Source organism: Mycena indigotica (genome assembly GCF_014461135.1).
Source record: "Mycena indigotica strain 171206Taipei chromosome Unknown Mind.scaff0002, whole genome shotgun sequence".
Lineage (NCBI taxonomy): Eukaryota > Fungi > Basidiomycota > Agaricomycetes > Agaricales > Mycenaceae > Mycena > Mycena indigotica.
In genome coordinates, this window is record NW_023503001.1 from 495,456 (window position 1) to 566,480 (window position 71,025).

General features: G+C 50.8%; 7 protein-coding genes across 7 annotated transcripts; 5 read left to right on the top strand and 2 right to left on the bottom strand.

The window, feature by feature from the left end:
• Positions 1-620: 620 nt before the first annotated feature.
• On the top strand, positions 621-2,490 carry MIND_00182800 (uncharacterized protein; the record flags this gene model as incomplete). The annotated part of the gene is made up of 4 exons (XM_037358741.1): positions 621-719; positions 774-1,292; positions 1,349-1,409; positions 1,460-2,490. 4 exons carry the CDS (start codon positions 621-623, stop codon positions 2,488-2,490), a joined length of 1,710 nt encoding a protein of 569 aa, XP_037223836.1.
• Positions 2,491-15,478: 12,988 nt separating this feature from the next.
• Positions 15,479-16,758, bottom strand: MIND_00182900 (uncharacterized protein; the record flags this gene model as incomplete). Its single annotated transcript, XM_037358742.1, has 2 exons — positions 15,984-16,758; positions 15,479-15,921 (listed from the first exon to the last, which is right to left on the bottom strand). The coding sequence occupies exons 1-2, from the start codon at positions 16,747-16,749 to the stop codon at positions 15,479-15,481; spliced, it is 1,209 nt and encodes a 402-aa protein (XP_037223837.1). The 5' UTR covers positions 16,750-16,758.
• An 821-nt stretch (positions 16,759-17,579) lies between these two features.
• MIND_00183000 (uncharacterized protein) lies at positions 17,580-19,211 on the top strand (the record flags this gene model as incomplete). Its single annotated transcript, XM_037358743.1, has 2 exons — positions 17,580-17,773; positions 17,813-19,211. The coding sequence occupies 2 exons, from the start codon at positions 17,580-17,582 to the stop codon at positions 19,209-19,211; spliced, it is 1,593 nt and encodes a 530-aa protein (XP_037223838.1).
• A 16,839-nt stretch (positions 19,212-36,050) lies between these two features.
• On the top strand, positions 36,051-36,623 carry MIND_00183100 (Integrase catalytic domain-containing protein; the record flags this gene model as incomplete). Its single annotated transcript, XM_037358744.1, has 2 exons — positions 36,051-36,087; positions 36,130-36,623. 2 exons carry the CDS (start codon positions 36,051-36,053, stop codon positions 36,621-36,623), a joined length of 531 nt encoding a protein of 176 aa, XP_037223839.1.
• A 130-nt stretch (positions 36,624-36,753) lies between these two features.
• Positions 36,754-37,615, top strand: MIND_00183200 (Integrase catalytic domain-containing protein; the record flags this gene model as incomplete). Its single annotated transcript, XM_037358745.1, has 3 exons — positions 36,754-36,827; positions 36,875-37,192; positions 37,240-37,615. 3 exons carry the CDS (start codon positions 36,754-36,756, stop codon positions 37,613-37,615), a joined length of 768 nt encoding a protein of 255 aa, XP_037223840.1.
• Positions 37,616-43,037: 5,422 nt separating this feature from the next.
• On the bottom strand, positions 43,038-43,657 carry MIND_00183300 (uncharacterized protein; the record flags this gene model as incomplete). Its single annotated transcript, XM_037358746.1, has 4 exons — positions 43,541-43,657; positions 43,301-43,491; positions 43,159-43,249; positions 43,038-43,109 (listed from the first exon to the last, which is right to left on the bottom strand). Exons 1-4 carry the CDS (start codon positions 43,559-43,561, stop codon positions 43,038-43,040), a joined length of 375 nt encoding a protein of 124 aa, XP_037223841.1. The 5' UTR covers positions 43,562-43,657.
• Positions 43,658-44,044: 387 nt separating this feature from the next.
• MIND_00183400 (uncharacterized protein) lies at positions 44,045-44,578 on the top strand (the record flags this gene model as incomplete). Its single annotated transcript, XM_037358747.1, has 4 exons — positions 44,045-44,194; positions 44,246-44,311; positions 44,377-44,520; positions 44,570-44,578. Exons 1-4 carry the CDS (start codon positions 44,123-44,125, stop codon positions 44,576-44,578), a joined length of 291 nt encoding a protein of 96 aa, XP_037223842.1. The 5' UTR covers positions 44,045-44,122.
• Positions 44,579-71,025: the final 26,447 nt, after the last annotated feature.

Genomic DNA, 71,025 nt, shown 5'->3' on the forward strand with positions numbered 1-71,025 from the left:
ATGTGATGGGGACGCCAAGCGTGCCGGGCGATCGCTGTGGCGTGATCGCAGGTGATCGTCGCCAGCGCGACGGGCCTTCTGGAACCCGCGGGCGGGGCGGTGCGCGTGGCGACGGCGGACGGGCCGGCGAAGGGAGCACGACGGGCAGATGGCTCGGCGGGCGGTGACACTTGCGCGTGGCGCATGGGTGTAGGCGATGGCGAGGAGAGCGGTGGGGATGGGGAAGATTAGAGCAGTGGGGCAGAGGATGTCGGCGGGGACGATCCAGATGCTGCCCGAATACGCCTGGCGCGCAGGGGTGGCGCAACGTGGCTGCGGCGTGCCGTTGGATGCGCCAAGCCCGACCCTGGCCGGAAATAGCGCACAGCCCTGCCCGGGGGTGCGTTTCGCGATCGTGTCACGCTCACACGCCCCTCGGGAGCGACAGCGCGGGTACTTAACCCCCACCCTTCGCCTGCCCGATTCTTCCTTCCTTCCCCTTCCCTTTTTTCCCCCGGCGGGCTTCCCCTTCCCCTTTTTATTCTCCCCTCCCGCTTTTTTCGTTCCGTTTTTCGTTCCGTTTTTCGTCTGCGCGCGGCCGCACCCTTTCTTTCTCCCCACCCACGAAAACGACTTGAACGATGCGCCTCCCCATCGCCGGCATCGTCGCCGCGCTCTTCGCGGTGCAGACCATCGCGGCGCCGATCATGTACATGCGCGACGCGGCCGCGGGCGACGCGGTGCGCTCCTCCCTTCTCCCCCTTTTTTGCCGGTGCTGATGTGATGCTTGGCAGGACCTCGTGGTGCGCGCCGCGAAGAAGGCCGCGCCGAAGAAGGCCGCCCCGAAGGCTGCGCCGAAGAAGGCCGCCCCGAAGCCGAAGCCGGCCGCGAAGAAGGCGGCGCCGAAGCCCGCTGCGAAGAAGGCCGCGGCGAAGGCGCCTGCCAAGAAGGCCGCTGCACCTGCAAAGAAGGCCGCTGCACCTGCAAAGAAGGCCGCCGCCAAGGCCCCCGCCAAGAAGGCCGCCGCACCCGCCAAGAAGGCCGCCAAAGCGCCCGCCGCGAAGAAGGACGCGAAGGCGCCCGCCAAGAAAGCGGCTGCTAAGGACGCGAAGGCGCCTGCTGCGAAGAAGGACGCCAAGGCCCCGGCCAAGAAGGCCGCCGCGAAGAAGGGCGATGCTAAGAAGGACGCGAAGGCCCCAGCGAAGAAGGCCGCCGCCAAGGCCCCGGCGAAGAAGGGCGACGCGAAGGCCCCCGCGAAGAAGGCCGCTGCCAAGGACGCGAAGAAGGCCGCCAAAGCGCCCGCCGCCAAGAAGGTGCGTGTCCCCGATGTCTTCTTGTCTTTCCGTGTCGCTGACGAAGATTGGCGCAGGCCGCGAAGGGCAAGGCGACCGCCACCAAGGCCGCGAAGGGCGCCAAGGCGAGCAAGGCCGGTGCGTCCCCTGCTCATCCCCCCTCTACCGCACGGTGCTAACGGCCCCAGCCAAGGGCAAGGCGACCGCGTCCAAGGCCGCGAAGGGCGCGAAGGCGAGCAAGGCCGCCAAGGGCAAGGCCGCGAAGAAGGGCAAGGACGCGAAGGGCAAGGCCGCGAAAGCGAGCAAGGCCGCGAAGGGTGCCAAAACCACCGCCCCCGGCGCCCCCGCCCCGACTGCACCACCGGCCCCGCCTGCGGACAACGGCGCCGCGCCCCCGCCACCACCACCGGCCAACACCCCGCCACCGGCTGACAACAACACCAACGCGAACAACAACAACAACAACGCACCCCCGCCCCCACCCGCTAACAACCCACCCGTCGACAACGGCGCCGCTGCTCCCCCACCACCCCCCGTCGCCGCCCCCCCGCCACCACCCGTCGACACCGGCCTCGGCGCAGGCGTCGGCGCGGGCACGGGCGTCATCGGCACCATCGGGCAGGGCATCGCGGACGGCATCGCGGGCGGCGCCGCCGCGGGCATCGCGAACGGCATCGGCGCGATCACGGGCGGCATCCCCGGCGTGGGCGCGCTCCCCGGCACGCCCATCATCGGGAATACGCCCATCGGGGCCGGACTTGGCGTCGGGGGTGCGGCGGTGGACCCCGTGACGGGCCTCCCGATCGACCCTGCGACCGGCCTGCCCGTCGACCCTGCCACTGGCCTCCCGATCGACCCCACTACCGGCCTCCCGGTGGACCCTGCGACCGGCCTCCCAGTTGACCCTGCTACTGGGTTGCCCGTCGACCCCGCCGCTGGGGCCCCGGCGATCGAGGACCCCAACGCCATCAACAACGCCGCCGCTGCGCCCGTCGAGGGCGACGTCGCGGCCGCGGTCGAGCCGGAGGGCAGCGTCGAGCCCGCTGTGGAAGGCGAGGGCGAGGGCGCGGTCGTCGAGGGCGAGGCTGGTGTTGAGGGCGAAGGTGCCGCTGTTGAAGGTGAAGTAGTTGAAGGCGAGGCTGGCGCGGAGGGCGAGGTGATCGTGGACGGCGCGGTGCTCGACCCCGAGGCGGTCGCGGACGCCGTGGCCATCGTGTAGCTGGTAGATAGTGCGTGAAATGAAGCGAGTTGAGGAGACGCGTGACGCGGCGTGGTGAGGAGACTTGGTGTGTGTGCGGTTCGGCCCCGCCCGCGCTGTTTCTGTGAATGGTAGCGTGTCTTTGTGCGGGGTGTTGTCTGCCGTTCGACGCGGACGCTGGGGGTCGTATGAAGCGATATCTGGCGCGGAACCAGCGTGGTCGCGCGTCCGGCGTCCGGCGTCCGGCGTCCGGCGTCCGGCGTCCGGCGTCCGGACTGGCGAAACTTGGGCGTGCACGCGGTTTGTCCCCGCGCGCGGCATGGGTGTGCCGACGGATAGAGTGCCGTCGCTTCGCTCGATCGGCCCGTAAATTTGACATTGTACGGCGCGCATTTTTTTCCATTGTTGGCATCCGATGCAGGTTGCGCGGCGCGCCTTCGATGGGCGATCTTTTCTTGCGCGGTGTTCTCTGCCGCTCGACTGGGACATCTTGCTGATGTAATACAAAGCAACATCTGCGGCGGATTCGTCGGGGCCCGCGTGCGTGGGTGCGCCATGTCGCTCGTCCGGAGTCCGGACAAGCGCAACTCGGGCGTGCGTGCGGTTCGTTCCCGCGCGCGGCATGATCATGATGAGAGATGATTGATGGCTGCAGTTTGACCTTTTACATTTTGAACCCCAGACACCAGCCTATTTCTATTTGATAAGTTCAGCTTGTTGTAAACCCTCGAGGTCACTCTCAATAAACATTGTCTCAATGTTGTCAACAGTGCGCGAACCTTGTGACTCTCAAATGGAGAACAACACGACTGCTGCTGTGCCTCAAAGTAGACCTCCTCTAGTCAATTAACATTCATGAGCACAAATACATGTAGGTCAGAATCCCAACACTTGTAACAAACACAGCACACCTTACTGACCCATTTCGATCAATTCAGCGGGCCTGTGACCCGTGACCGTTTGGCCGAAATGTCCAATTCGGCCGCAGGCCGAATTTCGCGTGACCTATTACCCGATTAGGAAGTTTGGCGCCGAAAATTTGAAGATCTTCCCGATTGGGACAGTTTGGGACCAAAAGATTTGGCTGTGACCCGTGACCCGCCGAAATATTGCGGCCAAAAAATCCGATGTGACCGTGACCCGCCTAATTGAATGAAATAGGTCAGTATTTCCATACTGCCACCAAGGGGCCAGTCCAAAAAAAATCCTAGACATCGGGTCGAAAAAGTGCAATAAGCACCAGCAGACCCTCCCTACCCTATTGACTAAGCATGACTAAGCCACATGACTTCCCAAAAAGGAAATTATTTGTTATCACAAATCACAGATTCAGTCACAATGAGCCAGAAAATCAAAATCAGTACCTATGCACCAGATGCTAAACTAAGACACTGAATCACTACAAGTGTGCTAGTCCTCTGGCAAGCTGCATTGGAGCACTCAAGCTCATTATCCTCCACCAGGTCCCACCATGTCTGCTTCAGAACATGCCATGTTTGCTGCAGACAGATAACAGTGCATTTATGGACCAAAAGATGGTGCTTCTGGACATCTCCGGACCTTCCCCAGACATAGTCTAAAAAGTGAAATTTTTGTCTGGGGACCCCCCCCTACCCTATGTCACAAGCATGACCCAATGTCTCGGCTTGCTGATCTGCGGGCCCCTTGACTGCCACAGTTCCCAAGATTTGCCTACAGGCTATTTGAAACAGTACACCAGATATACAATTTGAGGAGACAAGTTAGCTAGAGTGCTAGGTGCTGGCCTGCTGGCCCGCGCCGGTGTGCGGTTTGGTCCCGCGCTGGGCCCTCATTCAGAGTCATTTCATTATTTTTTACTTTATTTTTATTTTGAATTGCTTGATGGGCTGTTCGTTGACTGTCGTTCTGTGTGCAGGTTTCGTTGCAGGAGTGTCTCCTTGCCTCGCACACAGATGTCCATCCCCTCCTTGCTGCTGCCCAAATAGTTATGACATTTGTCAAAATTTCTGAAAATAACCTTCTGCTGATCTAAGTTACCCAAAATTTTGAAAGATGTCACATTCAAGCAGCCTCTCACCCAGCAGGGGCCCCACCCCATCTCCCACAACACATATGCATAGCCAATACAGTCGGGACCCACCTACATGTAGCGTCAAGGGCAAGAACACGGTTATCGAGGGCAAATGTGAAGAGGGTCCAAGTGCCAAGTTGATATCACAGCCAGGGGAACAGCCCCAGCGCCAACTGCTTAGGTACAGGGCTATCGGCGCACGTAATCAGTCACATGATCAGTCGCAGCTGTCACATCACATGATCCCCTTACAGTGAAGGTGAAGTTGTTGAAGGTGAGGGCTGCTGTTGACAGCAAGACAGGCACCATGGGCAAAACGGTCTGGGACCGTGTGTAGAAGCAAAAATAATGAATGACTATCACAATCCAAAGCTTCTCCGACTCCGACTCCTCATCTCCCTGCTCCCTGTTGCCCACCCACAATGTCCGCTATGAGAACCCAGCAATCACACCAATGCTACCAGGCAGTACAAGCGCCTCGGCGGCACACAGGACCACATGCACCACAGCTGGCTGCAACTGCAGTCCCGGCACCACGTTGGTTGGGGGAAGCAAGAGGACGCCCGGCAGTGCAGAGGTTGGCAAAGAGATAGCCTGTGGTGAGAACTAACAGTGTTTCAGTAAGAGAGTATGAGATTAGTATAAAGTTTCTGGCAAGTCGTCTTCTTCTGAGTACTGACCCATTCCAATCAATCTAGTGGGCCTGTAACTGTTTGGCCGAAATGTTCAATTCGACTGCAGGCTGAATTTCGCGTGACCTATTACCCAATTAGGACATTCGGTGCAGAAAATTTGAAAATATTCCTGATTGGGACACTTTGGGACCAAAAAAATTTAGCTGTGACCTGTGACCTGTGACCCACCAAAATATTTTGACCAAAAAATCTGATGTGACCATGACTGGTCTAAGTGAATGAAATGGGTTAGTACCTTTATACTATTTCGAAAGTAGAATCATATACATGAAAGCAAAAGTGTCCTATAGTGTCGTATAACAACAACTAGGGAGATGAGAACAGTACCTCAGCAATCAGTACACACTTTGTCTGTGTTACATAGAATTCTCTTAATGATAGCTGAGCAATAGAACCCAATTTGTCTCTGGGCAAGCAGCAACCAACTTTGCTGGTGTATGAATTAATTTTCTATCCAAGATGGTATATGTTGCTCAATCTATAGATAATACCATTAGGGGAGTTCATAATAGGTGCACTGGGCAACTGGTTGGGCAAGACTCCAAGCAAGTGAATATTCTATTGCTTGCCCAACATCTTGCTTGGGGTGTTCATAGTAGGGCAGGGCAATGATAAATGAAATCTATTACACTTGTGCCCAGAACCCTGGGTTCATATCATGATTGTTACTATAGGTGTCTGTAGAAACTGGGTGGAGGGAGGAGACAATGCCCAAGGGGATATATTCCAAGAAGAAAAGGTCGTTACAAGGGCTACTCAAATGTGGGTAAACAGACCAAATATATATATAAGATCAATAGGGGCTGGGACTTAATGATGCGCAGGGACCTTATTTCAATCCTGTCTAATATGATTCTTGCCCGATGCTTGGATACACATTGCCCACCAAGTGTTTTGGTGTTCAAAACCTTCAAATGTTTGATACATATTTTCCTTGTAGTTTGCCCAGCCATTTGCCTGGCCTACTGTGTACTCCGATATTGTACTCTTATCCACTTAGACCTTCTAAATTTCTTTAAACTTGCACAAAAATTCTTAATCCCTGTGTGTTCTGTAAAGAACTGGTCCATTCAAAATTGGTATTCTGTTGTATAACAAAATAGATTGCTGATATGTACAATATTTTATAGTGATCATATGATTATTGCCATTTCTTAAGTATCTCAAATGATTTGTTATATGTGGTCCTAATACCCAATAGATATTAGATAATGAGTAGTACCTATTGTAATAATTCCAACCTCCTTTGAATCCACTAGAGGAGCAGTATCATTAATATACCTTGTCAGATGCAGGTTGAACCACCATCTGCCTCCGTTTTATAGTCCACAGTTCAGCTTAAGGCTGGGCCTGGATTTGATGGTTGGGTTTAAAAGTTTGCTTTTTTTCCCCCAGGATGTGAAGAGGATCAACTGATGCAGAGAAAACTTGGGTGATATGCCTATATACCTGCCGTTCCAAGTGAACCCTCGACAGTTGCAAATAGCTGTAGTGCCAGCATACTCTACTAGTGAGCCCTAGTGCTAGTTGAATACTGTAGCATTTTATTCAATTCGGCGGTCACGCGTCACACCGGCCATAAAATGCCGAAATTTTTTCGGCGGTCACACTCGACAGCCTAAACGCTGAATTCCCTCGGCTGATGTACCATTTTTGGCTGGCGCGGCCCTGCGGGCCGCGCCGAAATCTGCCCAAAATTTTCGGCGGTCACACTTGGAGCTGCCGGAGGCCGAAAATTTCATTTCGGCACCGATGTCACACCGATTTCGGGCGCCGAATTGAATAAAATGCTACAGTACAGTCATGTGAGGACATGCTGTATTATTTTAATCAGTTTGTCAGGGGGGTCTGACCCTAATTGCGCGTGACACCCCTGACAAACTGAACATTTGGTCAGCTGCGCAGGCGTGACTGATGAAAAAATGGTATATTCATATATAGTGTTCTGAATAGATGTATTTCTCTTTTCAATGAACTACAAATATAATCGATTAAGCATTCTAGCCACCACCACTAAGCAATTGCTCTCCCACTGTAGCAGGGCTTTCTGGCATGAAGTCATGGATCACTAGTCAGTGCTCCGATGTCCATTTAGGACATGCCCCTGGCACCCAGGCATTAATACATCAACGCGCAGATAGGTACTTACTGTACATATGCTATACTCGAAAACCAATCATGTAGATCTCCGACCCCTCCGAGTCAGCCGGTGCTCAAATGGATTTCAACATAGATGGCTCAGTGCTCACTAAGAGCAGCGCACGCTTAATTACCGTCAACAGCGTTGGGTGGGCGGACCGCATCCCTGCTGCTTGCCACACCTATAAGTAGCACAAAAATAGACTCCTGCGCGGGGCACATCCGCGCAACGCGACATCAGCACATGTCTACCCACGCTCCCATGATATCCGGATCCGGGAGGATGCGCGGCTGATCATTAGGCGCCACAGGTCGCGTCCAGAAGGCGTGGGATGCGGCTACTGTGGGGCGACCAGGGTCCCGGGGCCAGGCCGAGTGAACGCGGCGTGCCGAGTTACTCAGTGTTGGGACACATGGTGTGACTGCGCGGAAGCAAAAGAGGAGTCTAAAACCACACGCCAAGAGCCGACCATGAGGGTCGAACTCACAGCCTGATTCCTAGCCTGCAACATATTCCAAGATCAGAAGAGTATGACACTCAATCCGCTTGAGCTAGGCAAGAGGCTCAGACACCTCTGTGACACACCCACGCCACGCTCCACATAAGGCATATTGAGCACTCAAGAGCACAAAGCACCAATGTCTGTCCACAATAGGGCCCGAACCTGCAAGCAGTTCAGTTTGGCAGTAAGTGTAATAATTGCACGTCCATGATACCACTATAAATGGCCAGCATGTGGAGACAAATGACACGCTGCAGTCAGGAAGCGCCAGTGGTCCACCATCCTGGCTCCATCCCCACCTCCTCACCCCTAAAAATCTTCTATACAACTAACTAACAACCCAGATGGGTTATGAGTAGCTAGTAGATTGAAATCATATATGCACACCACCTATGTTGTACCCAGGCACAGGTGCATCCCAGGGCCACTTTGGACTAGCCAACAAGCTGTGCTGGACATAGTCCTCCTTCATATGTCGTTTCTCCATCGAGCTACACTATATATTACCCATTACCAACATTAGCAGGCCAAAGCTCCCACTCATCTCATTCCAGCAAGACCTGGCTCAACCAAACCCCTGCCCACGCCCTCCATACTAGCAAGAACGATCAATATGTACCCCCTGCATGTTGTGTTCAACCCTGGCATGCAGCATGTTGCCTGCGTGCACAACTTTGTTCTTGTGATAATGTATGATATTTTCTCATGATTCTGCTGTTGATCACCAATATGTATGGCATATCATAGAGAGTAAAACACAAATAAATGTCACATACTAGTATCACAGTGTACAAATTATTTATGATTATCAACTTCAGTGGGAGCAACAGGTGTTCCAAGTCCAAATTTAGTTCACATTTATTCACTTCTGTAGATCATACACTGATATACTCTCCAAGTCCAAAATCGTCTCACTTTATTTACTAGCAGAGGGTCTTGAATCAGTCACACCTCTGGAGTATTAGACACTGGTAGTTGTGTAGTGACTGTTGGGTAAGTTTTGATTTTATCATAAAAAATATGTAATCTTGCTGAAATTCAGGAAATAGGACAGTATACTAAGTGATGTGGACATGGATTTCCATACTGTGTGCTGTTAACATCTTCTACTTGTTCCCATCCAACATTAAGGACATCTCTGCTCCATGTCTCTGGACATCTAGGGCATTGGCCCAGGCACCAGATCAAGGGGGGCGCAAGATGCCTATCACGGCTATGGGGCAGGGGGGGTCCAGAGCCTAGAAAAAAAACTTTTGTGTTTGGTGTAGGGATGCTTCAAGAGGTACTTAGGAGGCCTTAGAAGGCCTTTCATATGTAGATCTTCCATGTTAAATGCCATTTTATACCTTTGAATGCAGTGAAACCCAGTTTTTTTGGTGAAGTGACTAAACTTGTCACAGTCTTTGATAGCATCAACATATCATCATGATGCAAGAAGCAATACAACTTTATATGAAAGTTCATTTAAAGGCATAGGAACATTATAATAGCCTAGTTACAATTTAATTTAATCACATTTTCCATTTTCAAGACCTCTATCGATCATTTTGATGCGATTTTGATCGCATCAGTCACGTTTTCGTGGGAGATCATTACTATATAAGGCAGGAGGGGGGGGGAGGGGGGTCTGAAGGCCCAGAAAAAAAAACATTCGGCCCTATGTACATAATTTGAATGTTGGGCCCCCCTTGCACCAGATTAGCAATAATATGTCCCTGCCGTCGATAATCTGTGGTTCAGCTCACACCTGAACCAGGATAATCAGTTGCTCCATCGGTCTCGGGTTTTTCCATTCCCAGGTTTTTTTAGTCTGGTATTTATTGTAAAGATATTTCTCAGATGGCATTGACTCTTGAGAAATATAGTATGGTTATGTTGATGGTTATATTTGAATTCTGTCCCTGATACTGCAGAGAAGGGTATTATTCACTGGCACATATTATTCATCGGACAGGACACACGACAGAATTATGTACATCACACTTGGAACATGGAGATCTATAATTTGAAGCGATATATAATTATGATATACACTATACTTCAACTTGAATCTTTTGTGTCGTCTCAGTCTGTAGGTCCTTCTCCTCAGGCGCCCGCCCCTCTTCTCCTCCGTCCGTCGATATTCTCGTCCACCACGGGCACGCGGCGATCGCACCGACGCCGCCGAGCAGCACAAGTGCTTCGGCGGTACACATAAGCGCGTGCAGCGCGGCCGGCTTGAGCGCATCGGCCGTCCGGAGCGGGAATAGGCCGGCGGTCCAGAGGTCGGCGAGGACGTACCCCGCCGCGAGCGCGAGTAGAGCAAGGAAGCCGACCAGTTCGAGGGCCGGGTGGGGGCCGGCGTCCGTATCGGCGTAGGCGTCGGCGTCGGCGCCCGGAGCAACCGGTGGGGCCGCGCTCGGCGTCGGACAGCTGCAGCCGCCCGGGACGGCGGGATTGCACTCGAAGGAGGGGCGGTGGTGGCGCAGACCACGCCCCAGAAGAGTGCAAGGGCTGTCAGGAGCGCGAAGCCGGCTGCGACGCGCGCGAGGTGTAGTGGGACGGGGGGTGGGAGTGTCGTGAACAGACAGAAGGATGTACACGACGAAGAGCGTTGTGAGAAGTAGGGGCAGCGCACGCGCGAGTCGTGGGCGTGAGTGTCGAAGGTTGGGTGTACCCATATTCGCGCTCGGCGTCATCGCGCTCGGTGTCGTCGTTCGCTCGCGTGGCGAATGGCAAGGAGAAAGCTGCAAACAGGCGTCAGCACCCTTCTAATAGCACCGCCCATCCGCACCCTGTTCATATGCGACTAGCAGAGGGCCGGGGAGCGTTTCATGACAGCTTTCGTGGAGCGGCGGCGCTAAAAATAGTGCAAAAATAGACTGCGCACCGACTGCGGCTGCCCGTCCCGGTGCCGCGAACATCTCCGCAACGCGCCATGCACTGATCGCGCAGCGCGATGCTTCCGCGACGCATGTAGGCCGTGGGTCTGGAAGGCGTCGGAGATCTCGGGCGGCGGCAAGAGGTGGGGCGACACGGACGGGGAGGTTTCTCTGCGCGGAAAAACGGTAAAAAGCGAGTGCACAACGATCATAGCCCACCGCGAGGGTCGAACTCGCAGCCTTCAGATTCCCATTTGATACACAACACCAATAAGAGTCTGACGCTCTATCCGATTGAGCTAGGCGGGAGTTCTATTAGATTACTAGTTGCAGCCAGGCCGCCCGGTGTTCACGATGAACAGGGTTCTGCAGGGCCTGTAGAAATATCAAGCCTGAGCCCTGAGCCCGGCAGAACCCACAGCTCGGGTCTGAGACCCGGCTTGTGACAGGGGACCATCATATTGCAAATTATTTCCTGTTAAGAACGACTGGATTAATATATTTACCATAGTGTAGAAGGACCCATCACAGCATTATTGTATAGGCAAGCCCAGGCTTGACACTAACCCTAAGATAAGTGATGCCTGCCAGCCAGTCATGAGGTCATCTTGCAGGTTCAACTCTGGCCTGGTACTCCTGATGGTTCTGACCAAGTTCTTAGGGCAGTTTTTTTATGTGTACTTTGAAGCGTGGACTGTTGAAAGTTTGCGTGAGATTTGAGGCTTCAACTCAATACAATACAATACTCAATCTATTCTTATATGGCAAATTAATTATGTAATTCACCTACACATCTAACTACTTAACACAGTCTCCTGTCTCCTGGGAATCAAGCTAATCTGTGCCCTGATGTGATTGATAGCTGAATAGTTGCCATATATTCTGCTGTCGGAAGAGCTGTGCCAGATTTAATGGTTTTTAACATTGTATCCCTGTACACCAGACAATATTGTCTGGTGTTGATTTCCATTTCAAGAAATCTCGATGTTCCAAAAACCAGTCCCCAGTATTTTCTTGCCGGCTCTCAGAGATAGCCTGATACTGAAGAAAGAAGTTGATGGGTGAGCCGTGAGATCCACTCTATTAATGCCATCTGCTCTTTAACTGAAATATATCATCCTTGATCTATAGGTATTGCCACAGACACACTCTGAAGTTGCTGTGGCAGAAATTCTTTAAATTAGATATGAGAATCAATTGTAGTGAAATGCTATGGTAACATACTGGGTTTACCAGCAACCATATCAATCTGTGCACCTTAGCTGATTGGAAGATGAACAACTTCCGCTTGTCTTATTTCTAGAGAAGCCAAGTTGTTCTGTGCACTGGCTTTGATTAGTGAACAGTGTCCTTTTGTCCGTTTAGTACAGCAGCATGGAGAGCTGTCCTATATCTACCAGCAACCACATCAATCTGTGCACCTGAGCTAATCAGAAGCTGCACAACTTCTCTATGTCCATTCCATGCAGCAGCTCTTGATTTACTGTTACATTATTCTGTAATAAGAATTTAACAATATCTTTGTGATTGTGAAGTGCAGCTGCATGCTGCATGCTGTCATGCCTGAAAATTGTTAGGCAAGAATACATAAACACACATAAGATTCACTTTCCAAGGAAAGTTCACACCAGCTGAGAATATGCACCAAGGACATGAAGATGTGCCTGATTTTAGTTGCACAGCTTAGTCATCACACTTGGAATACAGCAATATGACACTCTGTCAGCTGTCTGCCAAACCTGACATATGACCTGGCATATGAAACATGCACAGCTCTCCTGACTTGCATACTCTCATTATGCACTGCCTTACAAGTCCAAACGGAAAAATTAGGTTGAAACCCTGTGCTGCCTCTACACTGCAATTTTGACATGATTGACACTAGGCTACAGCTTTTAGCTATAATAGCCTGAAACACTACTTACTATTTTAGACCCAAGAAGCATTCTAATCTGTGCCATGTACATACACAGGATTGCACAGCCACATCTGAATGTGTATATAAAGTAGCCAGTAGCACCCCCATTCTGTATCTACAAACTTGTTATCTGACTTTACCTCCAAAGCCTCCACCCCCCCCCCCTGGCTAGTGATGGCCAAGTCCGGTTCAGTCCGGTTCTTGGCCCTTTTCGGCCGAACACCGTACCGCCGGTTCGGTTCAAAACGGGATTTTGCCGAACGTGAATGCCGAACGTCGGTTCGAACCGGCCCCAAACTGGCATTTTTGGACCGAAAACGGCTGAACATGGCCGAACCGAGGGCCAGGTTCGGTTCAGAAACGGCCTTGGCCGAACCTGAATGCCGAATGCGCATTCAGTCTGGTCCGGTTCAGGTTCAAACCGAAATCCCGAACCGGACCTGGCCATCACTACCCCTGGCGTAATTGAGTGTTCTCACTTAGTTGCAATCTCTAGGTTCAATTGGCTTGAACCCTAATACTGCTATGTTAACAGTCTACAGTTGGAAAATGTTCATTGTTTAGACACCCCTTTACAATTGAAGTGTTTATTGTCTACTGTAATGACAGTAGACTCTGAACACATTCTTCCCCCCCCCCCACAACATGTTCCCAAGTTACACACCGCCACCGTGCACGTAAGGTTGCTCAAGCCCCTTCCCCCCACACCCCCTTCCTACTTCCTTTTCAGGAGAAAGCTTGTCACCAGGATCCCAAGAACATACATGGATATTTCTGAATGAAGTTGCTTCCAGATATTGTTCCATTTGACAATTCAAAACTGTTTTATAGTAAGTGTTAACATATATTATGATGTCCTGTTCATTCCCAATGAAATGGGCTTTGAATATCTGGGTATGACCAAATAAGGCAGCAAAAATAACTCCTTTATTCTTAACCCTTGCATCACTTATAATGTGCTCTGATAACTCTAGCAGGTCTCCTGACAAAGTAACTGAAAGCACTCTCAACTCAGGGTCTGCATACTGCAAGTCCTGCCATCAACCCTGCCAAGGGTATTCCCACCATATCCACATATTTTGATACATGTCATGAGAGATTATATGCTCTATACACATAAGCAACACAGACCTAAGTATTATTTCTGGAGGGCCTTTTGCATGGAAGAAGATATTTTGACCATACTAATCAAATAAGGGATAATTAGACCTCTCATTCTGCTTATCTGGCACCAATGATAGATGGATGCAGAGCATGTGTGTAATTTTGACCTGCATTTGTTTGAATTCAATATCTCAGATTTTTTCAAGAACATCCTGCATGGTATAGTGTACCAGATGAATGACCCCTGATTTGTACTGTCTTATCAGACCGCAGCAAATTTTTAGAATGTATTTTACTTTCATTGATTTCTTTGCATTAGGCAACTGGGTGGTTGTTGTAGTCATAGCCAGGGCTGTCTGCAGCTCACTTGCTTTCAGTGGACATTTGGCATGTGAAACACATCCCAGGGCAAGCATTGCAAGCTCTGACTTCAGGTCGGGCCGTGCAAGGACCTCTCCTAAGAACACGCGCCCGGAACAGAACAGATGGATAGTCGGGCCCGCAAGGACGGCGAGCGGGGTAGATCGAAACCGTAAGGGCCCGTGAACTCGGTCCCTTGTCGCTGTCGGTGGTCGAAGGTTCGAATCGGGTCGTGTCGGGCCCGATGAGTAGATAACGCCTCCTTGCATGGAGTAAGGTAGTTCTTCAGACGATCTAAGCGATAGAGTACAGGGTACACTATCGCGCCTTATATACGCGGGCCCGCAAAGGGGGTGATTGGACACCCTGGCCTCTCCTCCTCCTCCTCGCTCCCGTTCCTGGCCACAGAGGGGACGATCATATGTCCCTTGCGGGCCAGGCGCTACTCCTAACCTCCTAGCACTCCTCCCCAGTCCCCTTGTGTCGAGTTGGGCTCGGCGACGGCTCGACGCGTCGTTCTCGGTCACGTGCTTCCCACGTGTGCGTTCCTCCTACTAGGGCACATGTTCCCCGTCATCACGTGCTGCGTGCTACGGGCCCGCGATGGCCCGACACCAGCACTGGAGCAGACGGGCCGGGTCTTATCCGTGACAGTGGCTGCTGATTAATATGGTTTATAGTCCTGCTATATCCAATATTGAGGTCCTTGGGTAAATTGTCCAGAGCCTGCTCCAGTGCATCTACTGTCATTCCGACTCATAGCTGTACTCAAGAGTTACATTTGCAGGGGTACCATAAGAAACCTGATTATTAGTTAGCTATATTATTGAAAGTATATAATCTGCATGGTGCCAATTATTCTACTAATCACCTGCTCCTTGAGATTCAAATCATCTGATATAAGATCTTGCAGAATTTGATGGCAGTCAATTTGGTCTATAATATATGTTTTTATATCTTCCTCATGAGCCTCCATCTCTACAACAGTGACAGAGAGCTTGGAGGGCACCAAATGTGGCCTGGACATTATCATCAAGTTTATATTTCTGAGTCTATACCAGATTAGGCCTGCACGCCTAATTAGGAAATACGGCACATACCGCTGAAATCCGGCACTTGAAGGAGCCTATTGTATTTACTATTCACCATCTTGATACTCATCCAATGCATCTAGTACTATAAACCACTGTATTACTAGTATGTAAAGGTAGCAATCATAGATGAGCAAGCTCAGGTTGCTGTATCTCTGGCAAACTGGGATATGTGTGCTTTCCCCTGTAGTCAAAAAACCACATTCCATTCAATTCCAAGTCCTACTACGCATAGCTGTACCTACCCTTCCAATCCGCTTCCCTCATGTGTAAGTCAATCGTACATTATTCAAACATCTTCAAAAAGTCATCGCTCAGGCGCACGATCTCCTTCCGACATGCCTGTGGGAGATAAGCATGCAATGCGTTGATCAAAAACTGCACCGGCGGGCTGAGGTGGGGCCCGGGCCGGACGCGCTTCATGTCCCACCGGCGGAACAGGAGCCGCCACTCCACCGCGCGGAGGCTCGGGTGGGCCACGACCGCGTCGTCGAGCGCCGCAAACGTCTCGGGGTCAAACGAGTACCGCGCATCCTCAGGGTCGACCAGGGGCGGCTCGGTGAAGCGAAACAGCAGCACGGCCAGCGCGGGGGCACCGTTGCTGGACAGCAGCTCGATGACGCATGGCGGCGGGGTGCACGGGTTGATCCGGAGGACCAGCTGGACCAAGGCCGGCATGCTGGACGGGAGCCGGAGGGCGTGTACCATTGCAATGTGACATATCCAATCTGCGAAGGCAACGGCAAAGTCAGTGGGTAATGCTTGAGATGTCACTCAAATATTCACGCACCGCTAGCCAGGCGGAGCTCTAGGTATTCCAACGTTGCGGCAGAGAGAAAGCAGGGCCGGAGTTCTTCCGGCTCGATGAAACGGCGATGCGTCCAGCTGCGCAGGCCTGCCACACATTGCTCGTACTCTGGGCGGAGCAGCAGATCATACAGCTTTATGCTCGAGTCATTCTCCAAATGCTCAATAGACTTCTGGGGGACGGGAGTAGGCGTGCCGGGGAACATCTCAAACTCGGGTTCATCAATGAGGCCTGCACCGTGAAGGTTGAGGGATGGCACAACCGAGATGACGCGATGGAATAGTGATTTTGTGAGGGAGACATGCCAGAGCATGATGTGCTGCAGAGTCCCATGCGCTTCAAGGACGCCCAGCATCCATCCTAGGGCCCGTATTCTCAAGCCGACAAGCGGGGATTCGGGTTGGACTGGCATCCCGCCGTCTATATCCAGTTGCGCGATATTCCTCAGCGGCCGAAAAACCGACTCAGCGATGGGTTTCTCCTCGCGCCACCGGTCCTCGTCGTCGGGAAGCTCGAGCCGCATGCTGGTGACGTATGCGGCCAGGTGGGGCCGGGCCGCGAAGAGTTCTGCGATCCTAGAGTAGGGACGCGCGGCCTCGCCAAGACGAACGTGGGCGAATAGGCGCCGTTCAGATGCATCGCAGTATGCCCGGGAGACGAGCAAGCAGCTGCGGATGGTGGCGATATCGTCGGCGGGGATGTGATTGACGACAGACTCGCATAGTTCGGGTGGAAGCTCGACATGCATTGGCAACTGGTGGTGTGAGGAAGGAAGGAGGGTGTGACTCATCTGTCAGTACAGCGCTAGCCGACGTCGTTGACTCATCGGCCCACACAGTGGCCACACAAATGACGTGTTTTGCTGTCCCGTTCTTGTTGTCCTGGAGTAGCCACGCAACTCGGACAACGACGGTATTGTGTAGCCCTTGTTGCAATTGTCAGAGGGCCATAAGTAAACTTAGTAAAGTAACAACTTGAACCAAACTTGAACACTGCCGGGTTCAAGTTCTTCAAGTTTTTAAGTCGCCCTCTCTGAGTCTTGTTCTGATAAACTTCAAGTAGAGTTTCTAAACTCGCCAACGGTTTTATGCTGTCCGCCATAGCCCATGTTGCCTTCGGTTGCCCTCCATCTTACCGTAATCAGCGCGGTCGACGCGGATCACGATCAAATCAAATTTTTATGTGACGCGCTGGAAGATGACTCACCACTTGGTTTTTCTTCTCCAAAGCCATGTGCACATGAGTCCAAGCTGGACTATGAACGGGGGCCATCGCCCAACGCCTCTCAGACTCTTACACGCCTCTTCGTCCTGGTGCGTCTGTTGCTTGCCCCCCAGTTTTGCGAAGATTCGACTGATGACGTGTCCTGTGTAGCGACGCACAAACCCCACGATGAGCCCGCGAGGCTAATAGGCGCCATCGCATCGCCTCGCTAGCTGGTAATGCACGCTGGTTCATTAATGTGCTCGTCAGCAGTCGCCAGCCAAGAGCGTGACGACGAGCAGCGAAGTGAAGGTTTAAGATACCGGCGTTCGAGGAACAGGCACGAAGACGGGGGGCTGGAGCGCGACACGAGGCATGGGTCGCCGAAGCCACGAAGCAGGATGCGAGGGGTTCCTACCGTCTAGTCCGCGGGTGCGAGTTAGCGTTTCGCTGCTCTCTTTTGCACTACTCACACCCCCTTCGCTTCTGCTTCAGGGCACCCCACCTTTGCGACTACCAGCGATACTTCTCTCAGCACCTTCCGCACCCCCTAGCCAATGTGCGCTCGCGTGCCTTGCAGCTTTTTCGTTGCGCTAACTACGCTACAGGCCGACCGACAAGCGCTCTTTCCTTGACTCCCCCATACCGAGCGAGCTGCCCTCACTTTCCCACCTCTCTACCGAACAGGACCGGGACGAGGCAATCCTTGACGTCTCCGCCTTCAGTGTAGAGGGCTTCCCCGACTTCAAACTCGACCTCGAGTGCCTTTCCCCTCCACCGTCGCCGCCTAGTCCGCTTCTGGCGCTGACAGGCGGACAGGGCTACGGATACCTCCCCTCCATTCCACCCTCATCGCGCGGCTCGGGCTCCTTCTCTGCTGAGCGCTACCCGGCCGACTCAGCCCCGCCGCGGCTCAGTTTCGGCGGTGAAGGGTTTGGAACCATGCCGGGCGGATCGTGGACCGTGTCGCGCTACGTTGGACGGGGAACCCCGATCGACCGCAGTCGGCGCTCGCAATGGGCGGATGGAGAGCAAGATGAAAGTGATGTGGATGAGCAGGGGGTGTTGTTTCAAGCTCGCGCGACCTCGATGGACTCCACATTCCCCCCCTCGAATTCGAATGGTGGCTCGCAGCGCTCCGTATCGCCGCTTGGGTACTCGGACTACGTCTCATCCCCCGCTGACACGAACACGACAAAGAAAGGGAAGGCCCACACATTTTCCCCCGCGCGATCAAAGCGCTATGGCTTCATCAATAGCACTGCGAATGGCGGACGGGCGAGGTCGGCGAGCGCTAGAGCACAACCTTATTCTGAGCAGGGTTATGCGCAAGCTCGCGCTGATTTGACTGCGCCGCTTCCTGAGAGCAAGAAAATCAAGGTTCCAGGCCTCCATTCCGAGCCATCGGCGGAGTGGGCGGAGGCGATGCGTGCTGCGATTGGAGTTTCAACTGTGCAAGGCACACATCGTTCTGCCCATGCGTCTTCGCCGAACCACGAGAACTACAGCGCTGCCCGTTTGGAAGACGAGTTGGAGGATGTCCCGCTCGGTTCACTCACGCGCCGCGAGACTCAACCCACCGGTAACGGCCATCAGCAGCTTCACGGCCTATCGTTCCCGTGGCTCGACACGAGCATCCAGCCGCTTCCGAGCCTGCGCGGCGCGAGCACCGATACTGGCGATGTGCGGCCTCTTTCGGAAGGCCGGGCCGGCGCGGAACCGGGGGCGGCGAAGGAGGGCACGGAGGCGAGCGCGAGCGTTTACTCATGCGAGTCGTCGCCCAGGGAAGACACCGGCCCGGCGCCGGTGGTGGGCACCCCCGCTGATGGAGTTCTGCCCCAGCGCAGCGTGCGGACGAGGCGCACTGGCAGGGGGCGGGCAAGGGAGTGGTGGCGCCGCGTGTGGAGCCGGTGGCGCGGGGCTGTGCGGCGGGTTAGGAAGAGGAGGGCCGAGGATGGGAAGGGGAAGTTGAGTAACGGCGAAGAGGTGGCGTTGGTGCGGGGGTGATGGTGGGGATGTTTGATGGCCATGCTGCGGTATAGTATCCCAGAGGAGCTTGGAATTGGTTGTAATCCCCGCATTCTTTCTTCTTGTGCCTGGGGTGGCAGTAGTATTCGGCGCTGTGTTGCTGTGAACAATAGCTAGAAGCGTCGCTTCCACGATCACCCCTGGTCGTCAAGGTAACAAAATCGTACTACTACGGCTCCCACGATAATCAGAGGAGGCACTCAAGTCCCGCAGGCGTAGTCGGAGCAACAAGTCGATCCACAGGAGAGGTCGGAGAAGAGGTGCACCAACTCACTCCATGCCCTTCCAGATCACACAATGCCTAGGAGTCGGACCAGTGACGGCCCTAGGGGCCCTATTTGGGTACCTCGGACCCTGCAGGGCCCTTACTATAAAATAATAGAATACTATAGTATTAACCTACTTCCAGGGACACTAGCAGCAGTGATTATGCGTCTGCAATAACAATCTGGCTCAAGTATGACTTCTTTCACACATCAGCCAAGTAAAAAAGTTTATAACCCTTATGTTACTTTTTATTTCATTTGGGAGCCATACATAAGACTGGGATTCCCTTAGTTGACTAGCAATTTTGATAAGATAGATGGGATTATTACCATAACTGGCCAGTCTGCAGTGCCCTTCAAAATTTATGGTTATTTCTATCAATTGGGAAGGCCGCAAACTCACGTGCATTCTTAATGTCCCATACAATCTATAAGTCAACAAAGTTCCTTTGAACTCACACACTGGCGGAGTATGAGACCCTCGTTGACTCTCCATAATAGTCCATATTAGCTTCACATGGTTAGTCTACAAGAAAAAATCTGCACCAGAAGAACAGAATTCCCCTAGAACCATCAGGAGTCCCAGGCCAGAATTGAACCTAAAGACTGATCTCATGACTGGCTAGCATATTCCGGCTAAATGCCGCAGAGGTATCCAGGACCATATCCTCATACATAGGAACTTGTTACAGGTTGCATCTTAGGATATTAAATTTTGAGCATTGTTGTGTTACATTAGAAACCAATACTGTTTGGCAGTGTGTTCACCTCAAATACCAATAGCTATTATAGGTCTGAACAATACTGTAGCATTTTATTTAATTTGGTGCCGAACTAAAATTTCCCGCAGGGCAGCGCCACCCAAAAATGGTAAATCAGCCGAGGGAATTTGGCGTCCGGGCTGTTGAGTCTGACCGCTGGAAAAATTTCGGCATTTTAAGGCCGGTGTGACGCGTAACTACCGAACTGAATAAAATGCTATTGTGAACATTTCAATACATCTTTCTCTAGAGAAAAAAATATTATACTGTTGCATGTGAACCATTTTGTTGAGGCCCGAGGGCTGTGACCTGTGTGACAAACTTCGCAATTCATCAGATGTTCCCCATTAGTGAATTCCGGTGCCGGATCTGGTCGAAAATTGCCCCTTTTAAGACATGTTTTCTGTCAGGCACAGAAGGCTTGGGCGGCGTCAATTGGGACCGGAACCGGACACATCTCTAAGCCGAAAGGGGTCCCCTGACAGGCACTCTATGAGCAAGGGGAGATGTTTGGCCCATCTGGCCCAGCACCCTTGTTGATTCTCTGTGATAAACATGCCTAAAAAGATAAGCTATTCATATAGACGGATGGCAGAGCTCTGGGTTGAACAGAGTGTGTAGTCTGTGTTCTACACCCCCATATGAGTCAGCATACTGGACCTGGGTCTGGCATATGAGCCTTCACTCTCTACAATGAGGAGAAGTCAATGAACACTGCACCCCTCCCTGGAGGCTCCAACAAGAGTCCTACACCACCAACCCATCGGTATGCTGAGCCGATGTCACCCCACGATGTCAACAGGAGAGAAATGCCGGTCTCAGCCTGAGGTCTGCCTAAGATCATTTAGCTCTCAGCCGCTGAATGTTGGATTGATATCATGCCAGCATGCATGCGATGTTGAGAGACATATCATACTGATGTCTTCTTCTAATATCCAGGAGATGACTGCCTCACCCTGTGTCATGAGTGACCAGACTGACTTCTAGTTTTAACTATTAAATACTGGAAAAGCTGCATACAGCATGCCCCATACCAAGGGGCAGCTTCAAGCTGTGAAGAAAATTTGCTAAGTCTAGCCGAGAGGTATGACACAATCATGCTGACCAGCAGTTAGAAGTGTTCCGCAAGGTCCGTAACATCACGGACGGACAACTTCTCCGCGGTGACAGCACCGGTCACATCATATTTTTTTCTCTTCGTTCCCCCATGGTCCACCCAAGTCCAGCGCGTCTGCGAGCTCTGTGCCGCGAAGCGTGTGGCCGGTTACGCTATATTCTAACAGCCCCATGCGCAGTGCGTTGAGCCCCATAGGTGCCTGCAGGGCCCAGACGTCGAACGGCACCACCTCCAGCAGCGCCTCGGTGAGGTCTGCCCACTCGTAGTCATTTTGCGCAACAGGCTGGCCTTATCCTGTTTGTGCTCTTCGGTGTCCTTGATGGTAATAAACTCACTGTATCTCCCAGGAAGCACCTGTGATGCCCGGGCCCAGCTGGATCGAACAACTCTCTTGTTCTGATGTGCGTGGTCCATTTTATTCATCTCTTATCGACCCACTCCAATACCAGCTTCTCACGCAATGTTGTCCCACCATATGCCGCCAACAATGTCCCGCACTCCTTATCAGCTCCGCCGTTACTTGTCCGTCTTTCCCCTCTCCTGCGCTGACTGATACTAACCCCGCCCCGCAGGCCCAAGCCGCTTCCGCCGTGCCAAACAACGCACGCCACGTGCTTACTGTGCTGCACGACACCAAGCACCAGCAAAGCAAGATCAACAATAAGGAGGATGGTGGGTCAGGTAGTGGTGATTTGGACACGGGGGGTTGAGGACAGCATGCAGGAGGACCAGCAGCAAGATGATGGGCATCGAGTGAGGTGTAGAATACACGGAACTTGTTGTTTGTGCTGCATAATGCAAAAACCAGTGATTTCTCTTAAACTATAAGAAGCAGGGAAAAGTCAGAATGAAATATTCAATTTGCATGGGCACTATCAGCTACGAATCACAGTCTTGACACCGGTCGCAATGTCAATGGCGGCCAGCTGATGACAGTCTGATTGACGGCCTTTCCGACTGTCCTCTCAACATCTGCTGTCGGCACGACATCACACAGATCCAACATTTGGATTCCGTTCTGATATCATGCCGACTCATGTCTGACATCATGGTATGATGTTGTGTGACATTTGGCCTTGACATCCGCCGAATATGGTGGTGTAGCAGGGGAGGATCCAAAGAGAAGAAATTCTAAGGGTCCCTCTGCTAGGGCACCAACTATATAACTGGTCGTCCGTTGATGAGTGCGGCCTGGGAGGGTGCAGGAATGAGCTCTCTAAACCCACAATGTCCAGTCCCTCAGCGTGGACCATGACTTGGCCCACACACAAGCTCGATGGGGCACATGAGGACCCAGCTGCAAGCAAGAGCAATGGAGTTTATGATGCATAGGCTGGGGAGCGGGAAGGCATTGTGGGGCTCATTTGTGAGCGTGCTGGCATCTGGGAGGTGGTAGCAGACCACTGGTATTTGTTTGAGGGAGTGCAGGTGTTCCTTTTGCTGTTACAGGCTGGGATGCTGGTGTGAGGAAAATTGTGCAGTCATTGACAGGATAGCATGCACATTTGACCCAATAGTAGTGTGTAGCTTCTGGAGCCCTCCCCCCCATCCCAATGCCCTTTCAACGTGGAAACTTATAGCTGCTTTGATTCACACAAGAGCAATTGTCTTATACGATTCCGGTCTCCAGATGATCCTCAAGTATACAAGACTGGCTGTATTGAAAGAATCCTGGAAATTCCTCTCTATGGGTTTCTCCGAAAGTTCATCTTTATTAAACAGCACCGTACTTTGGATAGTAGTCATGACGAGCCTCCGAGACTCATCAGTGTTGCTTAGTCAGCATTGATCCGTCGGTCCCGCCTTTCCGGACTGTTCCTTGTTCCTGTTCCTTGTATTCATTTCTCTCCTATATGCTTTTGGTATAAAAAGGCTTGTAGTAGAGTAGCTTTGATTATCATATTCTCTTCCTTCTCTTTCTCTTGAGCTGTTAGCTCTAGTTGCTGTTGGAGCCCTTTGAAGGACTCTGGCATTTTCTTGTCTTTTCTCACTGTTGTGAGAAAGCATGTCAGTCAAACACCCTTCCAAGAGTTTCCCAAGCTTATGGCAACTCTAGTAGCAGTTGATCCCCACAAAACTCTGACTGTTATTGAGCCCCAGCATGTCATCACCTATTTATCAGCTTGGGTTAGGCCAGGCAGGGAATCAATGGAAAGTCAATGGTAGTCTGCTGGGCATTGAACCGTGGCCGTAAATAGGGAAATATAGATGTTATGTTTATACTTTTGTTTAGAGAATCATTAAATTTGTACTAAATCATAGTGACAAGGAAGATATCAATATGACTTCAATTCTATATAGGTATGGCACATGTCAATTCAATCTGGATTTTCTATCCAATTTCTCCATAGATTCTTTTAAACCTCTAGCAGGCATTATAACTGAGAGGGAGTCTAGTTGAGTTAACAGTTTTAATATGAGTTAACAAATTTAAATCCACTTGAAAAAATATCCTAAGCTTGAGTTGGTGTATTTGACATATGTGATGAGTAATATGTGGCTCTTACATCCACTAACATAGCTGATTTTTTTCATACCCTTTGCCTTTACATTAATGCTGAGGCAGCTATGCTCACAACTTCACTGTCAGGGGAACCCCCGCTTCGGCCTCCTTCGGACCCTCCGAACGCATCCGACCGGCGCCCCCTCGGACGCTCCGACCCACCCCGACCATCGTCCACGGCCTCCTTCGCCCGCACAATCACCGATCCGTCAAGACCCTCCCAACGATCACCTTGGGACAGAGCCTGCGACGCCGCTCAGGCCTTCTGCGCTCTACGTCGGCAGTTACGGACGACCAGTATATAGTTGGCGCCCTAGCAGGCGGACCCTTAGAGTTTCTTCTCTTTGGATCCTCCCCTGCTAGGTCGGTCCCTCCGTGTATTTCCTGTAGTCTTATTCACGCTTTGGATCCTCCCCTGCTAGGCTTTCGTCGGAGTCTCCAGGGTTGCCCTTACATTCACTGGGTAGCTTAGGGTGCTGTGAGTTGAACGTGTTTCGAAACGGTTTTGAAACCGGTTTCAAAACACGTGTGAGTTTTGAAATTGGCCAGGGGTCGACCCGGTTTCGAAACTGACACGTGACTCCGGGGACTGGCCTATGGCTTCCCGGATACCTGCACCACCCTATCGGCAACGGATGCCATGGCCTCGCCGGCCAACTGAGGCCGTCGCCGAGCCGTCGCTGACTTCTGCGGAGTTCCTGTCGCCAAGCTCAGTTGGTCTAGATTCGGACCGACTGGAACCATCGCCGGCCACGAGCGCCGGGTGCTCCGGCCCCGGTAAGCGGCCGGTTTTGAAACTGTTTCGAAACGGGGGGTGTTTCGAAACAGTTTCGAAACAGCTGTGAGTGATTCCTGAGGAATTACTCACAGCACCCTAGGGTAGCTTTTAAGAGGTTTTTCTAAAGTGGAGCAATACCAAAGTTTAGTTAACAAATTTGAGATAGTATAGAGATATAGATAGACAGGCTACCTTGCTCACCAGTACTGCAAAAGTTTTGCTAGGATGATCACATGACCAAATGATTGCAAATAGCACAGCCACTATTTGCAATCACCTCACCTAAAACTTCCTGATTTCCAGTTTTTCTGGATCTAAAACTCTTGCACAATACCCCTGTACCTAACTTTCTGGATAAAAAGTATCAAGAAGTCCCTAGCTACTAGTGGCAGCTGGCTGTGAAGTACCCCAACCTTGCGTTGGCCGGGCAGCTGAGCAGTTGTTAAGTTAGTTAAAAGTATTGATAACATCACAACAAATGTAGCTACTGCAATTCTACAGACAGTGCGAGGCATTATGGAACATTCTACAACTTTTGTATATTTGAGGCGGGAGGCATTGGGCATCATGTTGGGGACGGCGGCACCGCATCGGGCATGGGCCGGGATTGGCACATTTGACAATTGATGTTGCTAATGATCAGTTCCCATCAAGAATCAACAAATTTTATTTTTTCTGACATAGCCCTGGTCCTCAACACCTATGTAGGCGTAATTCCGTAAACTCTCAGCCGGCCGAGCTGAGCCGCGAGCGCCTGAGCTGCGAGCGCCTGTGTGTGCGCCGTCCTTGGTGGCAGGGGCAACGGGATCGGAGAAGGCCTAGCCGCGGTACTGGGGAGCGTGAGCTGGTCTGTGGCGATCGCGACGCGAGATTGTCAATGGCATCAGACTCAGCATCAGGATGAGAATGGCAGGCGGCGGGGGGGAGGCGCAGGCATAGGGGGCTGTCTCCGCGTGGAACCCCCACCACAATAATTCTGCCTGCTCCGCCAGCCCAGGCGCGCCCATCCCCAGCCATGCTCACTTCTCTGCTCCACATGCGGTTCTTCCAGATCTACCGCCCATCAGCGCGCACCCATATAGCAAATAAAATGCGCTCACCACCCCGCCCGCGCTGACTCACAGTACACAGAATTGCGACCATCTTGAGCTCGCAACCCACCAGCCCGCAGCCCTTCTCCACGTGTGCGTAGTCCGTCAGCCAGATGCTGAATGCAAAGCGGTCCCACCCCGGCCCGGGCGCGCGCTTGGCGGAGGTTGTCAACTCAACATACCTGGCGGTTGGCCCATCATCTGATCCGGCTTTGTTTGTGACATACCTACACACATACACATTTGTATATATATATATAAGTTTTTGCAAAAAAAAAATGTTTCACAAATTGTCAGGGGAACCCCCGCTTCGGCCTCCTTCAGACCCTCCGAACGCATCCGAGGCGCATCCGACCGGTGCCCCCTCGGACGCTCCGACCCACTCCGACCACCGTCCACAGCCTCCTTCGCCCGCACAATCACCGATCCGTCAAGACCCTCCCAACGATCACCTTGGGACAGAGCCTGCGACGCTGCTCAGGCCTTCTGCGCTCTACGTCGGCAGTTACGGACGACCAGTATATAGTTGGCGCCCTAGCAGGCGGACCCTTAGAGTTTCTTCTCTTTGGATCCTCCCCTGCTAGGTCGGTCCCTCCGTGTATTTCCCGTAGCTTTTATTCACGCTTTGGATCCTCCCCTGCTAGGCTTTCGTTGGAGTTTCTAGGGTTGCCCTTACACAAATGTTAAATTTCTTGTGCCACTTTTGATCATATCAGAGGTCACATGCCCCAAATCCTGGGAGCATGTTGCCCTATATGGCAGGAGGGAGGAGGGGGGGGTCCCCGGAGGGTCGGAACCTATATCCATAATTCGAAAATTGAACCTCCTTGCTCGAGAACATCCAGTGCGTGCTGGCGGTGGCACGCTCAGCGGGAATGGGCATGGGGGAGGAGGAGCGCTGGAACATGGCCGGCAGTGGAGGCGGGGGGCAGCCTGCGGATTGTGCACGTGCGCAACGTGGGCAACGCCGGGGACCTGGACGAGCTCGGCATGCCGGGCTGGGAGCTAGTTCTGCACAACAGCAACTCCAATGAGCTTATGGTGGACCAGCAGAAGAACAATGTATTCGCGGGGACAGAGCTCACGCGCATTGTGGCGCCTGAGGCGAAGATTGTGGTTGTGGATGTCACAGTCATGTCTGAGTACTTAGTCAAGTCCAGTGCGTGGCTATGTGCGCTTTTTCTTCTTCGTCGACTGACACATAAGATAGCTGTCAAGGTGGTGCTCACGTGGGGGCAACACCTTCATCCTGATGAAAGGCATGCACGGGACGTACGACCACGTTGCCCTTGACAACCACGGGTTTTTGCACCAAAACAAGGACCAAAAAATATTCACTTATATGACACATATCAGGGCCCAAAAAAATGGGCCCTGATATCTGGAGTATCGGGGCATTGTTTAGTTGTCGGTCGCAGAGCAGCCGACGCGCGTCTCAACAGTCTCGTTTAGCATTGTAGTAAAAAAAAAGTACATTATAGAGTCCGACTGATGATATCTATGTTGGAGGAGGCAAGGCATGCTGACACAAATATTTGACCGCAAGGCGACATTGATTCTTGAAGACCTGAGCAGCTGACAACGTGAAACGGATGTCTCGTTTCCATATGTTGTTGTTTCGCAGCAGCGCTGAACTGGCCTTGGCACTGAACACTTGCAATACCAGTCTTCACAATTGACAGTCCAACGACCAACATTCAGGCCAGATTGCGACCAAGCGGGAGCCTGAGGCCACCATGAGACCTGTTTCTGCTGAACTCCGCTGCTATTCGTCTTGTCCTTACATTCTATTGTATATTAGTCAATGTCTTGGTATATATATATTGAAAACTGACCCATGGGAAACACCAATTCTCCACCATTCCGCCCCATCCTCTGAACAGCGTCCGGGACTCTTATCAGCACCCATCTAGCCATGATCTGTCCTGCCTGCCACAATGCAGCTGGTACTGTTATCTGATGGTCACGTGGTTGGTTGGTCCCCTGGCCAAGGCTTAAAAACAAAAACTGGCATGTGCTCAGCCATTCACATCATGATGCCCCCTTGGATCATTCCTCTATCTGTTTTGAGGCGCCGCCGCAGGTGGCTGGGGTAGTAATAAGTATTGCAATAATTAGGAATAAAGTGTAGTAATTTACCTGAAATTACCACTAGATACCATCTTACCTTAATTACCTTTGCTTACCATCTCCCCCTTTCAACTTTTTGAATCTGCAGAAGATGATCTACTACTTTAGATCTGAACTAATAATCAGTACAAGTGAGTATGAAAATCACCCATTTACGCTAGCACTGTTTTGCCCATGCCAGCTGGTTTCAGAAATGAGCTGCTTATCAATAATTATATATTCAGCTTACATATTCCTGTGCAGCAAAGTATGCTTCCTGGAGTTGACTTCCATTTCAAGAACTCTGGACACTCCAAGAGCCAGTTTCCAGTACATTCTTTCCTAGTCTCCAAGATAGCCTGATGCCAAAGGAAGAAGTTGATTGGTGAGATCCAGTCAGTCATCACCCTATTCTCTTCAACTGTGATAAATTAACATTGACGTACAGAGCTTACTACACTTACACTCTGTGCTTGCTGCACCATAGATCCTTGGCATGTAAGTTATTGTAGTGAATGTGGGATATCATCAACCTACCGCGTGTAATCTCCAGTGACCTTGATCTGAGTGCCGTGACCATCGCCTCCACGGCCCCGACCAGCACCTCCATCTCCACCTCTACTACCTGAGACAGTGAGTGCTTGCATGATGCCCTGGCCCTAACCCTACCTGTAAGATCTTAGATTCATGACAGACATTGTAGGCTGAGGGGATGGTTGTGGTCAAGAGCAAGATGTAATGGCTGTGGGAGTGACTCCCACAATATGTGTGCTTCCATTTAATGGAAGCTGATAGATCACACCTGCTGTTGCTTTGGAGATTTGACAACTATAAGTGAGTTTTGTCATCCAGTGCCCACTCCATTTCAGGGCAGAGAGACTCAGTCCGGCTGGAGGTCTTCCCTGATGAAGGCACCTGAACCCTTCTCCCCTGACAATGCCACCCTCTTAGGACATATTATGTAAGAAAGTAGGATCAGAGGCAGATAGATGTCTTTCCTTTTTCAGCAACTGAAGGATTTGCAATGAGGAATAAGTAAATATATCTTTCTGGATTCTTTGATTTCCAGCATTACTGTATTTTACAATTATGATGTCACGGTGGAGAATACATGCATGTCGATGATGATCAGCACAGGGATGTAAGGGTCGTGTGACTGCTTACAGCATGATGACAGAGTAAAATCACATACACTATATTTTGAGTGTCTTTACACCCACTGGCATATAAGGCCCAAATCTTTCATATACAAAAAGTTAAAGTTTTGTTTACCCCCCCTGGGACCCCCCTGGGACCCGCTCCCTCCCCCTACCCCATGTGCCTGATAAGAATCTTGAACCCCCTCGATTTGACTGCATGAATCTCACTGATGGGACATGAAATCAGTGGGACTGGGCGGCATCAGTAGGATTGGGCCAGTGCCGCCAGTCCCAGTCCCACTGATTTTGTATACACTCGAGCGAGGCCCTCCGCCCTCGTGCCATGGGTGTTCGGGACAAGACGCGGTTGATGGGACACGTCAAAAGATCCGATGATCGGCTGACATCAATCTTGCACATTTTGCCAGAGCCCACCATGACCAGCGTCGGCTTTGCTCATTATGATGATTCTCGTTGGTGCGGGTGTACCTGTTTGCTGATCAACGGCCAGGCTGACGCCCACGACCTCCCAGGGCAGTCGGCGCCAGCGAACCGCGGCTTGAGCAAACGCGGCAAGGAGGAGAGCGCGGCGCGCACGGTGCAGAATTGCATCTCTGGAAGTAAGGTGGTGGTGGGCTGGACGGTTGGGAAGCTGGTGAGCTCGTCTGCAAATAACTTGAAGCCGGTATTTATCCCAAGAATCCGAATTTTACCAGGTGGTCCTGCCAGGGCCCATGAAGCACGCCGTCTTCGACGAGTCCGGGGAGGGATATACCGTCCAACGACCCCCACACAATCCTTAACTTATCATCTATGCGTGTTCACGATCATCTTCGGCCCGGGCGTCTGGGCTAGTGCTGGCCAAATATAATTATATTATTTTATGGGCATAATATATTATAATCATATCATATTCAGAGCTCCAACACAATAATATATTTGTATCATAGTATAATTATATTCAGCTGCAAAATATGAATATGTTATGAATATATTTCAACTATAATCAAATATGCATATCTCTTGATAGATTTGATATATTTGCTGCCAGAAAGTGAAACAGATTAAAAATATAAAATACATGCTGGATTGTTAGGGCAACTTCCTTTTGGGCCTCTCTGATTCCAGCCTTGAATACGTAGGACTTTTAAAATACAATCAGGGGTATTGCCTGGGCTACTAGTATTAGGTTGGCCAGTAGACCCTTCATCAGGGGGGTTCTACACTATATTTAATCGGGTCAACCTAAATTGATCAGGATTCATATATAAATCACTATATCCAATACATAATATGTGATTTCAGTATTGCCTGGGCTACTAGTATTAGGTTGGCCAGTAGACCCTTAATCAGGGGGGTTCTACACTATATTTAATCGGGTCAACCTAAATTGATCAGGATTCATATATAAATCACTATATCCAATACATAATATGTGATTTCAGCACAAGTAGGACTCACTCAGACTTCGATTAGTACTATGACTGAGGACATGGACTGAGAAAATAACTGTGATGATGCACCTTACCATAGTTGAATATTCTGTGACTATAATATAGTATAGTTATAATATAATATAATATATTCAAACATAATCATATTCAAGTGATCCACCAAGGGCATAATATATTCATAATATTCTGAATATATTCAATATTTAATCAACCATAATATAATTTTGGCCAGCACTAGTTTTATCTCTTTATGCTTTTGTTGGGTCCTTGTAGGAGCTCCTTGTGCATCCTTGTACAAGGATGTGTCACAAGGTCTGTCTACAAGATCTGACAAGGGTATTACAAGTCCTACAAGTACTGACAAGTCCTCACAAGTCTGAGGGGTCCTTGTACAAGGCACCCACAAGATTTTGTTATTTTCCTGATGATGCTGGAATATGATGGTGAATGATGCACGTGCCTAATCGCTGGTCCGTGCCCCACCAACGGCGCTTCCCGGTGGCTCGGTAGGGAAGGCGCGAAGGACTATGCCCCACCTTGCTTCCGCTCGCCATGGACCAGCTGCCCACCGCGGCCCTTGACGGTCTGGCGAGCTATTTGCCCCTCGCTAGCTTGTACTCGCTCTCTCTCGGATGCAAGCGCTTGCTTGCCGTCGCCCAGGCGCCGCTCTACCGCTCCATCGACATCGACACCACGAATGCGGCTCGGACGCTACGCTTGCTCAAGACGCTCGGAAACAGTCCCCACTATGGTGCATTGGTGAAGCAGCTGCACGTGTGCGTGACTGTGGCTTTCAAGCATCGCGAATTAACACGCCGCTCAGCGTCCAATTCAATATCACCTCCCCTGAGTTTGCACCCGTTGTTGCGGAGGGCGACCTGGTAACCCGCGCTATCAAGAACCTCGTGAACATGCAGAGGCTTCGTTGTGAAGAATCGGTGCATTTCATGCTTCTGGTCGTGTTGAGTGGCGCACACTTCCACGCACTGCAGGCTTGCGCGCTTCCGTACTTTGGGCCCGAGGTGGGCGACTTTGTCGAGAAGCACGCGCTGTCTCTGCGCTGCCTCCGCGTCCACAGCAGCGACAAGCTTCTGGCTAGACGGCGCGCCGGCGAAGAGTCGCTGAAAACACTTTCCCTTCCCCGCCTAGAGGCGTTCACTGGGCCGCCGCTGCTCGCAGTGCTGTGGCTGCGCGATTCTCCGCTGGTGCACGTTGTATTCCTGAGCTACGATAGGAGCAAGGACGTGTCCCTGACGAAAGCCGCGCTACAAAGCCTGGACTCGACTAAGTTGGTGTCGTGCAGCATCCATTATGAGGTCAGCGCCGGCCGTGACACGGCCTTCTTACCCGCTCTCGCCGCCCACACGCCAACCGTCCGCTGTGTGGCCCTCGATCAAGGTGGCTTGTCGGACGACGAATACACGGCGGGTCTCCGGCTCTGCCTGCCGACTCACATTTTTTAACCCATTCTACAGACTCTTCTCGCGTCCGTTGCGCCGTCGCTCCCGTTGTTGAACTGTCTCGCCTCCCTGGACCTGCTCGGCATGTTCCCCGCCGAGCCGCTCCCCAACAAAGATGTCCCGCTCGCGACACTGCGGCCCGCGCTGCTCGCGGAACTCGCGACCGTGCAGCACTGGGGGCGACTGTGTGTGACGCTGGATCATGTGCGGCTGCGCAACGGCTGGGATTGGGTGCGCGCCGACCCCGAGATGTGGTTCCTCCCCAACGGGCTCGGCGCCGGCCATCAGTGCGGCGGCCCGAGCTATATCGCCGTCACGGAGATGCTCCTTGACGACGAATGCAACGATGCGGGGATCACAGTGCTCGGGGAAGCAGGTGAGGACATCATGATGGCGGCGAGGGTAAAGATGCGCGAGCGGATGCAAGCCGTGGAGGAGATGCGCGAGGAGGCGCTGGACGGCTTGCTGGATAGAGAGAAACCCTGGTTTATGCCTGTGTGGGTCTTCTTGGTGGATTATTTGCTTGTGCCCCTCTTCTGGAGCCTGGTTCTAGATTTGTTGGGGAAATACATGTAGCAGTAGAAATACGAGTTTTCTGGTTATCTTGGCACTGGTAGGCCGCCCGCTGTGAATCGTCTTCAGCCTATCAGCTGATGAGCTTGGTGGCAGTGAGATCCCATTCCGCACCGTGGTACATCCGTCTTCCCGCATCCGTGGGAAGCCCTATTTCAATCGGCGGTGTGCTGTTCAGATGTATTTGTTGTGATACAGCACTCTATAGATAATAACTCGGCCGCATAGGACTGGCGCACAGCTGCAGGCTGTTATGCCCCCACTCACACGCCCACCCTCTTTCCCTAGTGTCCACAGCGTGCAGAGCTGGTGGTCAGACACGAACGAATCAGAATCCGAACGATGTTGGCGCAACATTCGACCTGCATGCAGCCGCAAAGCCCCTGCTGGCGACGTATCTGCACAGACGGCCCTTCGCTCTATGGAACCACCTATATCAGGTTGAGATCCTACCTATATCAGGTTGGCATACCACCTATATAGGTTGTTTTCTAGGCTGGTAAATCAACCTATGGGGGTAGTGGAAAACCCACCTAAATAGGCCACTTTCTACCTAAGCTTTACACCTGGAGGAATAGGTGGATCCTTAGGTTGTTTTCAAGTAAAGTATCAGTACTGAAAGGAAAGTATACTAGTAATTACTAGTGTTTTTTACTAAGTGTTGTAAGGCTACTGATATAGTATTGTTGTTATTGTTATAGAACTATGTATAGTTTAGATTGGACTTGTTTATGGTACTTGATGTAAAGTCTTGATTTTACAGCTTTGTGTCCCAATTAGACTTTACAGCTTTTCTTACCAAATTAGGAGTGGTCCCAAAAGTGGAAATGTGGAGTAAATAAATTGCTAAAGCTGATGCCAAACATGTGCATACATTCACACAACATCTGCTTAACATGAGAGTAATGGTCAAGTAAGACTTACAATTACAAGTATATAAGCTACTACTGATACTGTCACCTGTTAATCCCACCTACACACTTCTAATTAGAATGGATGACCTCAAAAGACCTATGCTGCAGTAAATTACAAATAAAACTGCTATAATGCTATATTTCTGGGACTTGGGACCCAATATTGACTAGGGAGTGTGCGCTGCAATATAGGCTTTATGCTGCTATATTTTCTGAATATTAACCACATAAACTCAGTACTAAGTATCATCTACTTATAGACATGGAGTTTCTGAGGTTTACTATATAAATCTAATTGTTACTATATAAGGAAGGTATGTTGCCACAAAAGGAAAATCTAGTAATGCTTCGTCAACTCTACGCATCACCATCATCATCAATACCCACTGCCCCTAGCTGATAAACCAAGTTCGAAATATATGCATCATAGGCCTCATCACCTTCATCTTCCTCCCCCGAGTCTGACTCATCCTCCTGCGCCGCGTACTGCATCTGGACATCCTGGCTGACAATCTCATCATTGATGCCCATATCCAACCATAGGTTGGCTTGCCACTGACCCAGACCCATGGCCATGAGACTTGATTCAAGATACGATAGGTACAAGAAATTTACGGCTCATGCAGGTTGTCCGATTCCTCGTCATCTACCCCCGCACTCGACATTCTGCGCGGCGAGGAAGTATCTGTTGCTTACCCAGAATGAGTCGGCCTGAGGAGTGAGGTTGTGGACAAGGCGTCGCACTTGAAGCAGTGCAGCTGAAGTCGCAACGCTGATGGGAACCTGAGAATTTTAGCAGGCTGCAGGTGCATATGGAGAATCAGTCGTGCTCACTTCGGCATGAATTGACGACGATGAGTGAGGGGTTTGCTAGACAGCGTGCATGAGAGGACAACCAATAGTTGTGGAAAAAAGAAATACCATAGCCTCCGGCATGTCAATATCGTCATCAGAGTCATCTTCGTAGTCTGCAGCCTTGGTCGAAGAAAACGGCATCGAGAGGATCAAGTCCGCCGACCAGCTCGAGAGTGCGAAATAGACCATATTGCGAAACTCCCGAGCTTGGCGGTGTTGAGTGTCAGAGGCCCTGCGCACCAGGTAAGAATAGACACGAATATTTAATGACACGCACCATTTCCAGTCGGTGAATGCAGTTTCAGCAACAGACTTGATAGGACGCCAGCGCCCGTGGGCTCCGCGCCCTTGAGAGACTTTTGCGAGGAGAACAGCACCGTACAAGCTAGCCTGGCCCGTGATGATCGATGGAAGAGCATTGAAAGCTGCTTGAAAGATGGCGTTCAAATCCCCAGAGGCCGCATCAACGGGAACCGTGAGCGGCTTGACATGGCCAGAGGCGAAAAGCGAACGAATCCTGAGGGACATAAGATGGAAGACGAGGGTAGCACAGAGGACGTCATACATAGCTTCACCTGGATGAGCGAAACCTTCGGAACTGTGAACCTCCGCCGTTGCGTGGATCAAAACGCCCGTGAACACGGTCGCCTTTGTGCTGGAGCTCTTTGCAGCCGTGTTTGCATCGGTTTTGCCAACGAAAATGCGCTTGCGTTTGTCGAGCGTCGTCTTGTTGAGGAATGCCTGTTGGGTCTTTGCTGTGGGCTCAAAAAAGTACCCTGCTGCCTCAGCCTGACGAGCCTCGCGGCGCTTCAAGTTGGCACTATCGATGAATGACGTCTACCAATGATCAGAGTGGCAGGACAAGAGACAGTCCTTCGTCACCTTCGTTGCATCGGATGGAGCCGGGGCCGTGTTTCTGGCTGTGTTTTCAGACATATTTGCTGTCGTCGGAGGAACGCCTGGCTGGGAGATGCGTGAGTAACAGGGTTTTTGGGTGGAAATGGGAAGTACTTACTGCAGGAGTCGCTTGAGCTGCTGAAGTGACCTAGAATAATGTTGGCTTGTGGGATTATAGCGCACTGGGACCATACCTCGGGTTTTTTCAGCCAAATGTGCTGGTTACCAAGATGGCCACAAACACAGAGTTGTCCGAGTGCCTGGCGGATATCGTTGTTGTCACTGTTGGCGAGGAAAAAGTAGCCGCAGTCGCTGCATTTGCGGCACTCGCCAAAATCATCCCAAGTGGGGGGCATGGTAGAGAGGAAGAAGAAAACAAGTGGCGGGTGCCCTCGAGCGATTAAGTTAATAAGATGCCTGACCGTCGCGACGCTGTTGCTTGGAAGCGCCTCCATTATGGCACAAGAGGGGGAAATTGGAGTATAAAGGACGTATATTGAGGGCCTAGGTGTCTCGTAGCAATGGAAACAATATACTTCCGTCCAACATGACACTGGCAATGCCTCATATATCAAAACCTGCATGCAGGTCAGTGAGGTCCGCCTCAGAGGACAATGACGCACCTAAATTCCGCGGTCAGGAAGGTCCGTTTGTCCCGCCGTCTGCTTCTGCATGTATCAATCCCGTAAGCTTCACTCTCAATTCGGTCGTCATTTTGCGTATGGACACCGTGGACGACTCCGAAGTGCCTACTTGAGTACGCAAATTTGCCCCAGTTAGGCCGATGCCTCTGCCACGTCAGCATATTTTTCACGACTCTGGTTTCGCCGTACTCACTGGCTCCATCCACCTTTTATGTCCAGAGCAAATTGAGCATGGAGTTCTGGTTGACATACGGCGCATGTGGCGGAGGAAGGCTAACTTCGTGGTGGAGTATGGTGAGGATATCGATGTGACTTCCGTGACTAACTGATTGACAGGTCGCCGACGGCCACGACTTGCTTCCAACGCTCATCTGGTGCTTCCAGTGGTCATTATGACGGACACTGATCCTCATGCTGGCCAGAACTTTGGCAACTTTCTTATCCATGCTGACCAAATGGTTCGAGAAGCTCGCTTTGTACTCGAATCCCTTCCCAATGTGGAGAGCTTTGCCGTCGAGCGTTCTCTGCGTCAATTAACAGCTGCTCGTCGAGTTCTGCAGCAGTCGAATGACCCGTGGCTTGATAGAACCGAAGTTGAAGACCTCTTGTCTCTGGTGGACAATCTTATCCGACCATTATCCGAGTTTCTAGTCACTCCACCTCCTCCGCAGAATCTTGGCACACAGACTGAGCCCTCCGGAGGCGGTCGTCCCCGGTATGTACTCGACCTTGAGGACGCTCTTCGACTCCATGACCTTGGAAACTCATGGGAGGACGTCTCGCATGCCTTTGGTGTCTCCAGAGTCACCATGTACCGACACCTTCAGTAAGCTGGCCTATCGCCAAGTCGACCAATGCATTCCACACTAACTGATACCGAACTTGATGAGCTGGTTGCCGAGTTCTCCTTCCAGCATCCATTCTCTGGAGCGAAGATCGCACTGGGTCATCTAGAGGCAAATGGGTTTCATCTTGGACTTGCCCGGGTTAAAGAAAGTCTTCGACCGTGTTGATCCCATCGGGACGTTCATGCGGTGAGAGTCATTTTTTATCTTCTATCTCATGCTGAGAGCTACCGTAGCTGGTATGGGGTCATCAAGCGCCGCGTCTATCGTGTTCGTGGCGCTAATGCTCTTTGGCACCACGACGGAAATGAGAAACTCAAGCCATGGGGTTTCTATATCCATGGGTGTATCGACGGTTTCTCGAGGCTGTTCATATATCTTGTTTGCTGCGACAACAAGAAATCGGCGACTGTTGAGCAGATTTTCCGACGTGCAGTTGCTATTTATGGATGGCCAAGTCGAGCTCGGGGGGATTTTGGGAAGGAGAACAATGGGGTGGAACGAATGATGATCGGGCATTGGGGAGAGGCCCATATGGCATACTTGAGAGGACTGTACGCTTCCTGCCTCAACATCCTATCTTTTCCTAACTATTCTACAGATCCCTCCAGAATATTCGAATCGAGCGGTCTTGGCGCGACATTCGAAAGGATGCTCTTCAGTACTTCCGTGAGATATTTCAGCATCTTGAAGAGTCTCAACTCCTTCATATGGACAACGCAATCGAACGAGTATGCCTCTTTCTGGTGTATCAGCCTCGCATTCAAGCTGCGCTTGACCGTGCCCGTGACTCATGGAATCATCACAAACTCCGCACCGAAAGGGAAAAGACCCCTACTGCCATTTTCGAGCTTAGCCGTCAGAACGCCATCCGCCTTGGATATTGGACTGGTGATCCCGGCGATGATATTGCAGATGTTTCACCTGATTATGGGGTTGATGGTGAGGGCCTTACTACCCCAACTGGCAACTGCTGATGATTTTGTGGGAGAACCATTGGCAACAGACTACTCCGAGTATCCAACTGCCAATGCAGAAAGCGACGCTGGTGTATTTGTGAACAATGCAGCTGAGATTGCTGAAATGTGTGAAGTGTTAGGAGATTTCAAATTTGAACAGGAGGATGGAAATCATGGAATAGATACCTATTGCCAAGCAGTTGTTTTAGCTACATCATATTACAAAAATTTCGATTAGATCACTGTTCTATGGGATAAAAACAAGAAATAATGTCTCACTGACATGTTTGAGCAACACTTGGGCCCAAAATGAAAAATTCTTTGGCATACACAGGACTCAAGGTGTCCTGGTGTGTGATCTTGGAGCTTAACTATATATGGTTCAGGAGGAAAAAAAAACAATAACGTTTATTATTCTTTCCAGTGAAGTTGGTAAATAGGAATAGGAATGAAGTAACAAGATGTGGTCAATATGGAGCATGAATTGTTGTGGGCTTAAGACTTCAAAACTCTGGTGATCTTTGATGATGAAATCAAATTTGATGAGAAAATGAAATATAATGGTATATCAACCCAACAACTCTCTTCAGAAATTTCCAATCTCTGCTGAGATCAGAATTAAGTAAAAAAAGTTGATCATGAGAAGTTGCAAGTTGCAAGTTGCCCAAAGAATGTTGCAAGTTGCAGATGTTGAGTTGAAAGTTGTGCATGCTGAGCTGAAAGTTGCACATGCATGTTTGAAGTTGTAAGTTGCATGTCAAAAGTTGCAACAGGGGACTTCAAAGTTGCAACTTGTTCCAGTCAGGTTGCTGAAGAGACCAATAGTTGCCAGTCATCAAGTTGTGCACTAAAAGTTGCAAGTTGTGCGTGGAAAAACAAGTTGTATCAATAAAATCTGGGTGAAACAAAAGTTGTACCTAAAATTTGACCGATTTTGGCTAAAGTTGTAACAAAACTTATGATACAATATACTGCCCATAGCTGACAACTATTACTCTCTGCAGCAACTTGACAGGAACAACTTGCAACTTTCAACTCCTGATTGCAACTTTGGACATGCAACTTACAACTTTAGAGATGCATGTGCAACATGCAATCTCTTATCCTGCAACTTCCAACAAGCCTGGTGCAACTTTGTTTAAACTTGAGTCTGATGTAAATAGAAGCTAGGAATTTCTGGTAGGAAGTTTTTTTTATGTATTTATATAATATAAGAGTTCAATCAGATCATCAAATTTATTTCAATCATGAGCTGGAATCTGCTGGGAGTCAATAAAAGATCAGCCTATTTAGAAGCAAGTACAAGGCCTATACAAGGTCAATTTTCTCTGGTTGTATGTATGTTTCAGTTAGCTAGTAATCTGGTATAGTCAGAAAATATAACAAATTTCTGCCAGCCCTTTCTGAAAGTGTCAGATAAACCTCCTGTTCCAATCACTGCTACTGCCAGGCAGTTATCTAGACAATCCCACTGGACTGGCATGCCAAATGATGCAGGCATACTCCTCAGAGTAACAATCACTCTTTGTGTAGGAATATAGTATATAGTCAACTATCCAGTAGGTACACCCTTATACCTCTTTAATCTGTCTTAGTCTGTAGGAATTAATTCTTGATGGTATAACAACTAAAGTACCCTGGCTTTTAATTGTTGTAATAAGACATATGGAGGATAAATGACTTTCTTCACTAATATAAGATTTGGCTTAAGTGCAATATACGATATGAAAGTTGTAGTTATAGCAGAAGATTTTGCAGCCAATCACTTTGAAGTTGTTCTGCAGATTGAAAACCTGCAACCAACAAATTCAAAGTTGTAGTTGCTCTGGAAGGAAGTTGCTATATGAAAAGTTAAGATTGTAGTTAAGAAAATGAAAGATGTTGTCATAAATCACGTATTAATCCCTCTAAGAGTTGTTTTGGCCAAAAACACATTGCTTGAAGTTGTGCATAAAAAGTCTGAAAAAAAGAGTTGAAAGTTGTAAAAAACTTTTGATACAGTATACCGCCCATAAAATACAACTAAAACTATGGTACAAATTTATATTGACTACAACTACATATTTGTCAGATACAACTTTACTGATAACATGTACAACTTGCCTGAGTACAACTTTCCAATATGAGACAACTTGTTTGAGAGCATATATAACTTTCGGGGGATACAACTTCCTTAGAACCATGTACAACTGCCAGAATGACAACTTTCTTAGGAACAAGTTTTCATTTGGCCAAAGACAACTACAACTTCTAATAAGACATCTTTGGCTCTAATTCAGGTGCAACTTTTTCATGGGTAAGGCAACTTGAGTCTAGCTGTGACAAGTCCAACTTGGGCAAAGACAACCTGTCATTGCATACAACTTTTCAAAATGCAACTTTTCCTGAGTACAACTTTTTGGGCATACAACTAGCCAGTTGGACAACTTTTCCTAGGAGAACTTTATTTCTGTATGCAGTTCATTTGAATGCAACCTGGACTTTTTTGGCCAGCCATCACTGATATCATCAGCGGATCAGATAAACACATTAAATATGCTTTGCTCTACCACTGCCTTTATGATCACCTTTGATGGCCGCTGATGGCAAGTGATGGAGTAACTGAAGTTGTACCTTATCTGAAAAAGTTGCATGTAGGCCCAGAAAAGTTGTGCCAGAGGCTTTGGCAATATGTATCTTGCAAAGTTGTGATTTACAAAGTTGTTCCAGTCTAGGTTGAAGTGGCACTTAAAAAAAGTTGTACCTCAGAAAGAAAGTCGCACTCGAAAAAGTTGTACTCAAAATGAAAAACCAAGTTTTATTCAAGACAGTTACAGATGTTGCTGGAAAAGTTGTCTGCTTATTATGAGTTGTCAACAGTCAGAAAGGTTGCACTTGCAGAAGTTGAACATGTCTCCCGAAAAGTTGTTATCAAGTATAAACTTGTCACCAACCAGAGTAAAATATGTCCCCAGAAAAGCTGTATTTGAGGTACATTGATTTCATTGTACTGTAAACCTACAGTTTCAGGCAGTGGAGAAATGCAAATAGAAACAAAGAGAATCTATGTGCATTTCTCCACTGCTGATTTCCTTTGTATCATCCGTGCTGAAACTGTCAGTGAAATCCTTTATTTCACTGATAGTTTCGCCACATTTGATGCGCGTGATATCATGACCAAATATATGCGCGCAGATATGAACCATTTCAGGCATAATTTCAGTGCCATAGATAGTTTTCACTTCAGACTTGCTAAAACTAGTATATATTTGACCAAAATCAATCTCAGTTTCCAAAAAGTATATTCTGGGCAAATCTACACAGGTTGATTTGGTTCTAGATTCTACCAGAATCTAGAACAGTTTCTACTTCAAGGGATATTTTACCAAATCCGGTGTGATAGTTGCAGCGATTTACTCGGGCAAGAAAGAAATCTCCAGCTTTTCGCCTTCCTCTGAGTGACATGACGTGGTGATGACAGTGGCGGTGCATGCCGCATCGCCATTTTGCTGGGAAATATACTCAATGAGGATTTATCACACGAGGGGAAGTGAATGCAGATTTAAACGAAACAGAATAATGCTAGTAATACATGCCGTATCCAGGGTATACCGAGCCGCTCTCCGCTCTCCGCGCTCACGCCGCGTACGCGTACGCGTGCGGGCCGTCGCCACGGTCGTCGCCGAGGAACTCGCGCATATACTCGTCCACGTCGAACGCGGCGTCGCTGTGTACCCCGGCCCCGCGCCCGGGGAGCGCACCGGCGGCGAGGGACGCCTCCGCGGACGCGGGCGCCGAGAGTGAATAGTACTCGTCGAGCTCTAGAGCCGTAGTAATAGTTAGTGGACGAATGGGTGTATGGCTGAGGAAAGGCGCACCGACGACCGGCGCGGGGTACGCCGTCTCGCTCGCGCTGGGCGCCCACGCGGCCCGGGGCCGGGCGGACCACACGGGCGGGTCGGAGCTGCGCCGCGGGCGGGGGCGGTCGGGCGCGGGCCAGTGGAGGGCGGCGGGAAGGGGGGAGCGATACGCGTGTGCCGCGTCGCTGGCCCGGGGCGCGTCGGCCGCCGGTGGCGGTGGCGCGTGGCCACGCGACCCGACCGACTGACTCGGACTGCCTCCCGGGCCACTTTCACAATTCGAACCGGACGACGGCCCTGCGTCCGACTCCCGCGTGATATCCCCCTGCCCCTCCCCCGGCTCCAGCTCCGTCTCCGGCGGCGCGGAGGTGTACACGCAGCGCAGCTTGCGCCTGGCGCAGTACGCACATGCGGACTTAGGCGGCTGCTCGAAGGTTATGCACTGTGTGTAATGTGGGCTTTTGTAAGCAAGGAGGGGACGGGAGGGAGGGAAGAAGGCGCACCCGGGTCTTGCGCTGGCGGCACTTGAGGCACGCCATCATCGTCTTGCGGCGCGGCGGCGGGCGCTCAGACTCAAAGTCGCGGTCGGGAGCAGCGGTGGCGAAGCGTCCCGCCATAGCTGAAGGGGATAGAGAAGAATGCGTCCCAACGGGGCCGGGCTGTCTGCCATATATAATATCACGCCCGCGGAGCCAGCACATATAAGTAACGAGTTACTAACGACCCAATGGCCGTGATTGACTTCTGCATTCGCGCCCTTCTGCATTGAGTTTTGCATTCGCGCCTTCCAAGTTCCCAGGGCATACATTAACACGGATCGGCCGAGCGTGGGTGTGAGCTCGCGTGGCGAAATGCATACGCATCACGATCCCCCCGACGCTGGAGGGTGGTAACGGTGCGTTGCAGCGCATCGGCGGCCGCCGGTCGGGCGTGTTGAATTCAAGGACGCCGAGATGTGAAACGGATTGCGATCCCCACGCCCAAGCTGGAGAAACACGGGGGGTGGTTGCGTTAGTCGCATCATCGATGTCGATGGAGGCGTGGAATTCAAGGTCGCCGAGATGCCCAATGCCCCTCTTAGAGGTGCACTCGTTTACACCCCTGATCGGGTGACTGTATTTGTGGGGTCGCAGAATCAGTAACGCTCTATGTCGAACATGGATACCCCGCGCGCATCCTCTTTGCATCGTCACAAACGGCGGAGCACCGCCTCCCGTGGTCAGCAGCCGGCGGAGGAAACGGGCACTCTGATCGCTCAGTCCGTCATGGCGACGCGATGCAAGCCCCATGATGCACAGAGATGGACAATGAAAAGGACCACACCGGCGCCCAAACGCCGCTGATGTCTGTTGATCGACAGGCGACAATATTGAAGAGCGGGGATGAGGAAGTGGCGTGCGCAGTCGACATTTTGTCCCAGAATACCCGCAGACTGACACAAGAGCCCGAGGACCGGCCTAAAGGCTACAACACTGCGGGTAAAAGGCGAATCGACCAGGAGCGGGGATGGCAGTGGCCTGCGCAGTCGAGAACAGACGGCATCGCGGAGATCGGACACGGGGTATGCAGACGGGGGACAAAAATACATTCAGGCGGGTCGTCTACAAGCCCTCCATCTGGCGCTCCAGGTCGGCGAGCTCGGCCTTGACGTCGCGGAACTTCTTCTCCGACTCCTGCGGTACCGTCAGCCCGCCATCTCACGCGGCAGCAGCAGCGACGCACCTCGTATTTCGCCTCCCACTTGTCCCTTTCCGCCTCTGCCGCGAGGACGGCGCGCTCCGCCTGTTCTGTCCGGACATCCAGGTTCCTTACTCTATTCCACCGGTTAATTACAGCGCAAAGATCCAAACACACAGGAACGCACTTGTCCGTCTTCTCCTTGAGGTCCGCCTCGTTCGCCTCGAGCCTGGCCTCTGCGTCCTCCAGTCTGACAGTGAGCGACTTGATCTCGTTCTCGCGCTCGAGCAGCTCCTGCGTGAGCGCCTTGTTCTTCGCCTCCGCGTCCTCCGCGCGCGCGATGGCGTTATCCACCTCGTTGCGCAGCTGTGTAAGTTTCTGATCGCGCCCGTCAGCGCTGGCGGGGAAGCGTAAGTGGGAAATGCACCTCGCGCACACGGTCGGTCATGCTGGCGTGGGTTCGGGGTTCGTCGGACGGCGGGGCGGGGCGGGGCGCGGGGTAAGTGGGTGGGTGGAGACGGCGAGATGGGAAGGGAAGGCGGTGTGTGTGACGTGGCTGTGGGAGTGATGTGATGCGATGATGTAATGATCCTGGGCGAATCGCGCAAATCGGTCCGATTTTCGGCTCGTTTTGGCGTTAATTATGGAGCGTGCGCGACCGATATACATCTTGTCCTGAACGCACATGTCGGTGTCGATGTCGCCGCTGCGAGCGTCAACGCGGGCTCGGATCTGCCGGCGGGCCCGCAGGGCAGCAATCCTCCATGTCCCCGGCCGCTCACCATGAAGAATTACTCGAGTTTGTGCGGAATCCCGGCACAAGCAAGAATCTTTAGGCAACCTGGCGCAATCTACCCGCATCCCTCACGCTGAAACTACCGCCTTTGACTTGCCACCCCACCTAGTCCTCCCGCCCTCCCAATTCTGCTACCCGCCCAAGATCCTTGCTCTTCTGAAAGAGAATAAAAGGCGGGCCGTCAGCGTCTCATCGCCAGCGAACTTCAGCACCATGAAGCTCTTCCTCCTCTCCGCCAGCGCCCTCCTGCTCTCCGCCGTCTGCGCCTCGCCGATCCCCGACGAGGTGCACCCAATCCGCCCACCCGCCTTTCCTCATGCTGATGTCCTTAATTAGGCTGGCAAGCACCACCATCCCCACACGACCATCCCCATCTGCGTCAACCCCGGCGGCCCCATCATCGTGCGTCCCACGGTCCACCTTCCTTCCTCGACCACACGCGCGTGGCGCGGGCTCATGACATACAGAACAAATCCACGGTGACCGTGCCTGGCGGCGTGTCGAGCGGCACCGTGCAGGTGACGCAGTCCGTCCCCGGCGCGCGGCGCCAGTACGCACCCGCGCCGTCGCCGAGCATCAGCCTGTGCATCAACCCCGGCGGGCCGATCAAGGTGCGTGGCCCCGCGCCAGCCAGCGGTGCGCGCTTATCGGGAATTGTAGACGGCGTAAGCGCCTCCGCCTACTGATATCCTCATGCTCCTAGTACCAGCACGCGCGTGTGTGTATATTCAAGGGGGGTTCAAGATCCTTATCAGGCACATGGAGTAGGGGGGAGGGGGGGGGTCCCCGGGGGGTAAAAGAAACTTTTTATATATAAAAGATTTGGGCCTTATATGGGTGTAAAGACACTGAAAATATAGTGTATACACTCTCATTTTCATAGTTCACAACCCCCATACTTATATCTATATACTTTCAGGCCCATGAGCCTAAATAGTACACCCTATCACAGGCCCATCATCAGGTAATGGATGAGAGGTGAACATATTGAACAGTGATCACCCGTAGGTGTAACGTTTTGCCAAATGGCCTGGTTGTAACCAGGCACTCGGATTGCTCCTGGCATGTGTATTTAAGGGTTCCAGGTATATAGATACCTACACACATACATATACAAATATATAAATTTTTTTGAAAACAAAAAGTTTCATAAAGATTAAATTTTTTATGCCAATTTTTGATTGCATCAGTGGTCACATGATGCTAATCGTGGGAACATATTACCCTATATGGTAGGAGGCGGGGAGGGGGGGGTCCCCGGAGGGTCGGAAAAAAACTTTCCGACCCTATATCCGTGATTCGGATCTTGAACCCCCCTTGTGTATATTAAGTGAGCATATAAGAATTTTCTCCTGAATCATGATCCCACATCAACGGACCACGTTTTGTTTTGTTTTTTCTCTGTAAAAACAGGCGAGTTGGGCCTGATCTCGTGATTCGTTTTTATGGGACACCAGTGGCAGGATGGAGTCGACCCAAGTGAGACCGGATTGCTAAGATGAGTGAGGAAATGTCAAACAGGTCCAAGAGTTAAACCATCACACAGTAAATTCAAACCTTTCTTTTCCCATAGAAACATGAACACAAATATCATCTTTTAATATATATTTCCTTCTAAAAGAAATAAGATATAAAAACAGGAGCCAAAATGATTTCTTTTCATCCATCCTTAAGTACCAGAGAAACACACTCTTTTCATCACAATGAAAGAGCAATTGAAAGACTGCCATTCTGTCCAACTTTCTGTCTATAACAAATTGAATTTGTGATCTTTGTGCTGTTGCAAAAAGGCCAATTGAAATGAGGGCTTTTAATGTGCCTTTCTGTGTTGCACAAAGAACAACTTTCAATGACACACAAAGACATTCACAAAGATTGTCTTTCTGTGCCTCTTTTGGACTATCACAAAGAACATCTTTGTGATTGCCCACGAGTCCAACCGATACTGTCTGGAGCTAATAGCTATTTCAGAATGCAGTTGGACCAAAAGGGGAAAGGACATCTATATACCTTTGAGTTTGACTAAAAGATTAGCTTTCTGTCAGGCTTAATAGGCATGAAGAAATATGATATTTCTGTGCTAATTCAAAGGTGTCTTTTATGAATTAAAATTATCTATTTAAATTCATATTTTCTAGTAAAAGAAATACATAATATATTTTGTTTCAAGATAGAAGAACAGGTGTATAGGGGGTTTTTTTTAAAAAAAGATCCCTTGGAATTAGCATATTAACATTTTTTTTTTAAAAAAAAACATCAGTGATTTACAAGTTCTCCCCTCATTTTAATAAAATCCACACCGTCAAACTCCGTATCTTTCTTGGCCTTATAACTACCACACTGCCTACCCTGACATGCCTTTCAACTTTTTTAAACCTTTTTTTAATCTCTCATTTCCCTATATAAAACCTGCCTTTTGGCAGGGGCAATGAATTAGAGGTATTTTTTAAAAAATATTTATAATATTAACCATGGTAATGAGAAGGCTTTTTCAAAAAAAAAAAAAACCCCCTCGTGTACAGGTGAGAAAAAGAAACCAAAACCATTACTTTTTGTGCCTCATTCAGCCTCAACAGAGTTACTTATTTTTCCCTACTTATGAAAGATGATCTACTGACACTCCCAGCATTTAGGCTAGAACAGACTTCTTCTCTCCTTGCTCCACACCAGTGCACCACTCTGCCTCTGCCTCCCAGCTTTGCATCACGGTCACGGTCACAAGAACAGTTGCTCAGAGGTAGCCTGGACTTCCCCTAGGGTACTGTGAGTCCTTGGAGAGGTTGCTCAAAAGATTGGATTCTTATATTTCCTAAGAGGCTAGGGTAATAATGGAAATGAAAAAATCCAGAAAAATATATCTACTTGTTCCTTATTGCACATTCTCCAGTTGCCTAAAAAGGAAAGACATCTATCTGCCGCTGATCCTACTTTCTCACATAATATGTCCTCAGAGGGTGGCATTCCCATGTAAATCAGCCCTATAGGATACAATCAATAAGCACCGTGTTATAGGATGTGCACCCAGTTTTACTAGTAAAATCGTGACTACTGGTGGAGGGCCTTTCTGAAATGTGATATTCAATGAATTGTAAATATCTCAATGTGTTTGACAGCTATGACTAAGCTATTACCAGATATGGAAAGGCAAATCAATCTAGTGCAAAGGTATACATCCTAATTAGGCTAAAATTGATGTATCCTGACATAGCCATCAATGGTACTAATGTAAACCAAAATCATTCCACATTGATCAATATATCTTGATATCATCAATCCTATCATCAATACCATGAGCTAACACCTAAATATGAATAAAATGGTTTTCTTTTTTTAAAAGTGTGAAATTTGTGATCCCTGGGCCCTCCCTCAGGATTTATGAGGAAGGCCCTTCACTAGTAGCCATGTTTTTACTAGTGATCCTGAGTGAATGAGCTGCTTGTTAAGTACATGCACAGACCAAAGGAAAGCTGTGCATGAAATTTTGCAGATATGTTCAGCAAGTCTGATAGCAGTAAGGACAATGGCAGGAAGGACTTAGAATATAGGAGGAGTCAGATGAGCCTAAAGTACATCTTCGAGCTCACGAACCCAGTCATAAAGGTACTTTTCAAGGTGTGTGATCAACAAATTTTGTCTATCTGATACTCTTAATGCTCTGTAGAATAAGACCAAGACCGGGATGCTCCATGCCATACTCGATGAATAGACTGCACCAAACATGCAATCATTTGTCGGGCTTGTCATTCAGTATGTGACCAACCACGCTATGCAGGTCTGGGTCCAAGGAGAGTCACCTGTGCTCATCCCTAAGTGCAAGAAAAAATCTCACTGAACGCACGTTCAGTGAACCGAAATCCCGAACCAACCCTGGCCGGCCATTGCTAATTATTATTCATATCTAGGTAGAGTATAAAAGTCTGTGTGTGCACCCAAGCTAATCAATAGCTGGGCAGTTTCTATTGCATCTACCCGTACAGCAGCCTGAAGAGCTGTCCCATATTTACCAGAAACCAAGTTAATCTGTGCCCCTGAGCTGATGAGCAGCTGAACAATTTCGGTCTCTCCCTTTACTGCAGCAGCCTGGAGAGCTGTCCCATATTTCCCAGAAACTAAGTCAATCTGTGCGCCTAAGCTAATCAGCAAATGAGCAGTTTCTAGTTCTCCCATATGTGAAGAGCTGTTCCATATGTGCCAGAGACCAGATTTATCTGTGCACCCGAGCTGATTAAAAGCTGAACAATTTCTGTGGATCCCACCCAGGCAGCAGCCTGAAGAGCTGTTTCAAAATTGCCAGCAATTTTTATTCACTGGCACACTCCTCCTAATAAGAATTGAACAATATCCATCTGACTGCACAGCACAGCTACATGCAAAACTGTTCCATAATAATTGTGAATACACATATTGCTATGTTTGTTGTTTTTACTCCAGAGGACTGTCAGTATCTTGGTATGGCCAAATAAAACAGCAAAAATCATATCTATCTCTTGTGTACTTGCATTACTGTATCAATTTATTCAATTCGGCGGTCACGCGTCACACCGGACCTCCGGTGCCGAAATATTTCGGCGTGTCACAACTTATTATTCAGATGCCGAATGTCAGACGGCCATCAGAGCATCAAAATTTCTCCGGCGGCCCTCCGGGCCGCTGAATATGCCAATTTTTTTTCGGCGGTCACACAGATTACCAGGCAGCGCCGAAATTTTCATTTTGGCGCCCGATGTCACACAGTTTTTCGCCGCCGAATTGAATAAATTATTACAGTATTTGCAATGTTCTCAGATAGCACTAGCAGATCTCCAGACAAAGCAACTGAAAGTCCTGTCAACTGGGGATTTTCAAACCGTAAAGTCCACCACTGCCCCTGCCAAGGGTGTGCCCAGGAGTTCCACACATCTTGATACATATCATGAGAGATGATATGCTGTATACACATAAGCAGCTCAGTCTTAAGGATTGTTTCTGCAGGGCCTTGGGCATGAAAGAAAATATATTGGCCATAATCAAACAGGGAATAGTCATCTGCCTCATGGTCCTTATCTGATACCAATCTGTAGAAGATGATCTACAACTTTGGATCTAAAGTAACAAACATTATATATAGATAGATGCAGATTATACTTTACACTAGCACTGTTTTACCCATGCCAGCTAGTTTTAAATGTCAACAGTCTGTTCATATATATATTGTTAACTCACGTATCCCTGTGCACCAAAGTATGCTTCCTGAGGTTGACTTCCATTTCAAGAACTCTGGATGCTCCAACAGCCAGTCCAGTATTTTTCTTCCGGGTCTCAGAAATTGCCTGATGCTCAAGAAAGAAGTTGATTGGGGAGATCCACTCAGTCACCACCATATTCTCTTCAACTATAATAGATTAGCACTGAGGCCTGAGGTCCAGAGCTCAGTACACTTACACTCTGTGCTTGTTGCGCCATAGATCCTTGGCATGTGAGTTATTGTAGTGAATGTGGGATATCATCAACCTACCGTGTGTAATCTCCAGTGACCTGGATCTGAGTGCCATGACCATCGCCTCCACGGCCCCACCAGCACCTCCATCTCCACCTGTACCACCTGAAACAGTGAGTGCTTGCATGAATCATGATGCCCTGGCCTTAGATATGGTCTACCTGTGAGATTCATGACAGACATTGTGAGCTGAGGATGGTTGTGGTCAAGAAGCAAGATGCAGTGGCCGTAGGAGTGACTCCCACGACGACCAGCTTCCATTTGATGGAAGCCGATAGAGATCAGAGCTGCTGTTGCTTCGGTGGTCCACCTCGCCTTCCGCCCGCTGCGGGTGATGCGCCGCAAGCGCGAGTTTCCACAGGCCCGAACCCGGCCCTGCTTCGTCTGACCGCGTCCTCGCTGGCACCGTGGTCTTGGCGCCGCGGATCGACTGGGCAAGGCAGTACCGCTGGGACGATAATGGTGCACTTTGTTGACGCTTGGTTGGGTTGTGAGTGGGATGATACCTGTTTTCCTGGACCCTGGTCACGGTGCGTGGCACGTCGAGTGGCACGCGTATAAAAGCCCATTTTCTCCTTTCTAGGACCTTCCATCCAGCGCAACAAGCAAAGCTCCCCCATTGACACACAGAAGAACAAGAAAACGCGCCATCCATGCCGCCCCGACGCTCCCAGCTGACGGACCCCACTGGCACCGAACGTGTCCTTCCGTACGCGTCTCTGGGCCAGCGTGTTGGTCCGCTCCGCCTCGAGTGCAGGGCTCCCGGTTGGCCCGCCGCCTACTATCCCGAAGTCCGCCACGCTGCTGTCCAACGCGGCGCACTATAAAATAGTCTGTCAGGGCCCCACCGTCTCGTTTCCAACGTGCGCAGCCTTCTTACCACCCTTCTATCCCTCACAATCCTCATTCGCAGCCCCCCCCCCGCCGTCGTCCGAACGGCTTCCTCCCCCCTGCGCTACGTCCCCGCGGCGCTGCCCGAAGTCGACGGTTCTGTTGGCCTTCCGGTGCGGAGCGCGCCGGTGTCCATCCTGTTCAAGCCGGTGTGCGGGCCGGGCACGCTCGGCGTCGCGATGGCCGAGATCCTCGCGGCCCCAGGGACTGCGGATCTGTTCTCGACTGCGCAGCCCACTGCCATTCCCGCTCTTCAAAGTCGTCGCCTGTGGGGTCGCCTTTTACCCGCAAGTATGTATCGTAATTTGGACGCCGGTCCTCGGGCTCTTGTCACAAGAGCCCGTTGCGTCAGTCTGCGGGTATTCCGGGACGAAATTTCGACTGCGCACGCTCCCGCTCTTCAATATCGTCGCCTGTCGACGATTCGCCTTTTACCCGCAGTGTCGTAGCTTTTGGGCCGGTCCCAGGGCTCTTGCGTCAGTCTGCGGGTATTTTGGGACAAAATCTCGACTGCGCAGTGGACCACTGGTAGGCCACTGCCTCATCTCAATATCGTCGCCTGTCGGTCGGCAGGCGGCGGTTCCCCATTCACCCGCAGTGTCGTAGATTTGACGCGGGTCCGGTATTTTGGTATTTTGGGAGAAGTATCCGAGTCTCAGCGGCGTTTGGGCGCCGGTGTGGACTGTGCACGGCCTGTTAGATGTCCGTTTATAGCCATCATCGCGTCGCCATGACGGGCCGCCAGAGACACATTCCTCCGCCGGCGGCTGACGCTGACCGCGGGAGGCGGTGCCCGCCGGTCTTCGCGATGCGCGCGGTATCCATGGCCCGCGACGAGCGTTGCTAATTGTGCGACCCGTCTCCCGATCGAGGACGGCGCTTGGGTATGCGGGCATTGGGCATCTCGGCGACCTTGAATTCCATCAGGAAAACTCTTTTTCTCTGGCAGACCTGGTGCCAGGTCCTCCAGGTCTGCCAGGTCTGCCAGAGAGCCTCTGGTCCCAGGGGACATGCCCAATTCCAGAGGCCCCCAGACGATTGGCTGGTGCCAGAGTCATCTCTGGACACCTGTACACGGGTTTTTTTTTAAAAAAAGCCAAGTTCTCATTACCAGTGTTAATGTTTTTAAAAAATGCCTCTAATTTATGCCCCTGCCAAAAGGCGGGTTTTACATAGGGAAATGAGAGATCAAAAAAAGGTTTAAAAGGTTGAAAAGCCTTGTCAGGGTGGGCAGTGTGGTAGCTATAAGGCCCCAGACCTGACGGTGTGGAAAATTCCTTAAGTATGGGGAAAATACTGAGTAGGGGAAAGGCTAAAAAGAGGAGAAAAATTGTTGATGCCAAGGTGCCAAGAAAGATACAGAGTTTGACAGCGTGGATTTTATTAAAATGAGGGGAAGACTTGTAAATCACTGATGTTTTTTAAAAATGTTGATATTCTAATTACAAGAGATGTTTTTAAAAAAAACCCCGTATACGCCTGCTCTAGAGAGATACCAGACATTTATCCAGAGGGTAGTTGGGTCGGGTAAACTTCATTATTGGCAGTATGATAGCGTAATAACAAGTAAACTAAGCCTCTACCCATCGTCCTCGTCCTCTGAAATGTCCAATCGCTCCCGTGGGTCAAAGCTCCCTGGCCCGTCATCCATGTTATCCATGTCAGGGTCGCTGGAGGGGATATCGGCAAGGCTGGCAGTGGAGTTCGCGCTGGGACGAACGCGATCAGCCAGTACCACACTCCGTGTTTCCCCAGCTTCGCCGCTGGCGGGCGTGGAGAGCGTATGCATCTCGCCACGCGAGCTCAAACCCACGCGGCGCAGACCCACGGTCGGCCGATCTGTGTTTATGTATTTATGTATGCCCAGTCCCCGCGCCTGCGAAGCCACGAATTCAGAGGTCAATCACGGATCGAGGGCCGGTATATGCGCGCGCGCCTCGGGGGTATATATGCCTGATACGCCGGGCGCGTTGCGTACATTCCTTTCCTCCCTTCTTGCAGCTATGGCGGGACGCTTGGCCCCCGCGCTAGCCGCTGACGCGGACCGCCAGCGCCAGCGCCAGCCGCGCCGCAAGACGATGATGGCGTGCCTCAAGTGCCTAGTGCTGTCCAATTATGATTATGAATACAAAATTTTTATAATTTATTCATATTCATAATATATTCTACCTGCCAGAGCATATTATAATTATATTCATACTTGAAGTGCCGCCAGCGCAAGACCCGGGTGCGCCTTCTTTCTCCTCCCTACCTCCGCGCCGCCGGAGGAAGAGCCGGAGCCGGGGGAGGGGGAGGGGGATATCACGCGGGACCCGCCGGGCGGACGCAGGGCCGTCGCGATCGTCTGCCAGTGTTTCGAATTGGTCACGTGTCCACGCGCCACCGCTGGGGGCCCGAGACGGCGCACCTCCCCGCGCCGGTCGTCGGTGCGCCCGGCGGCCGCTTTACCCTGACCAATTCGTCAACTGATCACAGCTGCAGAGCTCGACGAGTACTACTCGCTCTCGGCGCCGGCCCCCGCGGAGGCGTCCCCGCCGGGCGGGCGCTCCCACTGGGCGGCGGGCACGGGCACGACGCGGCGTTCGACGTGGATGAGTACATCCGCGAGTTCCTCGGCGGACGACGACGACGCCGGCGTGAGCGCGGAGCACGGACGGCTCAGTATACCCTGGATACGGCATGTATTACTATGATGTTGTTCGCGGCTGATTTGTAGCATTGTATTAATATTTGGACTGTGCACGGCCTGTTAGATGTCCGTTTATAGCCATCATCGCGTCGCCATGACGGGCCGCCAGAGACACATTCCTCCGCCGGCGGCTGACGCTGACCGCGGGAGGCGGTGCCCGCCGGTCTTCGCGATGCGCGCGGTATCCATGGCCCGCGACGAGCGTTGCTAATTGTGCGACCCGTCTCCCGATCGAGGACGGCGCTTGGGTATGCGGGCATTGGGCATCTCGGCGACCTTGAATTCCATCAGGAAAACTCTTTTTCTCTGGCAGACCTGGTGCCAGGTCCTCCAGGTCTGCCAGGTCTGCCAGAGAGCCTCTGGTCCCAGGGGACATGCCCAATTCCAGAGGCCCCCAGACGATTGGCTGGTGCCAGAGTCATCTCTGGACACCTGTACACGGGGTTTTTTTTAAAAAAAGCCAAGTTCTCATTACCAGTGTTAATGTTTTTAAAAAATGCCTCTAATTTATGCCCCTGCCAAAAGGCGGGTTTTACATAGGGAAATGAGAGATCAAAAAAAGGTTTAAAAGGTTGAAAAGCCTTGTCAGGGTGGGCAGTGTGGTAGCTATAAGGCCCCAGACCTGACGTGTGGAAAATTCCTTAAGTATGGGGAAAATACTGAGTAGGGGAAAGGCTAAAAAAGAGGAGAAAAATTGTTGATGCCAAGGTGCCAAGAAAGATACAGAGTTTGACAGCGTGGATTTTATTAAAATGAGGGGAAGACTTGTAAATCACTGATGTTTTTTAAAAATGTTGATATTCTAATTACAAGAGATGTTTTTAAAAAAAACCCCGTATACGCCTGCTCTAGAGAGATACCAGACATTTATCCAGAGGGTAGTTGGGTCGGGTAAACTTCATTATTGGCAGTATGATAGCGTAATAACAAGTAAACTAAGCCTCTACCCATCGTCCTCGTCCTCTGAAATGTCCAATCGCTCCCGTGGGTCAAAGCTCCCTGGCCCGTCATCCATGTTATCCATGTCAGGGTCGCTGGAGGGGATATCGGCAAGGCTGGCAGTGGAGTTCGCGCTGGGACGAACGCGATCAGCCAGTACCACACTCCGTGTTTCCCCAGCTTCGCCGCTGGCGGGCGTGGAGAGCGTATGCATCTCGCCACGCGAGCTCAAACCCACGCGAGCGCAGACCCACGGTCGGCCGATCTGTGTTTATGTATTTATGTATGCCCAGTCCCCGCGCCTGCGAAGCCACGAATTCAGAGGTCAATCACGGATCGAGGGCCGGTATATGCGCGCGCGCCTCGGGGGTATATATGCCTGATACGCCGGGCGCGTTGCGTACATTCCTTTCCTCCCTTCTTGCAGCTATGGCGGGACGCTTGGCCCCCGCGCTAGCCGCTGACGCGGACCGCCAGCGCCAGCGCCAGCCGCGCCGCAAGACGATGATGGCGTGCCTCAAGTGCCTAGTGCTGTCCAATTATGATTATGAATACAAAATTTTTATAATTTATTCATATTCATAATATATTCTACCTGCCAGAGCATATTATAATTATATTCATACTTGAAGTGCCGCCAGCGCAAGACCCGGGTGCGCCTTCTTTCTCCTCCCTACCTCCGCGCCGCCGGAGGAAGAGCCGGAGCCGGGGGGGGGGAGGGGGATATCACGCGGGACCCGCCGGGCGGACGCAGGGCCGTCGCGATCGTCTGCCAGTGTTTCGAATTGGTCACGTGTCCACGCGCCACCGCTGGGGGCCCGAGACGGCGCACCTCCCCGCGCCGGTCGTCGGTGCGCCGGCGGCCGCTTTACCCTGACCAATTCGTCAACTGATCACAGCTGCAGAGCTCGACGAGTACTACTCGCTCTCGGCGCCGGCCCCCGCGGAGGCGTCCCCCGCCGGCGGGGCGCTCCCACTGGGCGGCGGGCACGGGCACGACGCGGCGTTCGACGTGGATGAGTACATCCGCGAGTTCCTCGGCGACGACGACGACGCGGCGTGAGCGCGGAGCACGGACGGCTCAGTATACCCTGGATACGGCATGTATTACTATGATGTTGTTCGCGGCTGATTTGTAGCATTGTATTAATATTTTGCTTCGTTTAAATTCTGTGTGGTGTTAATGAATTAGAAATACAAACATGAGCAGAAATAAATCTCTATGAGTGCTGCTTCACATGGGACAAAATTTTTACGCCATGTGAAGCAGCACTTTTGTCACAACATTGCATTTTTCTCAAGTTTTCAACATATTTCAGCAATTTTTATGCACTTATATGCGTGAAATATGGTGATCTGCCACTGGCAGTGAGCTGTAACAGCCTCTTTCACTGTTATATCAAAGGCGAACTTCTCTTTGAGCTGACCAAATTTTATACAGTAGTAATCTGTACCGGCAGAAGTATAAGTAATACTGAGAAGCACAATAAATATCACAAAAAACCTGCACTCTAAAAACACTTAAGCCGTCCGCAAGGGACCAACACTAGTGAGTTCTGTTACGTAAGGGCAGCCCCAGAGGCCTGAGATCAAGGTCCTAGCAGGGGAGGATCCAAAGAGAAGAAACACTAAGGGTCTAGGTGCTTGAACTATATACTATGTGCTTGATGCGCCAAGTGTGATCATTACTCTGAGCAGTATGCCTACACCGTGCAGGTCCCAGGGGGATCTCTGTCGCGCGGCGGTGATGTACCTGATGGAGGCAGTGATGCGATCACCAGGATCACAATTGGAATTGGTGGGGAGGTTCCCCTGACAGATAATGTGCAAGGCTTCCTCTAAGAACGTGCACCTGGAACAGAACAGAACAGACAGATCAGCAAGACACAGCAAGCAGGGTAGAGTTGAACCGAAGGGACCCGTTAACGCGGTTGCGTATTGTTGTCGGTGGTCAAAGGTTTGAATCGGGGTGTTTCGGGCCTGATGGGTCAGCAATACCTCCTTGCACGGGAAGAAGCGGTACTTTAGACCATCTAAGCAATAAAGTACATGGCACACTATTATATATGCAGGCCCATAAAGGGGTGATCGGACACCCTGGCTCCTCCTGCTCCTCCTCGCCCCCGTCTCTGGCTGCAGAGGGAACAATCGTACATCCCTTGCAGGCCAGGCGCTACTCCTAACCTCCTAGCACTCCTCCCCAGTCCCTTGGTGTCGAGTTGGTCTTGGCAACGGCTCGACACATCGTTCTCGGTCATATGCTTCCCACGTGTGTGTTTCTCCTACTGAGGCACCTGTTCCCCATTGTTACGTGCTGTGTGTTGTGGGCCCTTGGTGGCTCGACCCTAGTGGCGGACTGAATGATGTCTGTGCGGCCAAACCATGCGGCAGCCTGGAGAGCTGTCCCATAATAACCAGCAACCAGATCAATCTGTGCCCCTGCACTTATCAGAACCTGAACAATGTCTGTGTGGCCTCTAGATGCTACAGTATAAAGAGCTGTTCCATAATGACCAGCAACCAAGTCAATCTGTGCCCCTGCACTAATCAAAAGCTGAACAGTTTCTGTGTAGCCCCCAGATACTGCAGCATGAAGAGCTGTCCCATAATCATCAGCAACTAAGTTAATCTGTGCCCCTGCACTTATCAGGACCTGAATGACATCTGTGCGGCCACACCATGCAGCAGCCTGAAGAGCCGTCCCATAATGACCAGCAACCAAGTTAATTTGTGCCCCTGCACTTATCAGAACCTGAATGATGTCTGTGTGGCCAAACCATGCAGCCGCCTGGAGAGCTGTTCCATAATGACCAGCAACCAAGTCAATTTGTGCCCCTGCACTAATTAAAATCTGAACAGTCTCTGCATGGCCCCCAGATGTGGCAGCATGAAGAGCTGCCCCATTATCACCAGCAACCAAGTCAATCTGTGCCCCTGATCTCATCAGGAGCTGAAGAGTTTGAGTTGCTCCTGTTGATGCAGCAGCCTGGAGAGCTGTTCCAAACTTGCCAGCAATTTGATCAATTGCTGTATTCTCCCCTAACAAGAATTGAACAATATCTTGGTGATCACGAAGTGCAGCTGCATGCAGAACAGTTCCATAATAGCTGTCAATACAAATGATGTCCTCTGATGTGTTTTTCATGAACAGGGCCTTGAATATTTTTATGTGACCAAACAAGGCAGCAAAAACAACTGCTATATCTTGAGTGCTTATATTATTTAGAATGTGGTCTGATAAGTCTAGCAGATGTCCAAATAAACTGACTGAAAGTACTGTCAACTCAGTTTTTGCATGCCATAAATCCTGCCATTGCTCATACCAAGGATGGAACCAGGGTATACCTTTTGTTTGATATATATCATAAGAGATCATATGCTCTATACACATTAGCAACTCAGATCTGAGTATCATTTCTGTAGGACCTTTTGCATGGAAGAAGATATTTTGACTATAATCAAAGAGAGGATAGTCATGCCTCTCAGGATGCCTATCTGGTATAGCTGTACTCAGAAGTTGGAGTTGTAAGGGCACTAGTAGGAACCTGAACATTACTTAGCTTGGTTACTGAAAGGATGAAATATGGCTCACATGCCATTAGCCTTGTCAATTATTTTACTAATAACCTGCTGCTTGAAAGCCATATCATCTGATATTAGCTCTTGAAGAATTTGATGCTGATTAATCTGCTCAATGATATATGATTTTATGTCATCTTCATCAGCCTCTATCTCCAGAAGAGTAACAGAGAGCTTGGGGCGCAGAACCAAATGAGGCCTGGACATTATCATTAAGTTCAGATTGCCTCCTAAGTGAATTAGTTTCTGGAGAAGCCTGTTGTATTCACCATGTTTATACTCATCCAATACATCCAGCACAATATAGACCACTGTGAACATAGCAAGGACTGATGAGACCAGCTGCTCTACCTCTGGTAAGCTGGGGTATGTGCCCTTTCGCCTATGGTAGTTATAGAGAATTTGAGCCTGTGAGATATTCCTATTCCCTATGAGCTGTCTCCATATAGATGCCAGAAGGTTCTTTTCAGTTTGGATCTCTGTCTCCCTGTAGTTCAGATAGACTGCTGCCACTCCAATTGTATCCTCTTCAAGTGCTTGAATATGGAGAAAATGGTCTACTACTTTAGATCTGAAATAATACTGAGTACATATGATCATAAGGAAATAATAACTTATGCTAGCACAGTTTTGCCCATACCAGCTGGTTTAGGAAGTAAGCAACTTGTTCATGAAAATATGGTCGACTTACGTATTCCTGTGCACCAGAGGATACGTCCTGGATTTGACTTCCATTCCAAGAAATCTGGATGCTTCAACAGCCAGTCCCCAGTATTCTCTTGCCGGATCTCAGAGATAGCTTGATGCCAAAGAAAAAAGTTGATTGGTGATATCCACTGGATTAAAGTCATCTGCTCTTCATCTAAAATGGGTCAACATTGAGGTACAGAGGTCACTATACTCACACTCTGTGGATGCTGCTCCATGAATCCTTTAGATTGAATGTGAAATACTGAGCATAGAATGTTCTATGCGACTTACTGGGTGTGGTCACCAGTCACATAAATTTGAGGGCCCTGGCCAACACCTCCATGTCCCCCACCTGAACCTCCAATTCCACCAGTACCACCTGAAGTAGTCAGTGCTTAGATTCTCAGCTAGACATGGTTATACCTATAATATTAATAGAAGACATTGTAAGCTGTGAGGGGATAGTCGTGGTTAACAGCAAGAGGCAGTCGCCGTGGGAGTGAGTCCCACAGGTATATGTGGGTGTGTACATAGATCAATCCTGTCGTTCTTTCAAAAATTCTGGGACTTGACAAGTGTCCGAGACTATCAGTAAAGGTGCACAAGGTCTTTCTGGTCTTTCTGGTATTTGAGAAAGACCTAAAAGACCTGAAAGACACAAAACATATCTAATACAATCTAACAGCTACCCTCACACTACAGCCCGTCCTGTGGCAGTCCAGGGCCAGGAATCCTTGACCGAAACACAAGTGCTCCAGCGAGTCCAGCCGGAATCTCCTGATGCCTCATCGTTGTGTTGGGTTTGGCACTGACCATCCCACTGAGTGCGAGGATGTTGGCTTGGAGCAGCTCAGGTGCAGAACGTCACAGTGGGGGTGTTGTCTGCACGGGTATTGTGCCGAACATGAGGAGCGTGGAAGAGGGGGTTGGTGGGAGGCAGCGGGTGTGAAACATCCGAAGATTGGTGATGGGGTGAGGTGGGAGGGCGGGAATGGGTAGTCGCGGCGGGCGGGAACGTGTCGGTCATTGGCCGTCGTTTTTATGCTGTTGGGAACAGAGAGTGAGGCAGAATTGAGGCTATCAGAGGGTGCCCAGGGGGGGGAAGAGGAAGGAACAAAAACAGCGATGAGTTGCCGACAGCTTTCAGCCATCTGTCATTCACATGGCAACATGATAATATAATGATGGAACATTAGGAGGTCTTGCCTTTGCCGCATAGTCACGTTGATAAGCCGCAGTCTGGGACAGACCAGGAAACGACTATTTTTGTCGATTTTGTTGCTCAGCGCACGTCTCAGAGTTGACATGAGTCCCGAATGGTCAACTAGGGAGTTACCTGCACAAGAACCAGTCAAAATCCCGTCAAAATCTATCAAATCGCTCTCAGTGATTCCAAATTCTTGACTAGGAAAAGTTCGCAGAGCCCGTTTCTCGCTAGAATCTATCCAATTCTATGCAAAATACCCGAAGGGAGTGTACTCTAAAAGGCATATTCGGTTTGGCGCTCAGTGGAGACTCGAGATCAACTTCTCCTAGATAAGGGACACCCCTATCTCTGTTGGTATCGACGACTGACATCATTGGAACATGGTTTCGGATCATGCTGGAGGATCGAGAGTGCCAAGGGACGGTTAAACGGCGAAAACCTACTCAATTGATTGGGGCCTGGACCTGTGATCAACGGCGACTCTAAAACACTGTCGAGGAACTGATCATCTGAACATTGGAAATGTGCCAGGAGAGTTGGGACAACCAACGCTGAGGCCATACACACAGGATACGAGTTATGGGTGTCAATCGAAAGCTGGGAAGCAGAGCTATCCACTTATCCTACTCAAGATCGAGGGATACTTCACGAGCAAAACTAGATGGTCGCGAACACGGAAGATTTACACAGGTCATTGACTCCAATACACGCGATACCAGTCATCTGGACCTGGATTTTCGACTTTTCTTACTCGAGATTTTCCCTGATTCTATCAATTTCTGTTTAGTATTTATATCTCTGTTTTGTATTTGGCAGGTTCACGGATTGCCCCGCTCTACTAGGTGCATCTGGGTATCTAGTTTGTCAATCTATCTTGCTAGCTCTTTCGAAATAGTATCATCGCGTCGGAAGGATTATTGGTTGAGGGTTTCGGTTGCTGAATACAAGAGTTCCGGTTGCTGTTTATTGGGTTTCGGTTGCTGGTCGAGAGTTTAAGGCAGTTAGTTCCTGACTCAAGACAACTCAGAGGGTTTAAGGCAGTTAGTCCTGATCCAACGAGTATAAACTCTCCGGGCATTGTATTGGCGCTTTGTTAAGTGCCGTGCAAGAACCGAAAGGAAGTAACGGAAAGTCCGAAGCAGAACCGAGTGGCTATCACAACACTATATCGGAGTGAGCGACTACACGTCTTGCAGGCTGAAAGCAAGTCTGAACAAATACGTGAACTCCTGCGGTTACGTTCGGAGAAGCCGAGGGCGATAAGGCTTAGAACGCAGGGAGGAGTCGGACGAGAGCGGAGAGTGAGGCAAGAAACGTTAATAACGAAACTGAAGTACAGGATCGTAGAGTACGAGTATTTATACTAAGTGGTAAACATAAGGCATATGACCTCACAGGGAGATCCGATGTGGTCCGCAGGATCTCCCTGCGGGTTAAGTACAAAGGCATAGTAAGTAAGGGGAACGAGAAGACATACACGAGGCAAAGGAAACAAGGCGAACGCCTAAAGGATATAAGTAAACAAACGCAAGTCCAAATGGGTAAAGATCCGAGTTGATGGTCGGAGGGTCCGAACGGGTCCGAGAGAGCCTGCGTGCAGATTAACTGTTTGAAGGGAAACGCTCAGATACCTTCATCGCGTAAAAACCCTGTTGCGCTCCAAGGATAACCCTCGGAGCATCCAAAGATGCACGGGATATAACAGTACTCCCCCGTTAAGACTCTCGCCCCGAGAGTCATAGAACCATCTAGAACAAAACGTGACCTGCCGGTGATTGCCGAAATTTTCACCATATAAGGCGGCGGAGAAACCGACCATTGCCATCAATTTCCCCCATGTCGTCCGCAGCACCAAACCGTCAGCCGCCCAACAAAAGCAACCAAGGGCCGAGCAAAAAGGCCGCCCCAAAGAAGAAGTCCCGCAAGGGCAAGGAGCCGGCGAGGGAAGAGTCGCCTAGTGATTCGGACGGGCCGAACGAGGCCAAATTGCCACCAGTCGGTGCGTGGCGGACTATCCGAAGTGGGCCGTACTAACCCAACTCAACAGCGTGTAAGCGTTGCAGTCGTCGGCCAACTGCGGACCAGGAGCAGGAGCCCTGCGTCCCAGGTCCAGGTCCTGCGTGCACGCGGTGCCGTCGCCAGAAGCAGAAATGCGACCTGCGCGACGTACAGGAGGCACGTCGGAACAACCCACGCAGTCGAGGGCTAGATTCCAGAGGCCACGAGACAGGAAGACAGGGAGGCCCGCCAAGGACAACAAGAGCACAAAACGAATGACCTCGCGCTGCCAAAGGGTTTAGCGAACACGAAAAGAGGGCAGCGGCCGATCACGCACGAGGATTGGCCACAAATCCTCGAACACCTCTCGATCCGCCCCGTCCTCCTCACACGGCGCCAGAGCAACAACAAGCTGACGCGCGAGGCCGCCTAAGTACCCGTGCAGGTCGGAAGGGCCACCAGACCCGCACCCTCTATACCCAAGATCTCACATAGAATATGGGCCTGAGTCCAGGAATCTTTTGCATAGAATAGAGCTGTCCTAAAAAAGAAGTCAAAAACATCAAATATGACAGATATAATAATATATTAATTAAGATGAAAATCCTTTTCTTCAGGCCGATGATTCGGTATATAATTAGGGTGACTGTGTCACACTACAAAGAGAGATTGATCTTATTTTCTTCAGATTGATCCAAACCTATGACCTCATTAAAACTACTGATGGCAATCAAAAATCGTTCCACATCAATCAATTCACTTAGATACCATCAATCCTAACCTGATACCATCAATATTCCATGTATAAAGCTCATATTTTATCATAAGGGAATAATTCCTGGGATGCTGCCCATATTCTATGCAAAAGAGCCTTGGACTCCAGCCCATATTCTATGCTAGATTCTAGGTATACCAACTGAGACCCGTAACCGGGGTAATTCCACCGACAAGATGACTCGTAAGCGTCGAAGAGGACGCCAAAGAAGCGGTCACGAGGACCGAACACGGAAGGGCGCCAGAGGGCAGCCGCCATGGCTGCGTCAAAGGACGCCTGTACCCAATCCCAGAGACTGGTACTGGGAGGGCGGACGAGGGGAGGGCGATGGAGATGAGAAAACCGATAGGCAGGATCCCGAAAGTACCCACGGGAGAAGCGGGGGGCACGAGAATGGTGAAGACGAGGGCGACGCGAGTCCGGACGAAAACACGCGAAAGGTCGACCCCATGCACGGGGAGGCGGATGACCTGACGAGCGGGGAGGTCTGCCAAATCGACAAGGCCCGACTGTTGGACGGGGAACGAAGAATGGTTGGGGTCGCTGGTCGGGGCAAACGACGGGAAGGCCAGGGCGTCCAGAAAGAGGAAGTGCTCCAGGAGGAAACCAGGCGTTACCCGTAACGGCGGGACAGCGCTGGAGTACAGCGGCAGCGTTTCGTCGACAAAGGAATAGTGGGGGGCCATGACGGGGAGACGACGAAAAACGAAGGGAAAAGGAGAATCGACGCAGCCTATATATGGCCGGAAACAGGGAATATTCCATATGGAAACTCTCGCAAAAAGGAGAGCGAAGTGAGACGCCCCGAGGACGCCCGAAATAGCAGGAAGAGGACAAAGGACGCGAAATATATTGTCAACACGAAACGCAGCACCGCACGTGACCGCGGTGAAACACTTGATGGACAGGAAGAATCGATCTGCGGACGCCACGAGGCAACAGAAGCCGCGGGAGATTAAAACGCGCAGCCGAAGCTTAGCTTAAGCTTATGGGCTGGATGGAATTTGCGATTGGAAGGACGAGCTAAAGTCAAATTAACCCGAGAAACCGGGGCGACCGAGCCACGCCGACTCGAGACGAGTCGTTCCTAGGGAGGGGGTGATGTCACGGATAAGACCCGGCCCGTCCGCTCCGGCGCTGGTGTCGGGCCATCGCAGGCCCGTAGCACGCAGCACGTGACGACGGGGAACATGCACCCCAGTAGGAGGAACGCACACGTGGGAAGCACGTGACCGAGAACGACGCGTCGAGCCGTCGCCGAGCCCAACTCGACACAAGGGGATTGGGGAGGAGTGCTAGGAGGTTAGGAGTAGCGCCTGGCCCGCAAGGGATGTACGATCGTCCCCTCTGCGGCCAGGAACGGGAGCGAGGAGGAGGAGTAGAGGTCAGGGTGTCCGATCACCCCCTTTGCGGGCCCGCGTATATAAGGCGCGATAGTGTACCCTGTACTCTATCGCTTAGATCGTCTAAAGAACTACCTTACTCCGTGCAAGGAGACGTTGTCGACTCATCGGGCCCGACACGACCCGACTCGAACCTTCGACCACCGACCACGGCAAGGGACCGAGTTCACGGGCCCTTTCGGTTTCGATCTACCCCGCCCCGCCGCACTTGCGGGCCCGACTATCCGTCTGTTCTGTTCTGGGCGCGCGTTCTTAGGAGAGGTTCTTGCACGGCCCGACCCGCAGTCTGACACGAATGTCTTTGTGGAGTTTTTCGAGGTCCATGACAACAGTTGTGCGAAGACAAACATCCTCGAGCAGGGTAGCCCGTAGTGATGCCGATAGTTGGTCAGAAGAAAAGATAGGACGCAAATTTTGGGGGTTAACTTGCCGGTACGTTTTTTCCCCCTCTTTAGAGTAGATGTCCCATCGTCTAGTTAAAGCATCGGGCTTTCCGCCCAGGCGGCCCGGACGGAAGCGGATTGTCAAGTTGAAATGACAAAGGTATTCGGACCAGCGAACTTGACGACGCGTGAGTATCTTCGTAGAAGAGAAATACTCGAGGTTCTTGTGGTCAGTGACCACATCGATAGGAGTCTCCGAGCCTTCAAGGTAGTGGCGCCACACTGAAAAAGCATCGAAAATAGCGAGGAGCTCCTTATCGTGAACGTCGTAGTTCAATTCGGAAGGTCCGAGGTGCGACTCGGAAAACCACAGGGTGGATGTCGCCATCGTCGCCGTCAATCGAAAGAATAGACGCGATAGCATAGTCGGAGGCATCGGTCTCAACCGTGATTTGCCGACCGGGAACCCAATGGTGAAGAATGGGTGCATGAGAAAAAGCAGCCTTTAAATGATCAAAGGCCTTTTGACAATCAGAAGACCAAACCCATTTGACGTTAGTACGCGTTAGACGGGTAAGAGGGACAGTAATGTCCGAATAGCCGTCTATGAACCTCCGATAGAAGTTACAAAAGCCAAGGAAGGACTGAACGTCCTTGACTTTTACGCGGGGTAGGCCAATCAATGACGGCGGCGACCTTTTCGGGAGCCATACGGAAACCGTCGGGGAGAGGATGTAGCCCAAGTACTCTGTCGTAGTGACGCTAAATTCGCATTTGGGAAGCTTGCAGTAAAGTTTGGCAGCGGAGTCGCTTTAGGACTTCCCGAACGTGGGCCGTATGTTGTTTCGGATCGTCCGAATAAATCAGAATGTCATCCAAATAAACAATAACGCACACGTCCAGCAAATCTGCGAACAGACTGTTGACGAAGCGTTGCCAGGCTGCAGGGGCGTTGGTCAAGCCTTCAGGTACAACTCGCCATTTGTAAGAGCCGTAGCGAGAGCGAAAGGCCGTCTTCCATTCATCGCCCTCAGCGATGCGAAGTAGGTGGTAAGCGTGCCGCAAGTTGAGCTTGGTATAGCTTCGGGCCCGTCCCGGAGCGTCCAAAAGGTCAGCGATAAGAGGAAGTGGATAACGGTCCTTTTTCGTGATCTTGTTCAAACCACGATAGTCAACGCATAAGCGAAGCGAACCGTCATGAAAAGTATGGGAGCTCCGTGAGTCGATTTAGAAGGGTAAATGAAGCCAGACTTAAGGTTTTTGTCCAGGAAATCCCGAAGGGCCGCGAGCTCCTTTTCAGAGAGCGAGTAGATATGGCCAATTGGGGGGGACTTCACCCTGTTCGGTTTCGATGTGCAAATCATAGTCCCGATGAGGTGGTAAGTTGAAGGCTTCTGACTCAGAGAAAACGTCAGCAAACTCCCGGTATTCATTCGGAAGAGCCGAGAGGTCTTCATCAACAGACCCGGCTCGCGCCCGTGCTTCCTCCGAAGGTTGCATTCGGAGGACGTACTGAACTGTACCTTTCTGAGCGAGAACAGCAGAGAAAGCCCTAGCGGAGACCAGAGAGACAAGCGGTGCGGAGATGGGGGTTTCTGATGTCGAGGGAAGGGAATAAGGAATAGGATCCGAAGAAGGTGTTAAAGTTGGGTCATGAGCCCAAGGAAGGTTGGCAGGGTGCGTGCTAGGGACAGTTCGGGGCAGATGCGGAACTTCCGAAGCAGAAGGAGCCAGAGGCTCGTGTGTCGACACAGAATCTTCAATAACTGTAGTCCGGAAAGAGATACTAGCCATCGACCAGTCAATCAACGGATTGAAGCGGTGAAGCCAGTTGTATCCGAGTACCAAATCACTGGGAGAATCAAGACGGGTGACAAAGAAGTCCAAGAGGTGCACTTCGCCAGAAGGAAACCGAATAGGCAATCGGACTTGCCGATCGATTAGAGAGAAAGAGCCGTCGAGGTATCGGAGTCGAATCGGAGCGATCGAATACGAGGAAATATGATGTGTTTCACAAGTAGACGAAGATATAAAACAATGAGAAGAGCCCGAGTCGACAAGAGTACGCAACAGGATGTTGAAACCCGAAGCTACCTTCGCTAAGTCCGATACTACCGTGGTTGAATACGGCTGGAAGAGTCCGAGAGAGAGAGGAGAAACTAGAGAGACGAGTAGATCAAGGAAAAGGGCATTAGGGGAAAGAGCGGACGCGTTGAGGACAACCTCGGAAATCGCACCTGAGTCAACGCAGCTCTGGGCGTGCGAGGAGGTATCGCCAGAGCTGCTAACTATTTTTTTTGACTCGTTAGCGTTGGAGGTGTTTGCGGATTTACCGGAGGTCTCCGCGGTCGACGCTTTCCCAGAAGCCGTCTTGTTGGCCGGAATATGGGGACATTTGTCCCGCATATGGCCGTCTTCACCGCAGTACAGGCACAACTTGTTCTTTTTGCGCCTATCCTTTTCGGCTTGACTTAGCTTCCCGTCTTTGTCGAGCACATTGGCGTAGGGTTTGGAGGTATTCGGAGAACCCAAACCCTTTCCGTTGTTGTTACCCCTGTTGCCGTTGTTGTTGTTGCTCGAGTTGTTAGACGACGAGGAAGAACCAGAATTTCCCGAAGAGGACCGATGATTGTCCTTCTTCTTCCCACCACCCTTCTGGTTAGAATTCGAACTCTGAGCAGAGCTCGAAGAGTCGGAGCGTCCGGCATTACCAGACGTCATGCCTTCACGTTTCTTCTCGGCTACGCGTTGCCAGTAACGGTGATCAGCTTTCTTAGCTGCCGCGCTGACGCCGAGGAGAGTAGTGTCGTATTCTATATTAAGGAGTGCATCCTTAACCCGTGGAGCCAAACCTTCATAAAACTGAGAACGAAGGGCGACTAGACCCCAGCCAGCAAGCAAAGCAAGACGGTGAAACTCGACCAAGTATTTCGAGATGTGGTCGCCAGAGGACATACGGGGATGCCGAAGGGCAGTCTCGGCGTCACCGACGGGGTCCACAGGGCCGAAGTGGTCTTGCAGCTCTTGAACAAAAGCTGGAAAGTTGTTATGCCAGGCTGGCAAGAAGTTGGGGTCGGCGTCGTAGATGGCCGGCTCGAACCAAGCAAGTGCTGATCCCTTCAAGTACGAGAGGACGTAGATGATGCGAGATTCATCATCGGGGAAGGCGTCAGGGCGTTCAGCAAAATGCAGGTAAACAATAGCCAAGAAGGGTCTTAGCTTTGAGGATTCAGAGCCATCAAACGGGTCGGGGTTCCGAAGGTTGGATCGGGATTGCCGCTGAGTAGTTGGACGTTGCTGGCCATTGTGAATGCCAGTCAAAACATAAATCAGGGCGGCCATACCGTTATGGAACCACTGGCGATCTTCGCTCAGATTTGAAGACGCAGAAGACTCAGGTCTTCGACCTCCACCACCTCCACCAGGACCGCCGGGGCCTCCGGGGCCTCCGGGGCCACCCGGGCCACCCGGGCCACCCGGGCCACCCGGGCCACCAGGTCCGCCAGGTCCGCCAGGGCCACCTCCCGGAAGGGGAGAGCCTCGGTGTAAGGGCAACCTCGCGAGGCTCGAAATCAGAGTCCTGAGCAGAGGGGGAATCCTTAGTGAACTACTACAACAGGAAGGGACGCTACAGACTCACCTGAGCAGAGGGGGAATCCTTAGAGAACAAGCCAAGGAGCCCTCTGCCCAGGTGCACTACTATATACCAGTGACCGGAGTAATGATAGAGTGACTGCATAGCGACGGATGACGGATGGGAGAAGTCAGGCGTCGCTAATGGACCCTAGGTGAGTGTCGAGTAGCCCTTGAAGCTCCGGAGAGGCAGGTTTGGGACCGTGATGCCAAGGGAGGGGCCCAGGCATCCCTAGAAGGCCTAAGAAGGGCTTCGGGAGGTCCAGGCTGCCTCTGGGCGTCTCCGCTTGTGACCGTGACCGTGACAACCGGAATCGGAATCGGAATCGGAATCGACTCCGGGTGTGTGACCGTGACGTGACGGCCGGAAACGGAGAGGGAAGGCGTGGAGCGGAAAGGGAAGGAGTCTGGTCTAGCCCAAGGGCCGGGGAGTGTCGAAGAGGACCAATGGGAATGGCGGCCAGCCATGACCACTGGAGGGTAGCGACAGGGGTTACTCGGAGACGTCCCCGGACGTCTCCAGAGAGGTGGAGGTGTGAGGGCGTGCAGCCTGGGGCGCTGCAGTAGGCACGAGCCTTAACGGCAGTAGGCCTCACCCAGGGGAAGGCCCGATGGGGGCCGTGGTGGCGGAGTGGAGAGCGGAGCCATGGCAAGGCTCAGCCATCCGAACATAAGCCCGAACGCTGACATGGGTTGGGGACACCCAAGAGGTCCAGCAGGTAGAGATCGTAGGGAGACCTTGATAAGTGACAGCCCAGAGAGGCTAGAAGGCCATAGGCTCAAGGTCTCGGAGGGAAGTGGTGCGTCCACATCCGGAGAGGTCTCCGATGGCATTAGTGATCCCTGATGGTGACTCCGCCGGCGGAGAGACTCCCGGAAAGGGGTGGCCAGGGAAGTCGAAGACTGAGGATCACTGGATGTGGGATGTGGTGCGGGCAGTGGAGGGAGAGCGTCAGGGTGCGGAGACGCGGAGACACGAGCGGAGACGCGGAGACGCGACGCTTGATGGGATCAAGTGACGGCATCAGGGTTTCCCCTGACACTCGGTTTGGAGGGGTATCGGGTCCTCCGCCTCCTCCTGGCCCTTCATTTCCACCCTCGGGTTCCCCACCTTCATCCCCACCGTCGCCGCCATCACCTCCCGGATTTCCCCCACCAACACCTTCGTTAGTCTCCACAATTTCGTGAAGACGGGGCGAAGTTTGAGCATCGGCGTATTTACGGAGGGGCCGAGGGAGGAGCGATTTATCCAAGAAAATAGCATCAGATGAGTGGCGACGAGGTTGAGGCATGAAGTATGGTGGAGCGGTATTGACAGGAATGTCTTGATACTGGGGAACCGTGAATTGAGGGGGAACAATGAATTGTGTGTTTGGACCAGGAGAGGAAGAGACGTACTGAGTAGGAGAGCGCAAAATAGGTACTTGACTGAACAAGCGGGATTGACGACGGTCGGCCATAACACGGACTTGTAGGCCTTGCTCCGTATGCGAGTGTCGATCCCGAGAAGGCATTTGAACCAAAGGAGAAACCAAAGGGGGGGTTGTGAGGCGCAGCGTACAAAACCGCGCGTTGGGGAGAGGGAGTCGTTGGGGAAAAGTGTCCAGACATGGCAAGGCGAGTAGTTGAGTTTCGTTATACTGTTAAGTGCCGTGCAAGAACCGAAAGGAAGTAACGGAAAGTCCGAAGCAGAACCGAGTGGCTATCACAACACTATATCGGAGTGAGCGACTACATGTCTTGCAGGCTGAAAGCAAGTCTGAACAAATACGTGAACTCCTGCGGTTACGTTCGGAGAAGCCGAGGGCGATAAGGCTTAGAACGCGGGGAGGAGTCGGACGAGAGCGGAGAGCGAGGCAAGAAACGTTAATGACGAAACTGAAGTACAGGATCGTAGAGTACGAGTATTTATACTAAGTGGTAAACATAAGGCATATGACCTCACAGGGAGATCCGATGTGGTCCGCAGGATCTCCCTGCGGGTTAAGTACAAAGGCATAGTAAGTAAGGGGAACGAGAAGACATACACGAGGCAAAGGAAACAAGGCGAACGCCTAAAGGATATAAGTAAACAAACGCAAGTCCAAATGGGTAAAGATCCGAGTTGATGGTCGGAGGGTCCGAACGGGTCCGAGAGAGCCTGCGTGCAGATTAACTGTTTGAAGGGAAACGCTCAGATACCTTCATCGCGTAAAAACCCTGTTGCGCTCCAAGGATAACCCTCGGAGCGTCCGAAGATGCACGGGATATAACATGCTTCTCTATTGCTGAGTTTCGTCGATAGTACGCTTTGGGGCACAACAAATCAACGTTTTTCACAAGAAACTCGTATCTACCCTACAACCTTACACATCTGTGCCAAGGCAGTACATATAGCTGCATCTATGCAAAAGATGTGGGTACCATCCCAAGGGGGTAATGCAAAAGATGTTGTGACAGATGTATTTCATGAATTTCTCACTGGAATCAAGAGATATGACTAATATAAAAATACATATAGGAAGAGAAATCACCTTTTCTTTGGGCCGAATATTCGTAATATTATATTTGGGACTTATAAGCCCAGGGACCAAAAAATTAATAATCGATTAAGTAAGGTTGATGTAGCAAGATGCAGTCATCAAAAGCTCTGATGGCAATCAAAAATCGTTCCACATTGATCAACATACCTATATGCCATTGATCCCATCATGGATACCTTGAAATTGCAGCTACAAACAAGAAAACAGTGTTATTTAATTTAATTTACAAGCAGTTGCCCCCATCTTTTGCATTACCCCCCTAGGATGGTATCCACATCTTTTGCATAGATGCAGCCATATGAGCTGGCCAAGGCTCTGTTCACAGGGGCCTGTACTCGCACAAGGAGTTGACGATTTTTGGGTTTTGTGACTTTTCCTACTCGACATTACACATCTTTCTCTCTACGAAAAGTGGAGTTTTGGTTGTTTTGTTGGTTTGGTTAGTTAGAGAGCTCATTTGCTGTCCCCACTCCGCACTCATCAACGTGCATCTCAAAAAGGAAATTCGCGCCTGGGCGCATTCTCGTGACTAGTTTATGCATAATTATTTTTTTCCCAAGGACATTTTCCCTGTACGAGAGCTGTCACAGCGTGCCACCAAGAAGTTCTGTTCCCTCCACCATCTCTTCCACCTCCAACCTCCCCCTGGCTGCTGCCAAACACTTGTCGAATTGAGATGAACAGGCCAGCCCGGCCAGAATTGGCGAAGCCTGGCCAAGTCCCGTGTTTTGGAAAACAGTTTGCAGGCTAATATATACAATAAAACCTTGCAATTCTGTCTAAACTGCAGACTTCAATAATCAATTGACCTGTGATATACTCCCCTCCTTCTCACTCTTATACAATATTTTTTGTCTTTGGTCACTAGAAAGATCACCTCAGAATAAGACCAAAGATTTGCTTTTTGAGACTAAAGGCTGCTGGGCAAAGA